At 37.0% G+C, this 72,089-nt stretch overlaps 1 protein-coding gene across 1 annotated transcript; it reads left to right on the plus strand.

The window, feature by feature from the left end:
• Positions 1-31,737: 31,737 nt before the first annotated feature.
• Positions 31,738-58,916, plus strand: LOC120077943 (uncharacterized). The gene is made up of 7 exons (XM_039032076.2): positions 31,738-32,141; positions 32,244-32,345; positions 36,440-36,554; positions 50,181-50,296; positions 56,305-56,493; positions 57,509-57,651; positions 58,416-58,916. Exons 1-7 carry the CDS (start codon positions 32,020-32,022, stop codon positions 58,595-58,597), a joined length of 969 nt encoding a protein of 322 aa, XP_038888004.2. The 5' UTR covers positions 31,738-32,019; the 3' UTR covers positions 58,598-58,916.
• The last annotated feature ends 13,173 nt before the right edge of the window (positions 58,917-72,089 follow it).

Here is a 72,089-nt window from a genome sequence, read left to right on the forward strand (position 1 = left end):
TGTTCGACCTCGGATTACCCGAGAAACTTGCGTTCATGTTATACTTGGTGTGAACGTAAGAAAACTTGTGGTAGGATGCATGGTCATCGCATACATCTGTTGGCGCATTTTTCATTCCAACGTATAACCATCGATGCATGACTATCAATGCATATCTTAGGAACATGCATCGCATAACACGTCCACGGGGTTTTGGTTATCGAGTAAAATTGACTTCCAATCTTCCGCACACCAAGTTTTTGACACCGTTGCCGGGGACTTGGCAACTAAATGTTTGTTAAGTTTTGTGTCTCTGCGAGCAAACTTTTTATTTTGGGAGTATTGTAGCTTGTGCGACCAGGTTGCAAACAATATTGAAGCGTAGGCGATGCGCTGAAAGCCAATGTTGACCCCAAGGTAGGAGGGTGTAACGTGGTTGGATTGATGATATAAATTGCTCACAATGATGCGATACTACTTCTAGTTATGCATTAATTATGGATGTTCATGTAGTATGCCATGCGTTGTCACAAGTTTCCTTATGATGGAACCAAGTGTAATTTCACCGCAAGTTTCTCAGTGTGATCCGAGGTCGAACACGAGGAATGGTTTAGGTTATTGCGGTATGTTCATGATATATGTGACCAGGTTTTCAATCTTTAAAAAAGAGTTTGTATAAGTATATAAATTGCAATAAAAGAAAGAAAAGCAGTAAAGATGCGATAAAAACATAAAAATATAGTAAACCTAAGCTAGATGATACAAGATACAGACTTCGTGTACAAGATGCTGGGATTAAGGTTGGCTGTGAAAGTTATGCAAAGACATGGGATGCGGCGACAAGTCTTATGAACAGAATAGAAAGAGAGAGACAAATAATACAAACAACGCAATTTCTTAATTGGATTGAAGGTACAAATACTGTTCCGCTCTTTTCTTGGCGTACACCTCTCAATGATTGGCCGCGCCCCCACATGTCTGTGGTGAAAGTGAGACTAACGTAATGAACGCAAGGTTATTTCCATGTCTAGAAGTACTACTCGCTTTAGTTAACGCATTCTTCTAACCTTCTCTCGACACATCAGAATAACACATTCACTTCTACTCTCACAGGTGAAGATGCCGTCTAGCATGCTTTAGCTAAACATATTTTATATCTTTAATACAGATTAAGTTCTTAGTGATTCATATTGCTCGTCAGGGGGCTTAAGAGATATCATGAGGAAAGTGATGGATGGGTGAACGGAAATAGACAGAAAATGGTAAATGGAATCAATCAAAACATTTAATATTTCTACTAAGTGTTTGATACATGGTGTGTGAATGAAGAGATAAAGAAAACATGAAATACACAATGAAAGAGAGATAAAATAGATACAAACAAGTGCCAATGTCTTGGCACAGATTTAATGGAGATCTGCTTGCTGGATAGGATGGATTTGATGGTAGGAAGAGCTTCCCTCTCAGGCTTGCTCTACTGGTAGCAAGGATCTTTGCACAGAGCTTCTGATTGGGTGTATGGCAGGTTGGATCTGAGATTCACCTCTCGACCTTATCTCGTCTTCTTCCCGGATTTCTTCTCTTAAGCACTCAACTCATCCTTTTCTCTACAATCTAGCAGCACTTAGCCCCGTATCAAGTAGCATATCTTTTCTCTGAAATCAATGGGGTATTTATAGGTGCAGATCTTTGACTCTGGCCTTGTGGTCCCCACTCATGGTTATGGTAATTCCGAAGATGGAGGGATATTATTCCTTTTGTTATGCAATCAGACCGTCAATTCTGCACAACCGTTAGTTGTACACGTGTCTCAATCCTCCACTCTTGCATTGCTCAGCTGCACCTTCTGATCATAGGTTCACATGTGGTGTTTGTTATTATTACTGCATGTCATTGAAGCACAGCTCTTGGATCGCTGTCGCATTGTGCCGTCATTGCTGTAATCTTCTCTTCATTGTTGATTGACGGGCACAATGTGACAGAGATGCGTTGATTAGTCTCTCGTGAGCCTTGAGCGCAAGCGGTGACTTGGTCTCCTGCAACACAGAGTAAAGTTTGGCTTGTCTTCCATCTTTTTGGTGTTAGTGGATGTAATCGCGAACATTTATAATTATTGCAATACTAGGCTAATTTTCATACAATTGTTGCATAATTACTAACTTTTGGCCACAATATCTAGATAAGATGGCATAAATAACTTGTATTTCTACAAGTTATCAGAGGGCAATCAGTCGCAAAAGAGCCGAAGGCAGTTCTAAGCTCATGGTGGCCAACATGCGCCCAACAATTGCCGGAAGTTCCAATGGTCAGGGCAACTTGGCCCGCAATTAAGAGTCATCTCCTGCACGGAAGACTCCTTGCGGTGACAACACTCTTATTTTTCCAGGGACATCTTCTACCCTATCTTTACATTGCTCTCTTAGTATAGGTTAATTTTATTTTATTTTTACTTTTATTTTGGATATATGGCTGCTTCCTTGGTCATGGTACGTTTGCTCTTGTAGGTGCAACGATAAGCCTCCTCGGTTCGTAGTTCAATAGAAGAATTCCTTTCACCCTTCAACACATGACTTCAATCGCGTGGATTTCAACACATGAGCGCATGCGTTGTTCTGCCTAAGGTCTTTTCTTGATATCTTGTATGCCTTATCCTTTTGAAATTCTTTTTTTCTCGATTGCGTTGTTTTGCGATGTTTCTATGATGGTACGTATTGTTCCACCTAAGGTCTTTTTTTGTTATCTTGCATGATGTTTCTATGATGGTACGTATAGTTCACCCCATTTTATCTATGATGGTATGTACAGCGGAGTTTCAAAAAGAGTTGATAAAACGGAAGATGCAATTAGTATGCGGTGAACGGGTTAATAAGGATTTCGGCTAACACTTCCTAGGATGTGTTCATGCTATGCGATCATGCAACACACATACAATAGTAAACCACCTCTCGATGCGAATGCTATGGCTTCTAATGCTAGAATGCATGCAATATATGCGATAAGTCTATAGGACCTACACATAAGCCTCTATTCTTATCTATGCGATGACAAAATGACACACACACAAATAAGGTGACCACATAATATCATACCTATCTCTAGGGTGCAAGCAATGCAGGTTGACAAACAGAGCTTATCTCTAAGTCCCTATCTCTTATTGATGCAGATCTAATCTTGCTCTCTCGAGTTTAGATTCTAACCTAGCTCTCTCGAGTCTTTAGGTTCTTTCTTTAGACTCTCTCTCGAGTAGCTCTAAAGGGGTGTTGGGCACAACATAAAACAAGATAATCGCATGCGATGAAGATCCTAGGTCATGTTAGCTTAGTTCTTCTCAACCCATTCGATAAGTTTAGCTACTCATGCATGCTAAGAGAGTGAACAGATGTAGAATAAGAACTTCCATTGTATAAATATAAAGTTGAAGTACAAAATAACAATGCAAGAAGAGAATAAAGAGCCTGGTAGTAATCTCTTCTTCTAAGGCTTTTACACTGTCTTTCTACTCGTGTTCAAAAAATAATCTCGCTATTGCGAGAGTCAGCCCACTCTCTGCTTTCTACACCTTCAGGTTCTCTCTCGAGTTACCCTGAGCGATCTTCCAGCATCTCAGATTTTCTCTTGATCCGCCTTAAAAATAAAAAGGAAAACTATGGACAAGGCTAAACTATGGAGAAATTTATCTAAGTATTCGAACTAGTGAACCCCTTTTCTGAAGGATGTCTTCGGTATTTATAGAGCTTCGGTGTGAAGGGCGGCTTCTCTCTTGTGATTGCACAGAAGGGATGGGTTTAACTCTCTGTATGATGCACTGAATATTTTTAACCGAAAATTTGAGTGTAATTGTTATCATTAGCGGCTTGTCAACTTAATTCGAATTCGATCGCCATCACCTTTCTGTCTCATTGTGATTAATTATGCCTTTCACCCAGAAGCGCCCACCAAGTTGCGCCGACTCTATGCGGCAATCCTTCTTGAGCAAATGTTTGCGAACATAAATCACCGCAAAGCCTTTAGGTGATGCTGCTCTCGATCGTTGATTTCTTGCGATTGCGCTTTTCACCTTGTCAATGCATATTCTACATAAAAATACAAAAATTAACTGTTTCTATGTGATGAACGCATGCGACCGCAATGTTATGAACTTAATGCTTTTTGTACACAATCTAACATATTTTTATCAACGCAAGCCAGCATTGTTCGAGAACTTAGCACAATAATAACGTGCATTTCTATCCATTATGCTTTTTGTGCAGTTGGTCAAGATCAAGGTGAACTCCATAAATGGATACGGTTGCTTTAGGTTTTGCCCCAGTCCGATTTTTTTCCCTTCAGATTGGCTTTGTGAGGCAGACGTCTAGGGCCTAAAATGGCGGGTCATACTTACGGTAGATTGTTAAGTAAGTTAATGATCTCTTGGCCAAATCAATGATGGCTAGTCATTATAGGAGAAAGAGTTGTTCTAGTATTAATGACTGGTTGAGAACTTCTCAATTCAGAGGAGGGATAACTGACCTCCCTTTGGCGGATTTCATCCTAAACCTTTGAAGCATCATTGCTAGACTAGATGTCACACGGAGTTCATGTTAGTTTTGCTAAAACCTTATTGGATATTGTTTTGTTTTACATCGGTATTTGCTTAAAACCTAACGTAGGTCAATGTGTTTTTTCTTTTCAGCAACTCGTTAGTATTTCCATTTAAAGCTTTTAAAAATGACCAACTACTTACAGTGGAAAGAATCGTGCGAAACGAATTTCATGGCAAATGGCCTCAATCCCACTACTCTCCAAAAGAGGAGACAAGATAGTAAATATGATTTATTGGTCTTGGAGACGTGTTTGGTAGAGAATGATGATTCTGCCTGGATCCTTGATTTAGGTGCTCATAATCATGTCAGTTTCTCTTACCAAGAATTCAGTTCATGGCAAACGTTGCCACAGGGAGAGATGACTCTACGAGTCAGTACTAGTGAGGTTGTTTCGGCTGTTGTTATAGGCAGGCTGAGTTGACATTAAACGTTATCTGTTACTGGATAATGTTTTAGTAGTTCCTCATATTAAGAGGAACTTAATCTTGGTTTCTTGTCTCATTGAAAAAGGCTATACCGTCTTCTTTTCTGAGAATAAAGTGTTTATTTTCAAGAATGGAATGGAGATTGGTTATGGTTCAATGGAAAATAACTCATATGTACTAAGGTTGTTAGTCATAAAAGCCTTGTTTAACACTGAAATGTTCAGTACGGCAACAACAGCTAAAAGACCAAAGGTTTCTCCAAAAGAAAACGCCCATCTTTGGCATCTGAGGTTAGGTCACATCAACCTCAATATGATTGAGAAGTTGGTGCAAAGTAGACTTCTAAAGAGTTTAGAAGAAAACTCCTTGTCGGTATATGAATCATACCTCGAAGGCAAGATGACTAAACGACCTTTTACTGGAAAATGTTACAGAGCCAAGGAAGCCTTGGAGCTTGTACATTCAGACCTCTGTAGTTCGATGAATGTTAGAGCTCAAGGTGGGTATGAATATTTCATCTCTTTCATAGATGATTATTCAAGGTTGGGGTATCTCTACCTAATGCAACGTAAGTCTGAAGCTCTTGACAAGTTCAAGGAGTATAAGGCTAAAGTTGAAAACTTGTTAGGTAAGAAGATAAAAACACTACGATCTGATCGTGGTGGACAGTATATGGACCTCCAATTCCAGAACTATATGATAGAACATGGGATTGCATCCCAACTCTCGGCCCCTGGTACACCTCAGCAAAATGGTGTATCTGAAAGGAGAAACAAAACCTTGTTGGACATGGTTCGATCTATGATGAGTAATGCTCATCTTCCAGACTCGTTTTGGGGTTTTGCAGTGGAGGCTGCATGTTATATCCTGAACAACATTCCCTCGAAGAGTGTTTCTGAAACACCTTTTGAGTTATGGAGAGGCCGCAAAGGTAGTTTACGCCACTTCAGGATTTGGGGCTGTCCGGCACATGTGCTAGTGACGAACCCAAAGAAGTTAGAACCGCATTCGAAGGTTTTCCTCTTTGTAGGCTACCCCAAGGAAACGAGAGTTAGATACTTCTATGGTCCAAGTGAGAACAAACTGTTTCTTTCCACAGATTCTATCTTCTTGAAAGAAGACCACATTAGGGATCATAAGCCACGAAGTAAGCTCGTTTTGCGTGAGATCTCTAGTGAGACTGAGACTGCTGAGGGTTCAACAAGAGTTGTTGAACAGGCCGGCAGATCAACAAGAGTTGTTGAGGTCGGTACATCTAGTCAACCAGCTCAAGAGTTAAGACTTCTTCAACATAGTGGAAGGGTCATGAACCCACCAGCTCACTACATGGGTTTGATTGAAGCCCAAAACTTCATTACGAATGATGGGGTCGAGGATCTGTTGTCTTTTATGAAAGCAATGAAGGATGTTGACAAAGATGAATGGGTTAAGGCCATGAACCAGGAAATGGAGTCTACGTACTACAATAACATCTGGGAGCTTGTTGATCCACTTGATAGGTTAAGACCTATTGGGTGTAAGTGGATCTATAAGCGAAAGAGAGGTGTAGATGGAAAGATGCAAACCTTTAAGCCTAGACTCGTGGCAAAGGGTTATACCCAGGTTGAGGGAGTTGACTATGAGGAAACTTTCTCACCTGTTGTCATGCTCAAGTCTATCCAGATTCTCCTGTCCATAGTCACATTTTTTAGGATTATGAAATATGGCAAATGGACATCAAGACTGCCTTTCTTAATGGTAATCTTGACGAGACCATTTATATGACTCAAATAGAGGGGTTCATTGTTCCAGATCAATAGCAAAGAGTTTGCAAGCTTAATAGGTCCATTTATGGGCTGAAACAAGCATCTAGATCTTGGAACATCAGATTTGACACTACTGTCATTTTGTCTATGGATCAATGTCCTAAGACACCTCAAGAAGCTAAGGAGATGAGACAGATTCCCTGTGCTTCTGCTATAGGAATCTTGATGTATGCAATGTTGTGTACGAGACCTGACACTTGCTATGAAATAGGGATTGTTAGTCGATATCAGTCCAATCAAGGATTTGATCACTAGATGACAGTCAAGACGATCCTCAAGTATCTTCAGAGAATGAGGGACTACATGCTCGTATATAGAGATAAGGATCTGATTCTTATAGGATACACAGACTCTGACTTTTAGACCGATTCTCGCAAATCAACATCGAGGTCAATGTTTACTCTGAATGGAGGGGTTGTAGTCTTACAAAGCATCAAGCAAGGATACATCGCGGACTACACTATGGAAGCCAAATATGTAGCCGCTTGTGAAGCAATTAAGGGGGCTGTTTGGCTGAGGAAATTCCTTTCAGATTTGGAAGTTGTTCCAAATATGGATTTGCCTATCACTCTTTATTGTGATAACAGTGGGACTGTGGCAAATTCGAAAGAGCCTTGGAGTCATCGTCGGGGTAAGTACATTGAACGAAAATATCACCTGATCAGAGAGATTGTGCATCGCAGTGATGTGATATCATGAAGATCGCATCAGAGCACAATGTTGCCGATCCCTTTACAAAGGCCCTCATGGCAAAAGTGTTTGAAGGTCACCTGGAGAGTCTGGGTCTGCGGGATATGCAACATCTTGTCTAGGGCAAGTGGGAGATGACTGATGACGGGCAGAAGTGTACGTCATTATAGGCCTTTTATTTAGAATTATGAGAGCTATTAAGTAGAATATGCGGCGACTATACTAAAATTCATGAGAAAACGAGCTTGCATCGATCGGCATTAAGAATCTCGGCTAACCCACTATTATGTGTTATTTTGCGTCAAATTGTCTATTTTTGTAGCTAACGCAGGTGATAACGGGCAGAAATGCACATTATTACAGCGCAAAGTTATAAAACAATGTAAGGTTGCAATGATAAAAATATACATTATTGCGTCCAAAAGCATTAAGTTCACAACAATGCGATGGCATGCGTCCATCGCATTAAAACAGCTAACTTATGTATTTTTGTGTAGAAAATGCATTGACGCAAGGCGGAAATGTGATCCAAAGAAATTAACGTCCGAGCGCATTAAGAGGTTGCATTAACATAAGGCTATGCGATCATTTGCGTCGCGAATATTTGCTCAAGAATGTTGCCGCATAGAGCCAGCGCATCATGGTGGGCGCATCTGGGTGAAAAGCGCAATAAATCACGATGGGACAGAAATCTGATGAAGGTCGATTCTGAATTAAGTTGACAAGCCGTTAATGACCTACTGTAGCAAGTACACTCAACTTTTCGATGACAAATATTCGGCGCATCAGACAGAAAATTAATGCCATCCCATCAATGCAATCATAAGAGAGAAGAAGTCTTTCACCCCGAAGCTCTATAAATGTCGAAGGCCACCTTCAGTGAAGGAGTTCGACCAGTTAGTTAGTTAACCTTGTTCTTAGTTTTCTTATACTTAGAAGGCATTGTGAGAGAAAGGAAAAGACGTCGGAAGATTTTCCTGGTTAGCTCGAGAGAGAACCCAAGGAGCGTGGAAAGCAGAGAGAGGGCTGACTCTTGCGAGAGCAAGAATATCTTTTGAGCAGACTAGAGAAGAACAATGTAAAAGCCTTGGGAAGCAAGAAATCGCTACCAGACTCTTTATTCTTATTCTACATTGTCATTCTGTACTTTGATTATATATCTATAGAATGGAACTTGCTTATCTACATCTGTTCACTCTCTGTAAAATACGCATGAGTAGCTAAATTTATTGAATGGGTTGAGAAGTACTTAGCTAACATGACCTGGGATTTTCATCGCATGCGATCATCTTGTCTTATATTGCGTCCATCACCCCTTTAGAGCTACTCAAGAGAGAGTCGAAAGAAAGAACCTAAGACTTGAGAGAGCTAGGTTAGAATCTAGACTCAAGAGAGCAAGATTAGATCTGCATAAGGAAGAGATAGAGACTTAGAGATAAGCTCTGTTTGTCAACATGCATCGCATGCACCCTACAGATAGGTTATGGTATTATGCGGTCACCTTGTATGTGTGTGTCAATCGTCATCGAATAGACAAGAATAAAGGCTTATGTGTAAGTCCTATAGACATCATCGCATATATCGCATGCGTTCTAAAACTAGAAGCCGTAGTATTTGTGTTGAGAGATGATTTGCTATTGTATGTGTGTAGCATGATCGCATAACATGAACGCAATCCTAGGAAATGTTAGCTGAACCCCTTCTCAACCCATTCCCCTGCATATTCATCGCATCTTTCGTAATATTAACTCTTTTCTCAAATTTGCTGCATAGCTTTTATATTTTAAACAACCAACCAACCAATGCATTATTTTATTTGTCACCGCAAAGTGATCCATAAATTACCACCGCATATTGTTTTCCTTAGTCCCTGAGTTTGACCCTAGGCTTACCAAGAAACTAAGTAGGATTTATACTTGGATCCTACTGAAAAACTTGTTTGCACAACTCATTTTCCATCACCGCAACCCCTACCATTATTTCACTGCATAAAATAACACATCAGCAGGAATCGATCACATGCGGTGAATCTCGCCATTGCAGAGGCATCGCATACGTTCGACGCATGGATGTTGCGGCCATCAACTGCATGCGTCCATCACATAGAGGTTGCGGCCACAAAGTATAACCATAATAGAGGGATGACCGCAAGGTGGAATGCGATGATACACCGGAACCCAAGCATGAATGCATACCTCGGGAGTATCAAAAGGTGATGTTGACATTTCACCTACCACACGGTTAGCAACAGAGATTCAGAGCAGGTTCATCACGCCATTAGCTACAGAATTTCAAAGAAGGACCATTAATGCTGTCAGCAATCAAACTTTATAAATAGAAGCCTTAGAGCCCAACTTTAGATCATCCAAGGTTCCCTGCCTAAAGGCATTCGAGGTTTTCTACTTGAAGGCATCCAAGCTTCTACCTTCAGGCAGATCCTTGTGATCCAGACCGAAGAGTGAGAAGATAGTCTTGAGAGTTCTTCATCCCTTCAACCATTTCGAGTGATGACCAGAGCTCTGCCAGAGTTAGATCTCAAGAGAGACTACTCCACCGCCCATCCATGGCACCACCAACAACCTTGACACATATCTGATGGAAGCAAGACATTGCTTCCATCTGGCCCTCCATATCTCTTCTATCTTTGTATTGTATTACACTGTGGCTAAAGAGATTAATACATTTTGTGATCAATGCATTTCTATATTTTCCTTCGATTCCATCTCCATCTTTATTTACTTGGCATCCTTTACTTTCATTGCACCACTAAGTAAGACTACTAGAGTATCGCATACTTGATCATGCGGCATAGACATATGAAGCATGTAGTAAACCACCGAGAGGTATGCATTGCATGAGTGTTCCGAGAAAATCCATTTGCCTAGTGTGAAGCTGTATCAACACTTGTCTATAAGCAGACACAATGCTTGTCTATGAGTAGAATCAGCAACGACCAACTGCCCGGGAGGGTAAGTAGTTGAACGCATTAAGCAAAGTAAGCAGTGTTCCTAGAGATTAGAATAATCTTATGTCAACCATGTTTATGTGATTACCTTGTCTTATGAGCGCATCATTCATCATTTAGGCATACTTGAGAGAGTAGTCTAAAAACCAAATCTAGGATTAAGAGAGTCAGATTGGATCGCATAAGCAAGAATAGAGGCTTAAAGATAAGCTCTGTTTGCTATTACACAGCGCATGCACCCTAGAGGATGCAGTCACAACGCATGCCCTAGTTTATTGTATATTGTACATGTTTTATATTGTATTGTACATTAGTCTCCCGAGTCATTAGGACAAGTGAGAGATTGTTGGGATTGGTATTTTAATTCTCCCAGAGTCTCGTTGTTTTGTAAAGATACACATAGTTTGATGAATAAAATAATTGTTATTTAATTCTGGCATTTACTCATATCCAATAAACAAAGCTTCTTGGTTATCTTATGTGAACTTAATAATGTATATGTGATATACAAGTGGATCATGTCTTAAGTGATAACCTCAATAGGTCTGTAGTATAAGGATTAAGGTGGGATACCTAATCCTGGTGACATTACGAATACGGTCTGCTTTGTAGAGGTTTGCAAGTGTTGTAAACTACTACAGATGGTAGATCCTGACCATTCATGTGGAGATGTGCGAGCGAGTGTGTCCTATACAAAGAGTTTGCATAAGACCTGGACCACGAGATGACTAGACTATGTATATATCATCGTTGATACTAGAGACTTATATTTCACCTAAACGACCATAAGTGACACGACCTCAATCCTGAGTGTTTTGGGAACTCCTGCCTTTGAGGGCGGTCCTTTGATTAGTATGGGTGAAAGTGGCCAGATTGCCAACTCAACATGCCTACCTTTTTAGGGACTTGTTTGATCTGGGAGCTGGGAACTTAATCCACATGATGGAATTCATACCTTTCCCGAAGCAGGGATAAGTAGAGAGATTGCTCCCTTAAGGGCTGATTCTGGGGCTTAAACATAGTGGCTACAGCTTCTCTTTGGAAGAAACGACTCAGACATAGTAGAACTATGACTTATGTTCATTAGAGGGATAAGTGGTACTTAAGGAGTTCGATGTAACTACAGGGGCATAACGATTATTGGCCCAGCTATACTTATGAGTGATCTGTGAAGGCTTGTCGCACTAATGATTGGTTAAGATGGACACATAATATATCTGTGGTAAGGAGAGTTCAACTGTCGGTCTATAGTGAAGTGTCTGGTAGTTACGGATGGTGGATTCTGTGACTAAAGAGTTTAGTCAATTATTCACATACCATTGGAGCTTCGAGCTACAGGTTCATAAGGTCCCCTTCGTAGCTCAATGGATTCAGTTGAGGATCAGTTCTTGGTGTTGATTTGAAATGTTCAAATTGACAAGAGGTATTTTGATTATATATGATATAACCGGTATGATGTATGAGATACATCTAGTGAAAGATTAATGTAAATGAGATTTACATTAAGTACCATGGAATAGAAAAAGAACTATGGTTTATATGTTTCATGAGATGAAATATTAAAACTATAGGTTATAAATATAGTATGAAAGCTGGTTATCAATTATATTTATAATAATATTAATTATTGGATAATTAAATCTTTTTCTCTAATAACCAATTGAGTGGGAGGTTATTAGTGGTTCATGGTAACCGTGAGATAACAGGAAAAAAAATTTCCTAATTTTAGTAAGTTTTTGAAAAGTTTTGCAAAAGTATTTTTGAGATTTTCTCTCGGAAAAACATCTCATGGAAGCTTGTCAAGTAAATACCGATTTACTAAGTGATAGCTTGTTTTAGTAAATGATCGTGTAGTGTTCGTAGGTGACAGACACGGTATTAGGCGATGAGCTAAACGATCGCTTAACTTTTGCTAGACGATCACTTAGCTTTTTGCTAAACGATTAGCTTTTGCTAAACGATTGGGCATCGACCTATACGATAGGTCTTTGTCTTCTCCCACTTGCCCAATCGTGTACAAGATTGTTCATTCCTCCTTCGTCTGCCTCATACCAATACCAAACAGAGCCCACCCTCTGGATTCTCACCCCAAGGATACCAAGGTAGCCTTTTTGGTGGTGTCATACTCAACTTGACATTGTCGAGGTTCTGTGGAGGTCGTTCGTGTTGCTGAGGAGTTTGTGACCGAGGCGATCGTTGAGGACGAGCACAAAGTGTTCGTGCAGTGTTGTGGTCGTGTTGTTGGAGCGATCGAGGTTGCTATGTTCAAGCGTTCCTGAGCAATGAGCGTGGAGACGAGTCGACAAACATTCGTAGCATTCTCCTTGTTTATTTCATTGTTCATGTTGTAATTTCTGTATTGATTGCATACTAAATAGATTGAGCAATGGAAGTTTAACTATGAGAATTGGTAAAGATATAACAACTGTTAATGCATAATAATGTTCATTATGTTAGGTTGCTTCAGTAATCCCAGCTCGCTATGCTAACGCATCGCACACCTCTCGGTGGCCGGCTGCATGCCTATATCTCTATAGTGCATGGTTGCATCGAGCATAAGATCGTGCCTCTCTCTAGGAACAAAGCTTACTTTGCTTTAGTGTGTTCCACTACTTACCCTCTTCAGCAGTTAGTTGTGGCTAATCAGCTCATAAACAAGCATTGTGAAAACCTCACACCAAGCGAAGAGGATTAACTTACTATATTCCCACAATGCATACCTCTCGGTGGGTTGCTACATGTGTCCTATCTTTAGCCAACATGACTGAGTATGCGACTATCTTTGATACTTAACTAAATAATGAATGTAGATGATGATAAAGATGGTGTTGAAGGAACTAAGGTATGCATTGATTACAAACTGTATTAATGTCTTAAGCCAAAATGTAATACAAGACAGAGATAAGAGGAGATGTGGAAGGCTAGATGAAAATAATCTCTTGATTTTCATTCGAAATGCGTCAAAACTGCTGGTGGCACCATGGATGGATGGTGGAGAAGTCTCTCTCGAGCTCTATCTCCAGCGAAACTCTGGTCATGACTCGGAAGGGGCTGTGGAGGTGAAGAATCCTCAAAGAGTGTCTTGCTCATGCTCTCATTTATGATCACAAGGATCTACCTTAGGGTAGAAGCTTGAATGATTTGAAGTGAAGATCCAAGGCACTATTTATAGAGCTCAAACGCCGACAGTATTGATGATTCATTCTAACTCGCTGCTGCCTTTGTCGCGGTATGGGAAATGTCAACTCACCTTATCCTGTTGATACTCCCAAGGTATGCATTCATGCTCGTTTCTCCCGAAGTATCAACGCATTTCACTTACCTAGCGATCAACCTTCTATCACAGTTATTACTTTGTAGCTGTAACATCCATGCGATGAACTTGTCTTCTTGAAGATTAACACATGCGATCAACTTTGCGATGGTCTAGGATCAATGCATGCAATCGATTCCTACAATTGCTACAAAAATAGACAGTTTGACACAGTATAACGCATGATATAGGGTTAGCAAGGATTTTTAGTGCTAGTCGACGCAAGCTAACTTTTTCACATGAATTCTTCGTATTATTGACGCATATTATTCTTATTAGTCCTCATAATTCTAAGTAAAAGGCTACAATAGCTTGTATTTCTACAAGCTATCATCAGTAGATATCAGTCTAATCTATAACAGAGTTACTGGACCGTCGTTAAGAACATCCTCAAATATCTTCAGAGAACGAAGTACTACATGCGTGTATAGATCTAAGGATTTATTCTTTACTGGATACATGGACTCTGGCTTTCAGACTGATAAGGATTCTTGGAAATCCACTTTAGGCTCAGCACTAAGCAGGGTGCATCGTCGACTCCACGATGAAGGTCGAGTATATAGCGGCTTGTGAAGCTGCTAAGGAGGTCGTTTGGCTCAGGAAGTTCCTGACTGATCTGGAATTTGTTCCGACATGTCTAGACCCATCACCCTCTATTGTGATAATAGTGGTGCTGTGGCGAACTCCAGGGAGCCCAAGAGTCACAAACGTGACAAATATATAGAGCAGAAGCATCAACTCATTTGTGAGATAGTGCATCGAGGGGACATGATAGTCACAAAGATCGCTTCGGAGCACCACGTTGCTGACCCATTTACGAAGGATCTCATGGCTATAGTTTTTTAGGGTCACCTTCAGAGCATGGGTCTATAGGACCGCCCATGGCTGGAATAGGGCAACTGGGAGATTTTTGTACTGGGCCTTAGTGCCCTAGTTTATTGTTTTGTACTTGTTGTTATGTACACCCCACTTGCTTTAAGACAAGCGAGAGATTATTGGGGTTGATGCCCTAAACTCTCGTTGGGTCCTGTAGTTTGTAAACACCTATATTGAACAAACGCTTGTGATGTAATAAGATGAGATATTTTCTTCACTATTGTCTATGAAACATGAAATGTTTTATTTTCATTTACCACAAACCAATGAACTAAGATCCCTGGTTGTCGTTGTCACTTAAGCATGTATGTGGAGACATACAAGTGGATCATGCCTAAAGTGATAATCAAAATGGTCTGTAATATATGAATATAAGAGGGAAACTTATCCTGGTGACACTACGGATGCGGCCCGCTTTGTAGATAGTTACAAGTGTTGTGACGTGCTACAGATGGTCTGATTCTGATCATTCATGTGGAGACATGTGAGTGGAGGTGTCCTATACAAAAAGTTTGTATAAGACCGGACCATGAAGTGTTTAGTCTCGTTATATAACGTCGTTCATGATAGAGACTTCACTTCACTAGGATGACCATAGGTAGCATGACCTAAATCTTGAGTGAGTTAGAAACTCCTGCCTTTTAGGGTGGTCCTTTGATTTGCATGGGTGTGAGTGGCCAGATTGCCGACTCAAACCTACCACTTTGGAGATTCGTCTGATTGGGGAGCTAGGAACTCAGCTACACAAGATGGAATTCACTCCTTCCCCGAAGCACGAGTAAGTAGATAAATTGCTCCCTTAAGGGCTAATTCTGAGGCTTGAACGATGTGGTACCACACACCTTCTCATGGACCTAGAGGTGTCCACTCATAGTAGAACTATGATGTATTGTTCATTAGAGGGATCAGTGGTACTTAAGAAGTTAGATGTAATTATAGAGGCAAAATGATAAATTGGCCCAACTGTACTTACGAGCATCTGTGAAGAGTTATCGTACTTAAATTAGCCCAACTGTACTTACGAGCATCTGTGAAGAGTTATCGTACTGTTGACTGGTTATATCCGATGGACACAGAAATATATATCTGTGGTTAAAAGAGTGCAGTTGTCAGTCTTTAGTGGAGTGCCTGGCAGTTAACAGATGGTGAATCTCGTGGCTAAAGAGTTTAGTTAGCTATTCACGTACCGTTGGAGTTTCAAGCTATAGGTCCATAAAATCCCTTTGGTAGCTCAATGAATTCAAGTTGAGAATAAGTTTTTGGGTCAGTTTGAAGTGTTCAAATTGAAAAGTGGTAATTTGATTATATATGATATGATTAAACTGGTTCAATTATATAGAATATAGTTGACATGATGTATGAGATACATTAATTGGAGGAAAATGATATAAATATGATTTATATCAAGTAAAGGAGAAAAGGACTACGGTTTAAATGTTTCATATGATGTGATATTAAAACTAGTTATAAATATAATATGATAAGCTAATTATTATATTTATTTATACTTAAAACAATTATGAGATAATTATTGATGGTTTCTCCATAACTGTGCGTGAAAGTGGGAGGTTGTATTCAGTTTTCATAACTGAAGGATAAAAATGAAAAATGTTTTCATTTTGTAAGAATCGCTTAATAAGTAATCTATTTGATCCTTTACTCACATGAGCCTATGCGATAGCCCTCACGAGAGACTAAACGACAGCGAATGATATACTAACCGATCGTGTATAGCGAGATTTGCTAAACAACCGTGTATAGCGAGAGACTGAACGACGGCGAGATATTTACTAAACGATCATTTAGAGCGTGATTTACTAAATGATCGTGTAAACGATCTAAGTGAGAGACTAAGCGATCGTGTAAACGATTTTCACGAGAGCGAGATTTACAAACGATCAAGTATCTTCTGTGTTTATGTGATAGAACTTCTCCCACTTACTTAATCATTTAGTTTGGTTGTTATCTTCCTCCATCCCTTTACCAAATCTAGCAGAGCCCACGCCTCCTGGATTCTCACTCTGAGAATACTAAGGTCACTGAGTGGTGGTGCCGAAAGGTTGCCTGTTTGTGGAGAAGGTTGTACATGATTGATCAGACAATCCACTAGATGATTGGGTTGGAGTTCTAAGCGACAGCGAGAGGTGTTGGTCCCGACTCCACGAGAGCAAGAGAAAGTCAGAAGAAAATTTCTTTGAAGGTAATTCTTTCATTCATTTTTGTATTTAATTTCTAAAGTATGTCGTAATTTTGTTAAAGATGCGTAACTAGTTTGTATGTTTGTGAATGCTCGTAATTCTGTCACAATGAATTTGGAACGATCGTATTTCCGCTCATAGGTTCTCTTTGATAAAAGTTCCTTCAATCATAAGATGTGTGTAGTAGGGGCTCACATCCTCTCTCAACTAAATCAGAAGATTGAGTGACTAAGTCTCCCAAACTCTGAAGATCAGTTCCAACCTCAGCCTGAAGACTAAAGCTCTCCTGGAGGTCGTGGATCTCCTGCTCAAAAACAATATTATTAATAGTAATTTGTCTAATCATATCTTCTAATGACATACCTGAGTCGTCAGTATGAGCATGCATCATCATGTTGGATGTGACAGGGGGTGAATTATAGTGGAACTGGTCTAATCCTAGGTTTCCATAGCCATAGGACTCCTCCCATCTAGGCCAATGAAAATTGTCATCCAAATAACCAGGATATCCTTCCATGGAGTAATCTCGTGGCATAGGGCTCCACTGTAGACTTGGGAATGCTTGCTCAGGGTGATCAATCCTACATGTTTGCATTTGTTGCGGGTTACCTGCAACCAATTGACTAACCAGAGAAGTTAACTCAGTAAGTTAACCTCAAAGGTCACGAAGCTCGTCACTAAGCCGAGATACTCCACTCGATTCTCCCCATCCTTGTTGATGATATCTATCCATGCTTAAAATACTGACACAAAAAGGAAAACAAATTAAAAGCAAAAGAATACTCTAACTAGAAATTTAACTAATGAAACGTCAATGGCTTCCCCAGCAACGGTGCCATTTTGTTTGGATCAGGGATCGATGTCATTAATTCGACTCCAAACCAAAACAAAAGAAAATTTAATACCGAACTACTCCTATTACTATTAAAACATAGTAATAGTGGTAAGTCCGAGTCGATCCGTAGAGAAGCACGATTGGTTTCGTTAAGTTAATTTCCTAACTAGAGCGATAAATGGGGGGTTTTTATGTGGAAGAGAAAACATGCATGAAATTAAAATAAATGCAATGGATATATGAACCGGTAATGGATTCATTTAGTTCTCGAATCAAATGGCCATTCAATGTAAATTAAATCATCATTTTTAGCCAACGTATCATATATTGAAATTATGCATGCATAGCTACCCAACCGATGCGAATTAACTAATCTCTATAAGCCCCAAAATCAATTAATCTAAATCGATCGAGCATCCTAATTCGTAATTAAGGTTGGAAAGTCATACCCTAACTAACCTACATGCTCCTAGATCCTATTAGGTCCTCAACGGCCATAAAGCACTAGAAACATATGCATTAAGATTCAGGATTCAACTACATTGATTAAGTGTCAGCAAAGTCGTGGTCAAGTAATCAATTTATTCTTTAAATCTAGATTAAACGTGTGATGTCAAGATTCATGGACAGCCTAGAAACCTAAGCATGCTAATCTAATCTATGCTACAAGGGTAAATTCAAAGTATGGATGATTAAAAGGATTCATGCGAGCTTGAATTTAACTAGCTAAGACATACGTTCATGATAGGTGTCAATCCAACATATAAAAGCAAGTACAAATTAAACAAGATTCTAAAAAAACATAATTTTGAATTACAGTATAGAGATTAAACAGAAAACTCATCAAAATACAAGGAACGTTCGATCCAAGAACTAAACAAAAGATTACCTCATCCATTCATAGACACGACGGGATACATTCCAATACAAATTCATAATCTGAAAATAAAATTAAAACTAACCTAAGGATACTAAAAATTGAAGGGAATAGAAAAAGAAGGAAGTCTGACTTCACCCTCCATGCATTCAACTCCAAATTTCAACATATACCCCCAAAATTTAGCATAACTCGACCTAAGGCCAAGAAGAGGGATTTTTAGGATTCATCGCAGCATTGCAACGCTGATGTGATAAGATGGAAGCATCAGACAAGAAGTCCAATGCTTAACTGCACATGCGCTCAGCTCCATGTCCGTCAATGATCACAGTGTTGCAATGCTCTAAGGAAACGTTGCAACACTAATGCTTCTGCCTTCAAGCGTTGGAATGAAGCATCAAAATGCATTGGGACACTAGCATTAATTCAACTTCAAAGCGTTGCAATGCTTGAAGTAGCGTTACAATGTTGTGTCTACTGTCAGATACTCGCTACTCGATGCTCAACGACTCGATACTCGATCCCCTTCGATCACTCGATAGCATTTTCTTGATTACTCGACAGCCTTTTGCTCGATGATGCTTGATGGCTACCTCAAACTCAGTGGAGCTCGATGGCATTTTGATCTTTTCAACTCCTTTGAAGCCCGAATGTTCAAATCATCTCCAAATTTCTTCAAATTAACCTCGTTCTTCACCAAATGAGTAATTCTACCTCTTGATCGCTTGGTACCTACAAAATAGGGAAATAGACACATAAAATTCACTAACGGGTCCGAATTTAAGCTAGGAATAATAGCTCTTTTTTAAAGCTGACACAAGTCATGTTACCTATGGTCATTTTGGTGAAATGTAAGTCTCTATTATGAACAGCGTTATATAATGAGACTAAACATTTCGTGGTTCGTCTTATACAAACTCCTTTATATAAAATATCCCCACTCACATGTCTATACATGAATGATCATGATCAGATCATTTGTAGCACTTTACAACAATTGTAACACCTACAAAGCGGGTCATACTCATAGTGTCACCAGGATAAGGTACCCAACCTTATCCATCTACAACAGACCATTTAGGTTATCACTTAAACATGATCCACCCGTATGTCTCCACATACATGTTTAAACTAGAAGATAACCTTGGATATTATTTTATTGGTTTGTGGTTAATGCAACTAAAAAATGGAATAAAATATCATATATTTCATTAAATAAACAATAAGTTTATTCAAAAACATTTACAAACTATAGAACCCTACTAGATTTAAGGCATCAACCCTAACATTTACTTCTACAATCCTAAAGATAATAAAGTGTTTGTGTCGACAAACACTACCTTTTTAGAAGAGAACTACATAAGGGAGTATAAGCCCCGTAGTAAGATAGTGTTGAATGAATTTTCCAGTGAAACTACTGAACCTTCAACAAGAGTTGTTAAGGAATCCAATGTCTCAACAAGGTTTGTTGAAGTTGGTTCATCTAGTAGGTCACATCTACCTCAAATGAGTGAGAGTGTTGCGAACCCGCATGTTCGTTATATGGGTTTAACGGAAATCCTAGCTATCGTAGCTGACGGAGATGTTGAGGATCCATTGTCTTACAAGAAAGGAAATGGAGGATGTTGACAAAGATGAATGGATCAAAGCTATAGATCTCGAAATAGAGTCTATGTACTTCAATTCAGTTTGAGATCTTGTAGATCAACCTAATGAGGTTAAACCTATAGGTTGAAAATGGATCTATAAGAGAAAACAGGGTGTTGATAGGAAGGTGAAAACCTTCAAGGTTAGACTTGTGGCAAAGGATTATACCCAAGTTGAAGTCCATCTAGACTATGAGGAAACTTTCTCAGTTGTTGCCATGTTGAAGTCCATCTGGATACTCCTGTCCATTGCCTCATATTATTACTATGGGATTTGGAAAATGGATGTCAAGACTATTTTTCTGAATTGCAATCTTGAAGAGATCATTTATATGGAGCAACCTGAGGGATTCATAACCTAAGGTCAAGAGCAAAAGATTTGCAGGCTTAACGGTCCATTTATGGATTGAAACAAGTTTCTCGATCTTGGAATATAAGATTTGATACTGCGATCAAATCTTATGGCTTTGATCATAATGTTGATAAACCTTGTGTTTACAAGAGAATCATTAATAGTTCAGTAGCTTTTCTTGTGTTGTATATAGACAATATCCTACTCATTGGGAATAATGTAGGTCTACTGACTGAAATTAAAAATTGGCTAGCGACCCAATTCCAAATGAAAGATTTAGGAGAGTCGCAGTTTGTTCTGGACTTCAGATTTTTAGAGATCGAAAGAACAAAATGCTGGCCCTATCTCAAGCATCGTACATCGACAAGATGCTTTTCAAGTTTTTTATGCAGAACTCCAAAAGAGGTTTGATCCCTTTGAGGCATGGAGTTATTTTGTCTAAGGAACAGTATCCTAAAATACCTTAAGAAGTTGAGAAAATGAGACGAATCTTCTATACATCGGTTATTGATAGCCTGATGTATGCAATGTTATGTACTAGACCTAATATCTGCTATACAATGGGGATAATTAGTAGATATCAGTGTAATCCAAGATTTGATCACTAGACCGCAGTTAAGAATATCCTCAAGTATCTTTGGAGGACGAGGGACTACATGCTCATGTATGGTTCTAAGGATTTGATCCTTACAAGATACACAAACTCTTATTTCCAAACTAATAAAGATACTCAGAAATCCACATCACGATCAGTGTTCACTCTTAACAAAGGGGCAGTAGTTTGGAGGAGCACCAAGCAAGGGTGCATTGTTGACTCCACTATGAAGGTTGAGTATGTAGCAGCTTGTGAAGCTGCTAAGGAAGTTGTGTGGCTCAGGAAGTTCCTGACTGATCTAGAAATGGTTTCAGATATGTCAAAGCCCATCACCTTTTATTGTGATAATAGTGGTGCTATGGCTAATTCCCAAGAGCGTAGGAGTCACAAACGCGGAAAGTACATAGAGCGGAAGTATCATCTCATTCGAGAGATTGTGCATCGAGAGGATGTGATCGTCACACAGATAGCTTCAACGCACAAAGTTCCTGGTCTATTTACAACCCTCACGACTGAGGTGTTTGAGAGTCACCTACAAAGTATGGGTCTATGGGACATGCCACATCTATCTAGGGCAAGTGGAAGATTTTGTATTGGGCGTGTTTTATGTCCTAGTTTCTTGTTTTGTGTACATTTTTATGAGTATGACTTTTATAATGTACACCCCACTAGCTTTAGGACAAGTAGGAGATTTTTGGGGTTGATGACCTAAATCTCGTGGTTCCTGTAGTTTGTAATTGTAAAGTACAAACAATTTATTTATTTAATAAAATCTTAGGTATTTTGTGAAGGAACTTCTTATACAAAGAACCTTTGAGTGGAAGCAGGTCGTCCAAATTCTATTGTGAATGAATGCATACGTTTACAGTCATAAAGAACAGATTATGCATCAATCTTAAATTACAACATGCTTTGAAATAAAAACAAAAGAATCAAGAGACTATACCTTTGAAGAATCATTCTTCAAGTAATCCCTTGATCCAACTTGTTCACGAACACTTCGAACAAGTCACGAACACTTTTTTTGAACAAGCAACAACTCGATCCTCGAACCAACCAGACACTACCACTTAATGACCTTGTTATTCTCAGTGTAAGAATCCAAGAGTGGTGGGCTCTGGCTAATTTTGGTTAGAGGGGAGTTTAGAGTTTGAGGAGGAAGACGATTGAGTAGACGAACAACACTATCGTGTAAACGAATATTTGAGGAGGAAGACGATTGAGTAGACGAACAACACTATCGTGTAAACGAATAAGTCTATCGCATAGACAAGTCACTCGATCGTGTAGATAAAAAGAGTATCGTATAGTCTATCAAAGTGATCGTGTAGTCACTCAATTGTTTACTCAATTGTAAAATGATGTCTCTCGGAATAAAAATTGTCTTTGGAATAATTAAAACAATTTTATTTATCCCAATTTTCCATAAAACCAAATAACTACCCACCAAGGGTGGTTATGGAGAAAAAGAAGTCAATTATCAAATAATTAATAAATATAAATAAATATGATAACTAACTTATCAAATTATATTTATAACCTATAATTTTAATATTGCATCATATACAATATATAAATCATAGTTCTTTTTCTCTATTTTATATATTAAATTTAATAACTATGAATCTCATTCATAGAAAATATATTCGAATCATATTCAAATATTAGTTCCTCCAAATAAACAATAATATATCAAATACATTATATCAATTATGTCATATATAATTGATTAATTTAATTATATCATATATAATAAAATTCTCTCTTATTAATTTGAACATTTCAAATGAACTCAAAAACTGATTTTCAACTTAAATCCATTGAGCTACCAAGGGGACCTTATAGACCTTTAGCTTGAAGCTCCAATGGTACGTGAATAACTGACTAAACTCTTTAATCACATTATCCACCATCCATTAACTGTTGGGCATTTTACTAAAGATCGACAATTGCACTCTCACATTACAAATATATTTCTATGTCCATTGGATATAACCAATCAATAGTACGATGACCCTTCAAAAATCGCTCGTAAGTATAGGTTGGCCAAATTACCGTTTTGCCCCTGTAATTACTTCTAACTCATTAAGTACCATCGATCCCTCTAATGAACAATAGATCATAGTCCCACTATGACTAAACCCCTCTCGGGCCAAGAGAGGGTGTGGTGCCACATTGTTCAATACCCGAAATCAACCCTTAAGGGAGCAATTTATTTACTTACCCCTACTTCGAGGAAGGAGTGAATTCCATCTTGTGCAGTCGAGTTCCCAGCTCCCCAATCAGACGAATCCCCAAAATGGTAGGCTTTTTGAGTCGGTGATCTGGCCACTCTCACCCATGCAAAGTCAAGTTTCCAGCTCCCCAATCAGACGAATCCCCAAAATGGTAGGCTTGTTGAGTCGGTGATCTGGCCACTCTCACCCATGAAAATCAAAGGACCGCCCTTATAAGCAGGAGTTCACAACTCACTCATGATTAAGATCATGTTACCTATGGTCATCCTAGTGAAATGAATGTCTCAATTATGAACGGCGTTATAACAAGACTAAACATTTCATGGTCTGGTCTTATACAAACTCATTTTTATAGAATATCCCCACCCGCATGTCTAATACACGAATGATCAGGATCAGATCATTTATAGTACTTTACAACATTTGTAACACCTACAAAGTGGGGCCATACTAGTAGTGTCACCAGGATAAGGTACCCAGCCTTATCCATATACTACAGATCATTTAGGTTATCACTTAAACATGATCCACTTGTATGTCTCCACATATATGTTTAAGTTACAACAATAATCATGGATCTTAGTTTATTAGTTTGTGGTTAATGCAACTAAAATATCATATATTTAATAGATAATGTGAATAAAATATCATATATTATAAATCATTGAATGTTTGTTCATACAAATATTTACAAACTACAGGACCCTATGAGATTTAAGGCATCAACTCCAACATTTTGTTCGACATTTAGTAGCATTAACCCACAAAACTAATAAACTAACATCCAAGATTATCTTATGTAGCTTAAACATATATGTAGAGACATATAGGTGACTCATGTTTAAGTGATAACCTAAATAGTCTGTAGTAGATAGAAAAGGTTGGATACCCTATCCCGATGACACTATGAATGTGACTCACTTTATAGATGTTACAATTGTAGTAAAGTTCTACAAATGATCTGATCCTGATTATTCATGTGGAGACATGTGAGCAGGGGTGTTCTATACAAAAGAGTTTGTATAAAAACAAACCATGAAATGAATAGTCTCATTATATAACGTCATTAATAGTAGATATTTATATTTCATCAGGATGACCATAGGTGACATGACATGAATCTTGAGTGAGTTGTGAACTTTTTCCTATGAATGCGATCCTTTGGTTTGCATGGGTGACAGTGGCCAGATCACCAACTCAATATGCCTATCTTTTGGGATTTGTCTAATTGAGGAGCTGGGAATACAACTACACAAGAAAAAATCCACTCCTTCCCTAATGTCTGGGTAAGTAGATAAATTACTCTCTTAAAGGTTGAGTCTAGGGCTTGAACTGTAACGACGCTACCCCCTAGGACTTAAGTAAGGCCGTTACTAAAATACATGCATGCATGGCACTTAAAACGACACTTTTTTATGTTGAAATAAATGCTAAATAGACAAGAGAAGTTCAAAAGCCATTTATTAAATGCAATTATTAAAACAATAATAGGGTACCCATGATTCGTAAAGACTATTAAAAGTATATAAAAAAAATCCTTCATAATAAGTTTCAAACAGTAAAACTAAACATTAAGGGAAAAATAAGGACTCTAAATTTCATGATGCGGAAGCGTAAAAACTAGTCCCAGTGGCACGATCACGAATTCCACTGCGCCATCGCCAGTGCATCTCTACCCTTACCTGAAACATCAACATAAGAAAGAATGAGCATGAAATACTCAGTAAGTAACCCTACCACTGGGGTCAGGCTAGGTATCTATGTCCTTTAGATACCCACCTATGGCACATATACACACATGAAATAGGTAAGAGACTGAGTCCTATCCTACTGTAGTTAAGTATGCCCACTACCTCTGGTGAATCCCATAGGAAACACAAACTGGTGAATCCCGAAGGAGACACAAACTGGTGAATCCCGAAGGAAACACAAAACTGGTGAATCCCGAAGGAAACACAAACTGGTGAATCCTGAAGGAAACACAAAACTGGTGAATCCCAAAGGAAACATAAACTGGTGAGCATCTAACTAATCAGTGAGGACATTCACACAGTCTCAACATTCAAAAATCAACACCGTACGAATCTATGACATACATGTAATCCTCGATACCATGGCTCTACCACATACACATAATCCTCAACAACATATTCTACAACATTCATGTATACCTTAATATCATAGTTCCACAACATACAAGTATGCCTCAACATCAGCAGATCAGATACCAACATATGGAAACACATACCACCTCATACTAACAATCAAGTGCCTAGGTGTATATGTAAACAAATCAGAACTCGTGCCAGAACATACTTTGATTCAGGTCATACTATTAATCAACATGCTAACATTTACCATAACATACACTCATCATGCTAGCATACAACTAAAGCCTGGCCCGTGGGCAGTTCTAGTGGTAAGATTACTCACCTTAGAATTAAATCCAAATAAACCCAAGAAAGTTTATCTTCTTCTTTCCAAGCAAGACCTTGAAGTAACACCGTAATTGTGGCTTGGTCCAAAATAAATTTTAAAAACCCAATTCTGTTGGCTAACCAACTGCAACAAAATCAATCCTTTGTAATGTCAGACAACACTCTTTGACCTTAAAATTCCTCCAAAGCTCGAATTTATGGTCCAAACATAATGGGTAAGTATTAAACGAAACCAACAATTTGATTAGCATTCAAATGAAAATCCACACACTTATAAAATCTTATCGAAATCGACAGCGATGACACTGAACTGATGGCAACGACGTGCAGGATCGAGTGGACAAATGACTCTCGACGGAACAGGGTGGAGGATCGGCTCACGAAGGGAGTTTCGACGGCTGGGCTGGGTCGTTCGACTTTAGACCTTGGCAGACAGTGCGGCGTGGACATGAATCTGACCGGCTGAGCGAGATCGACATGCGAAGAGGTGCGCAATGGAGGAGATCTGGACGATCGCTGCTTGCTGACGAGGTCGAGCTGACCTGCGCGAACGACGACCCACGAACGAACAATCGACGAACTGGTGGCAGCTCGATCGGACACATGGTGTCGAATGGAGAGGAGATGGTCTACGGCTGCTAGGGCACACAGAGAATGTCTTCACGTTGGGGGGGGGGGGGGAGAGAAGAAAAAGAAGAAGGGAGAGAAAATAGTTTTTTTTTTTTAAAAAAAAATCTTTTTAAAGGAAAAAGGTTATTTTAATAAAAAAAAATATAATATAATAAAATTTTCTTTTCTTTTATTCCATTATATTTTATTTCACTTTTATTTTAACCCTTTCGCTCATTACAAATATATCTAAATATTTATATATTTCTTAAAACTCTTCCCCCTTTTCTTTTCAAATTCCAAAATCAAAATCAAATTAATTTTCCCAATATAAATTAAATTCTCGACATTACTTAAAATTAAATTAATGTGACATAAATAAAATCTCCCCTTAAAATAAAACTGAACTTCGAAATTAACAAAATTGTCCTCGAATTTTACGAAAATACAGAATTTGAATTAATGAAAAATACTCGGGATGTTACATGAACAATGCGACACCACACTCTCTCTTGGCCCGAGAAGGATTTGGTCATAGTTGGACTATGACTTATTGTTCATTAGAAGAATCATTGGTACTTAAGGAGTTAGATGTAACTATAGGGGCAAAACGATAATTTTGGCCCAGTTGTACTTACTTGCAATTTGTGAAGGATCATCGCACTGTTGATTGGTTATATCCAATGGACACAAAAATATATATGTAGTGCGAAGATACATTGTTGATCTTTAGTGGAGTGACCGGCAGTTAATGGATGTTGAGTAATTTAATTAAAGAAGTTAATTAATTATTCAAGTAATTGGAGCTTCAATCTACAAGTATAAGGTCTATTCTGTAGCTCAACTGGGATAGTTGAGAATTAATTTTGGATTAATTTGAATTTTTCAAATTAATTGAAGGAATTAATTATATATGATATAATTAATGTCATGTATTTGATATATTATAATATAAAGTTTATTTTTAGAGGAATTAAATATTTGAATATGATTCAAATATTAATTGTATGGATTAGACTCATATAATTAAATTTAGTGTAAATGTGATTTATATTAAATATTATAGATGATTGAGAGAATTCAAATTATAGGTTATATTGTATTTGATACAATATAAAAACTATAGGTTATATGTTATGTTTGATATAACAATATAGTTTAAATATACTATATGATAAGGTGGTTAATATATATATATATTATATTATAATTTATTAAATAATTTGTTAAATTATTTTGAATTTTATTAGAGAGGAGTTATAACTCCCCCTATTTTCTCTCATCATAATTAATCGTGCAAAGAGAGTTTTACGAATGCTTCATTATCTTCTTCACAGAGGTGAACAGAAGTGAATGTGTGAGGTTTTTATTTTTTTTTTCAAAATGCAATCTCTCCCAAAATTTTCCTCTCAGAAAATTTTTTCTCTTCCTCTTCCAAAATCATCAAAGCCCACAAATCCTGTAATTCTCAACTCCTAAGGAGAATACAAAAGGCTCACTTATGGTGGTGTGTAAATTGGTTTGGTTTTGCTGTGATTTTTAGTTTTGTTTGAGATTCCAAGACGAGGGTACATGACCAGATCAAAGAGGATTATCGTGAAGGTTTGGTTCTTCAAAAGTTAGTAAAATTCTAACCCTAATCTTCATTCTCAATTCAAAAGAATGCTATAAAATTCTCTATAATTTACATAATTTGAGGTCTCTGTATTTTTAATTATATGAGATTTGAGAATTAGAACTGATCCCCGCTTCCGCTATGGACCTCACAGTCCTTCAGAACTACAGGGAAACATGGAGATTAGTTCTCAAAGTTCATTTTCAGTTAAAGCAGTAAATAGGAAGGGGGGAGGGGTTGGTGTAGATTGATATTTGAACATGCAAAAAAGTAAAAGATAGAAATGCAATCAATAAAGATGATCTAGTTTAGGGGGATCAGAATGACCCAATATAACTTTGATCATCAATTATCCTAACATAATTCTAGTTTCTTGTCTATGCTTAACTCAATTCATTGGAAATCCAACCAATGGTTCTAATTACCTAGTTTGCTAAACATGCATAGATGAATCCATACTAAGCATATTTAACAAACCATATTACAATATAGGGATTATACTAGGATGAACATTTAATTTACAACCACCTAATTAAATATTGAATATAGTTTCCCCTAGGTCAATAGGTCAACACTCTTCATTATAGACAACCATTTACAAGTCTATCTAACCTTTTGTTTCTTGAAAATTAACCTTTAATTTCATCTCATATATTACAAGTTAATCTCAAGCAATCAATTGTAAATTCCCAATAGTAGTTTGTCGGACAGTCAAGAAAAAATACAATCACAAAGCAAATTTAAAACAGAAAGAAACTCATAGCCAAGATATAGAAAGTACATTATGAAAATTCTCCCAAAATTACGTAGAGTTCATCCCAAAATCCTCAAAATTAGAAGCCCATAAACTTTACCTTCCCATTGAGACGGAGAAGACAAGATCCGACTGGAGGCCGAATGGATTGATAAAATCCTCTAAACTAGAAGCCCATAAACCTTACCTCCCAAAATTACATGAGGGAAAAGGAAGAAGAATATAAGTGGAAGAGAGAAAAGGGGAAGAAATTCGGTTGGAGACCGAAAGGATTGATAAAAACTACCCTAAAATGAAACAAACCTTATATACTATTGCGATGCTAGGCCTTCTTATCGAAATGAGGACATAACAATATTTTACCTTGTGCATGCATCTTGATGTTCCAGAGCATAGTGACACTGCACCAAAATGGTGCCTTCTGAATTTGCATTGCAGTGCTGTTGCATTGGCCTTATAGGGGTATTTTCGTAATTTTGACTCCCATGAAGTCCGATTGCTCTTTTTAGCTCCTAATGCTCCAAATTAATCCCAAACGACCCGTAAACTCTCTCAAATGCATGAATTACTTGAGATCCTGCAAAGATAATCATATAAGCAAATTAAACTTCATAGACAAGCTAGATTAGAGGTACTAAGATAGCACATTTTGGGTGTTAACACTTATACACCTGGAGTATCATGCTTATAAAATGAATCGTACATACTTTATTAAAAAATAAATTATTAATTGAATGTTGATTGTTGTTAGATATATTGCGCATACACTTAGAATGTTGATGGATGTTAGATATACTACTAATCCATGTCCTACTTCAAGTATTTCTTGATTGGTCAAATAAACGCATGTCATATATTTGATATACTACTGATACACTTACAATATATCATGTTAATAAAATGAAACACACATACTTTTTTGATCTCTTTTAGGTTTATTAATTCTGTGATTCCAAAAGTTTGTACACGGGCATTGACTTGGCAGTTATGCAAAGTGTGTAGTGGAAAGTTATGTCGATAGCTGGAGGACTTCCAGGTGAGCCAAGTAGATGAAAGTCGCACAATAAATATTAGCAAGGTTTATTGGCATGTGACAAAAAAAGGAAAATCTTGGGAGGTAGTATTCCAAATGATCTACTTTTTATGGTGAAGTAGGTTATAATTCTATAAGATGAGAATTATGATTGTTGGTGAAGACAATGGATGTTGCGAAAGCTTTTGATTCTTTAAATATCTTGCTAAGGTAGAATTTGTTGGATTTTTTGGTAAAATATTAGAAATGCAGTTGTTCCAGATAAAAAAGATTTAGGAACGCCACCTGCTTGGCCTACATTGAAAAGGTTTAAGAAAGTCATGGGCTTTGTCCTACATTGAAAATGTTTAAGAAAATCATGGCCTTTAAGCACTATAAAAGGAGCCTATGCCTTTGATTTTCAATTGTTCCAGCTAGAAACACTTTAAGCTTGGTGTGCTAACTCTAGTTAAATTCTCTTTATGTATTCTCTAGTTTGAGAGTGGGAAGAGGGTGTGAGTAGTATAAAAGCTTTGAGGGAATGCTCTTGTAATTGAGATTGGAAAAGAGAATTGTTCCGCGTGATTGTAACAATTTTTCACACAGTGGATTTCTTTCTGGTGGGTCGTGGCTTTTCTCCGAGTTGGGAGTTCTCCACGTAAATTCTTGTGTTTCTAGTTTTTTTTTTAATTAATTTCTTTTAATTTATCAGTTATTTTTTGCTTATTCCTATGGTAGAAGTGGGGGTTTTTTCCCAACAAAACAATCTATGGCTTACTTTCATGGAGGAATTCAACATTCTCTTTGAAATCTAACTAAACTGGTCGTTCTTGATTTCAATAACAATGAGAATTTGGATGGCTTGTGCTCTTTTTATTGGGAGAGTTGTTTATTGAAGGCCTTGGATGGATTCTAGTCTTTTGTCTTTGGAATATCTTGACTTGTGTAGTGTAAGAGTAGTTCAAAGTAATTTGGATATAGGTTTGATACAACTGTTGAATACTCTTCCTTCTTTATTGTTAATAAAGTTGAGTTTTTGTTGGCATCAAAACATCCATCATATTTATGCTCCATTAAATTCATCGTCTCTCTCAAGACTTCGACTTCTATATTATCTGATTTAGTGGATTCATCCCTGGTTACCTGACTTTACTATCGATCTAGTTGTTCTAGGTTGCTAGTGCCTAAGAATCCTTACGCTATTTTAGGTTGCTATTGCCTAAGAGTCCTTACGTCCTAGACATCCTGTGGTGCTTTGGGCCAATCTCGTTTGGTTTAAAGGTAATATTCCTAGACATTATTTCATTTTATGGCTTGTTTTTTGAAATTGGGTACATACACTAGATCATACGTGTTTTGATAATCTATGTTACTTGTGTTCTATGCACTGGTGGTGTTGAATCGAGGGATTATTTTTTTAGTGTCCTTTTAGTAAGTCATTTGGGTGGACATGCTTTTGTGAGGAATGTGTTTCTATAGAATCTCGTATTGAGATGCGGAGTTTAGTTGGATTTATTACTTTAGCATAGGTAATTAATTAAGACGTAAGGCCTAGAGAATTTGGTGTGTTGTTATTTATCATATTTGGTGTGAGCATAATATACGTGTCTTTAATGATACTTTGGGTCATCCCATGTGAATAGTTTGGATGTTCGGTTTGAAGTGTTTACTTATTATTCTAAGTGATTTGAGGCTTCTCTTATGGGACTCAAACAACCTCTTCTCCTTAAGATCTTTTCTTTTGAGTTGTGTATATTTTATTTTATTGTTTGGTTGATTTTTGTCTTTGTTTCCTTTTTCTTATTTTTGTTTTGGGTGTTTTGACCTCGGGCTTTGAGATCCCTTCTTCTTCTAACAATTTAATATCTTTGGGAAAAAAAGGGAAAAACTTCTATGAAAAGATTATATCTTTTAAATTTATGATGCACAAAGTAATAAATTAGGTTTTAAAAAGTGGAACAAATATCATCGTGACCAATTTTGAGTCATCTCTCATCTCTACCATTTTTCCAATAAATCTTGATGAATAAAAACACGTGGCACGTTGTCAGAATTTGGTAACGATGATCAAGGTTTTCAACACAGAGAAATGCAATTTCTTCGTTCGTTCTTGTGGTCCGACTCCCACTTAGCTCTCTCAAAGTCGCAATCGTATGCATTCTCGTTGCCTTGATCGAGTAGTTTTTTCCACTGTACAAACATCGACGGTGCTGTCATGTGGGCGGAGATTCTCTGCGGTTTCTTAGCATTTAGAGTGCTCAGGCGATTCTTTTTTCCAAGGGATGAAATGGAGATCGAGACCATTGATTCTAATGCTCTATTCGCCGTTGCTTCTAGGTAATTTCATTCCAGCGTCGTCCCATCAAAGCATTTCGATTATGGGAAGGAACAATGTTTGTAATCTAATGCTAAATTTTGTGTTCTTTCTTGTTTTGATAGACTAGAGAAGCTTTATGGTGGAAAGATTTTTGTCGGACTTCGAATTCCAGATGCTGACACTGGTTTGCGACAGAGTATTGATATGGTGCTTGTAACCAAAGGGTAAATTTCCTACATTTCGAATTTTGATTTGTTCTCTTTTAATTATCAAGTCTACGAGTGAAAGTAGGAAGGGAATGGACTTAATCGAGAATTTTGGAATTTGACAACTGCTTAGTATTAGCCTCGTAACGTACAGAGAGTGAGAGTTCATATCTCTATGCACTACAACGCTATTTCAACTAAAAGAAAAATGCATGTTGAAAGAATTTTTAACAGACCATGCTTGTGATCGGTTATGATTGACCAATCATTGCAGTGGAGCCTTTTGGAATAACGTCACTACTGAGGTGTAAAGTAACTAACCGAAATATCAACAAGAAGCTATGAGTTTCATTAACTTCTCCCCTCAAACAAGTGGGTAGGGAGACTAGACCAAGTTTGATTTGCAAGTAAGAAAACCTTGTAAGAGATAAATACTTGGTGAGAGTGAGATAGTTAGCAAGTTGATTAGAAAAGGGTTCATGTGAGACAGTTAGCAAGTGATTAGAAAAGGGCTTATTATGAATATCTAACAAATCAACTCCAAATGGATTTGTTTAGCTGTCTACTCATCCTATTGATCAGGACAATACTTTATTGAAGAACCAAGCAATATAAAGGGCCGATCAAGATGTATGTGTGAGATGGGAAGGTCTGTTTAGATAGGAAAGTTTTTCTGGTTGCCAAGGCAGGGAATGGGAGGAAGATTTGCATAGATGAAAGGCATGGCAAGAAATCAGGTAAGTTGGACTTGGAGATGGGCACTTCGGCATGGGTGAGGGATTGTTTATTGGCTGTGGCGGAGCTGAGTTCGCCTTTGGGATTCTGGCGAAGAAGAAGGCTTGAGAATGCAATCATCATCTTCCAGGTACTAAAAAACTCAAGGGGGAGATTTGCTTTATTATCCTTGGATTCCTTTAAGGGGAGGTGAACGAGTTTTTTCATTCCCGAAGGCAAAAGAAGAAGGGGGCGGAGATTATTGGCGGGGGAGCTCTCTGGGGCCTCTTCCTTCTACAACTTTCGGTATTCAACAAGTAAAGGCATCAGAAGGCGTAGGTAGTAAGGCATCGCACCTAGTAGCTAAGGTAAGTCTGGAAGGGAAAGTGTTGGCTGGAAAGGATAAAGACCTTGTGGTCAAGGTTGTTGTGGAAAAAGATGTTGAGGAACGTCTGAGGGAGTTTGATTTTGCGTTTGATTGTGATTCGACAGTGAGCATTAAGAAAAGTAATGCGGCAGTTGATTGGAAGATTATTGAGAGGGTCTTTGATCGACTCTCGTTTCTTAACTCTGGTCTTAGAATTTTCTATGCAAATTTAGTAGTGGGGATTTGTGGTTCAAAAGAAGAGGTAGAGGCCCTTATCCGTTCAGGTTCGTCTCTTAGCTCTCATGACTTTATCTTCCAAGCTTGGGATTTTCGAACGGTAGAGGAAGAGAGGAAACAGGAATTCAAAGGTGGTTGGGTTACGGTGTTAGACGTTCCCCCTTTCCTTAAAACAAGAGAGTTTATTGCTTCTATGACTGAGTGATGTGGAGGGCTTATTGAGGAAGAGAGTTCTTACAGTGGTGTGAGTTGGTTGAAAGAAGTGGTCTTCAAGGCAAAAGCAAACGAGGACGGCTTTATTCTGGTGGGTTGTAATGTTAACCACCTATATTTTGCTTTTTTGGTGAGATTTTGCGTCGATCGTCTTGGGGAACGTGATGTTTAGACTCGACCAAAAGGGTCTTCGATTAAAGCTGACATGGTCAGTCTGTCGTTAGGGTGGGGGGGAAAGTCAATAAGAAATCATGTAACTTAGGGAAGAAGAAGAGTGTTAGGGTTGTTGAGGATGTTGGGCCGGATAGTAAAAGCCTTCAGAGCTCCATTTCGGCTGTTAATTCGGTTGGAGGTGTTGTTAGACCGAGTAGTGTGTTGGGGTAGATAGCAGGAAAGGAGAATTGTGCTTCAATTGGGCTTCAATTTCTAAGGTTTTTTGTAATTACCCTATGAACATGATTTTGTATAGTTGGAGTCCCTTCTTGTAGCCAGATTCCCTTTTTTTGTGGGCTGGTTTTTGTATGCCCGTGTATTCTTTCATTTTTTCTCAATGAAAGTAGTTGTTCTTATTAAAAAAAAATCAATATCTAACAAATCATTGAGACTTGATCATGAGCATAGTGCATCAATTTCAATATGCTTTGTTTTTAACCTTCTAATTGTTTGGTGTATTAAAACAAGAATTTCCACATGCTTCACCTAGTCGAGAAAGGCTTCTAAATTGATCTTTGAATTAAAAGAGGCCAATTTTAGAAAAAGAAAGACTTATTCGTATAAATGTGCTGAAAATTTTGTTCCATCTTCATTTGAAATTCTGTAGATATATTCTCATGTTCTTGGTATGGTTTTCTCTTTCCCATCTCTGTTCGTCTAGGTATCTGTGGGTTACATCCCTCTTATCTCTTGAAACATCATAATCTTGCTTGTTTCACATTATTTACTCCAATTTCCTTTATTATTTGTAATTTCCCAAACAAAAGTTATCATAGAATCTAGGCCTCTTCTTCGCCAAAAGCCGTAAGGATTACCTAGATTCTTTGCTGAAATTATGACTATTCTTGTAGCATTCCTACTCTTTAAGAATGAAAAAGCCTTCCTTATTTGCCAAGTGGTTGTGGTGCTTCTATCCTGAGCAACTGCTTTTGGCGTAAGATTATTGTTAGCATATACGGTCCCCATACTTTTGAATGGGTGGCAAAGGGGATTAAAAGCACCCACCGGCATTTGTGGAAGGACATTTCGAAAGAGCTCGTCTTTTGTTGATTTAGTTCATCGTGTGGTGGGGGAGGGGAGAGATGTTTACTTTTGGGAGGATCATTGAGTGGGTTTTTTCATCTGTTGTCTTTTAAAAATCATTTTGTTGCTGATTTTCTTGTGTGGTTGGGGAGCTCTCTTTCCTTTTCGTTTGGGTTTCGTTGCCCCTCACCAATAGGGAGGCAACTGATGTGGCTTCTCTTCTTGATTTGTTTGAGGGTCACTCTTTTAGGTGAGGGAGAAAGGATGTGAGGGTTTGGAGCCCCAATCTTTTGGAGGGGTTCTCATGTAAGTCCTTTCTGCATAGTCTTGTGGATCCCTCTCCCATCAGGTGAGTAGGTTTTTTTTGATCCTTTGGAGGATTAAGGTTCCTTGAAAAGTGAGATCTTTTACCTGGCAAGTTCTTCATGGCCGTGCGAATACAATGGATTGTCTTTCTAGGAAACTCCCCTCGCTTGTTGGGCCATTATGATCTAGATCATATTCTCTGGCGATGCGAGTTTACTAGTTTTGTTTGGGAGCGTTTTGTCCCGACATTTGGCCTATCTTTTGTTCGTCAAAGGGATGCTAGTGATATGATTGAGGAGTTCCTCCTCAATCCGCCTCGTGGAGAGAAGGGGCGCTTTTTATGGTTAGCTAGGTTGTATGCGATCTTGTGGGTTTTGTGGGGTAGCGGAATGATGGGATTTTTAGAGGGATGGATAAGGACCCTAGTGAAGTTTGGTCCCTTGTTCACTTTCACGTTGCTTTGTGGGTTTCAATTTCAAAGACCTTTTGTAATTATTCTATAAGTAGTATTTTGCATAGTTGGAGCCTCTTTCTACAAGGGTGGTGTTTTTCTGGGCTGGAGTTTTTTGTATGCCCACGTACTCTTTTATTTTTTCTCAATGAAAGTTGTTACTTTATTAAAAAAAAAAAAAAATAAAAAATGATAAGGCCTTCCTATCCACGCAAACCTTCCCCATACTTAGCTTACATCGTAGAGAGAGGGTGAGAGAAAAAAGCTAAAAGGAGAAGCTTACATATAATCTTTTGTAACTTGCTAATGGAGCAAAAGCCGTTGGCCCCTCGATGAGCAATGATGTTCGGTAGAAGGTGCCAATCTTGTTCATGTTGATAGCCTCCCCCCACCCCCACAAAAGAACTGTGATTGCTACCATTGCAGTTGTCACATTTGGTATTCTTCTTTGCATCCGGTCATTTCTCTGAAAAAACTGAGAATTATATATGAAATGTCAAGTCTCACTGAAACATGTGATGTTTATTAATTCTGGTATTTTCTTTTTTCCATTGTTTCTTATGCTTTCAATTATTTAAATCCTTACAGGGAAGCAGTGGTGGTATGTGTCAAAAATCTTTCAGGTTTTGTTTCCATGAGTGCTGATGGAAGCTGGATCTGTGAAGGTGATGGTAGACAAAAGTCAGCGATTCTGCCTGATCCAGTAAGTTGCTTTCATTTACCAAATTGTTACGAGCTTTCTGTAATATGATGCACATAATCAGAAGTATTCTAAAGCTAATTTACTTCAATGATCTATTACTAACTTGTGAGACTATTTCCTTTTTGACTTGCTTCCATATGGAGCTCTTGATTTTAACTTTAACTGGAACATTTTGATTAGTCAGTTAGACTTGGGTTATTCGCTTGCAGGTTGCTTGGTGTTATCAATTGAGTTAGTTTCTTATTAAAAAAATTTTCTTTCCTTTGCTTTATGCTCATCTTTCTGGTGATTGTTCTGTAGAGCTCATTCGTATTAGATCCTGTTTGCATGTCTATTTTGTTGCATTTTCAATTCAACTTTAAACCATCGAGTTAATTACCATTATCTCTACTGTAAAAGATGAACTTTATGGCAGAGAATTTGCAAACTTTCACGAAGCATGTCAGTGGTGATTGGACAAAATGGTATTGAACAATAAGACTTACTCTGTGTACTGAAAATATTTCTCAAAATATTATTGAATTATTTCTCACTTTCTTAATATTACAAGGGCACAAAGCCCTAATTTAAATAGAATAATATTTACATATAAGGGAAGAGTTCTACAGAATAATTAAGTAAATAAAACCAAATAAAATCAAATATTGTGGCATAAACCAACACTCCCCCTCAAGCTGGTTTAAAGATGTATTCTATTGCTAGCTTGTTAATCAATTTGTCGAATTATAATTTTGAATTTCCCTTTGTCAGTACATCAGAAATTTGCTCTGTTGTAGGAAGATAGGTAGTGCATATCACTCCCGTATCAATTTCTTCTTTAGAAAGTGTTTATCAACCTTTATATGGTTTGTCTTATCATGTAGAACTGGGTTGTGTGCTATGGAGATGGTGGCTTTATTGTCACAGTAAACCCGTATAGGCATTATCTAAATAAATTTCATTCTTCCAATAATCTTTTTATCCATATACCCTCACAAATGCCATGTGCTAAAGCCCTGAATTCTGTTTCAGCACTACTCCTGACTACCACACTGTGTTTTTTGGTTTGCCATGTAACTAGATTGCCTCCAATAAAGGAACAATAGCCAGAAGTTGTTCTCCTATCTGTGATACTACTTGCCTAATCAGCATCAATGTAAATTTCCACATGTAAATGACCATTCTTCTTAAATAGTATCCATTTTCCTGGAGTCCCTTTCAAATATCTTAGAATTTTGTAGAGAGCTTCAAAGTGGGTTGGCCCTGGGGCATGCATGAACTGGCTTACCATATTGATAGCAAAAGCAATATTTGGACGAGTACGAGATAGATAAATAAGTCTTCCCACGAGTCTCTGGTATTTCTCCTTGTCTTTTATCTTTGTATCCTTTGCAGCTTGCAATTTTAAGTTTGACTCAATAGGAGTTTCTGCTGTACGACAACCAAGTAAGCCCGTCTCTTCAAGTAAATCAACGATATATTTTCTTGATTAACAAGGATGCCTTGTTTCGACCTAACAAATTCCATCCATTGGAAATATTTCAAGGTTCCCAGGTCTTTAATTTGGAATACATTAGCTAGGGTGTTGTTCAAGTTGTTCATCTCAGCTTCATCATTACCTATGAGAATGATATCATTAACATGCACTATTAAAACAACCATCTTATCATGACTAATATGTTTGTAGAAAATGGTATGTAACTGCTGGACTCTGGCAGAACCCATAAGTCATAACCTGTCACTACTTTTCCAAAACATTCAAACCGCGCTCTAGGAGTTTGCTCAAGGCCATAGAAGGATTTCTTTAACTTGCACACTTTGTTGGTTCCAAGGTTGACTTCAAAATATGGTGGTAAATTTATAAATATCTCCTCTTCAAGCTCACCATTAAGGAAGACATTTTCTACATCAAGCTAATAAAGAGGCCAATCGAAATTAACAGCAATAGATAACAACTCTAATGGAATTGACTTTTGCAACATGGACAAATGTTTCTTGATAATCAATTCCATAGGTTTGTGTGAAGCCTCTAACAACCAACCTCGCTTTGTATCTTTCAACGATCCCATCAACTTTTCACTTTATAGTGAAGACCCATTTACATATCACTATTTTCTTATCTTTTGGAAGCTCAATGAATTCCCACGTGCCATTTTCTTTTAGAGCATTCATCTCTTCCATAACTGCAAAGTTCCAATTCGGATCATTTAAGGCTTCCTGAAATAGATTTGTTCTCCTAGAGGTGAAAGCTCTATAATCATCAGACAATCTATGGTAAGAGAGGTAGTTTGCAAAAGAGTATTTAATACACCGACATTGCCTTTCCTATGGGCTATCAGAATGTCAAGATCAAACAAGGGATTTTGAGACGATGAGGAAATGTGAATAGAAGGAGGATTACCTGAATTTTTAGCATCATTTGTCAAGGCATCTCATTGGGTTCGTGGCACGTCACCTCTCTGATCTTGATTATTTTGTTTGAATACCCTTCTAGTATAAACTTGAAGTTCAGGATGTCCAGTGAGATCTCTTCGAAGTGTTTCTCCCTCTGAAACTGAATTTCCCATGTTTGGTGTTACGAGACTACTACTTCGGAATAAATGATAGAAGGAAGAGGAGATTTATCCCAAAAAATTATCTTCTAAGTTGGATATCTCCCCCTGAAGAAATTTTTTTGTCAAAAAATGATTTGTTTTCCAAAAACACCACATCCATGCTTTCAATGTATTTTCTAGTGAGGGGGTCAAAACACCCATATCCCTTTTTATCAAAGGCATGCATATATGAGGAAAATACATTTAAGAGCCCTAGGATCAAGTTTAGACTGCAAAAACTGGAGATATGAACATAAGCAGGACACCCAAATACTTTAAGCGGTAAACTAGACCACAAACGAATAGTAGGAAAAAAAATCCTTAAATTGACTTAAAGGTGTTTTAAAATCCAAGATTTTAGAAGGCATTCAATTTATAAGGTAGGTAGTCGTGAGAACTGCATCACCCCACAAAAACTGAGGAACATGCATATAAAACATAATAGCACGAGCAACATCAAGTAAATGCCTATTTTTTCGTTAAGCAATGTCATTTTGTTGAAAAGTATCATGATAGGTGGACTGATGAGAAATGTCCTTTTCCTTAAAGAAATCAACAAAAAATTCATTGAAGTATTCAGTCCTATTATCAGAGTGTAGAACGCTTAGTTTAGTTTGAAATTGATTTTTTTTTTTTTTTTATAAAAGCAAACAAAGATATCTTTGACGTCAGATTTTTTTGTAAACAAATAAACCCACGTTAATCAAGTGTGATCATCAATAAATGTAACAAACCAACATTTTCCACTATGTGTCAAAACTTTTGACAAACCCCAAACATAACTATGGATTAAGTACAATGGTTTGGAGGTCTTGTAAGGTTTTGGTAAATATGTGGCCTGATGATTCTTAGCAAAGGTGCAACTTTCACGTTGAAAAATTGAACAATCAATTCCTTTAAATATGTTTGGAAACAAAAACTTCAAATAGAAAAAAAGTGGGCCTAAAATGCCATAACATAATTGATTCTTGAATAGAGGGAGAACTAACACAACTTAAGGCCTGAATTTTTTTTATCACTAGTCAGAGAGTCCTCAAAGTAGTAAAGACCGTCAAGTAGACTAGCACGTCCAATCATCTCCCCCAAGTTTTGATCCTGAAACAAACAGTGAGTTGTAAAGAAAATGATATGACAATTAGTGTCTTTAGAAAGTTTACTCACAGATAATAAATTACAGGCTAATTTAGGGACATGGAGCACAGAGTGTAATGTAATTTTTTCTGTTGGACGAATAGTTCTTTCCTTACAATAGAATTGAAACAACCTTCTGCAAGTCAAATTTTCTCAGTGCCATACAGAGGGAATATGAGTAAAAAAAGTGAGATGTATTAGTCATATGGTCTAAAGCTCCGGAATCTATAATCTAGGGAGATGAATTAAGACAAGAAAAAGCTCGAGGACAGTTACCTATTTGTGCCAAGGAAGTACTGGGATTATCCGATGGCAAATTGATCTTTAACAACTTTAAGAGTTAATCAACTTGCTCTTTACTAAATGGATTGGAGTTAGCGCTATTAGCAATGGGAGGTACAAACTGAATGTACCTTTGTCACCTGGTTTGTTGTTCTTCCAGTTTGCAGGCTTCCCATGGATTTTCCAACAGCTCTCACGAGTATGGCGGGGTTTGTTACAATAATCACACCATACTCGGGGTTTGTTTGGTGGTAAGGAAACCTTATTGGCAGTGGCTTCAATCATCATAGCAGATGTCATGACGGAGTCTATGCTTTTCTTGCCCAACATAACACTTCGACAACTTTTCTCCTTGCGAACCTCAGAAGAAGCTTCATTGCTGGAGGGGAGAGTTTTTCTACTGATAAGTCTACTTCTAACCTCATTAAATTCATCATTGAGGCCAGTGAGAAATTTGTAAACATGGCCGTCCTCTACCACCTTGTAATGTGCTTGATCCTTAGTCGATTTCCATTCATAGCTTTCAAAAAAATCAAAGTCTGCCAAATTCTTGTCAGCTTGTGAAAATACTGTATAACTATATCTCCTCCTTATCATATATCACCTAGCTTGAGATTCAACTCCAATACTCGTGATTGATTGTCTAGGTCTGTATACATTTGGTTGACATTGTCCCATAAGTCCTTTGCTGTAGAATAACACATGTAGTTGGAACATATTTCCTCAGTCATGGAATTGACCAACCACATCATGGCCATGGAATTTTCAATATCCCAAGTAGCAAACAGGATTCGTCTTGGCCGGTGCCTTTTTGTCAATGGTAAGATACCCAATCTTCCCTTGTCCACGAATATACATCCGAACGCTTTGGGACCAATGAAGGAAGTCGACCCCATTAAGTTGGATTGTGGTGATTTGGACATTTGGAAGCTGATGGTTGTCTGAAATTTCAGCCATCATGACTTTTCGTTGGGCATGTTGTGTGCTACTGGATCTTAACAACATCATTAACCAAAGAGTCAACAAAAATACCTCATAAAGACAGGAGCCTCACAGGAAAAGATGACTCAATCGACAACCTCTAAAAGAAACACCCAGGGATGCTCGTGAACGGGAAGACTAGATTTGAGAGGATGTGGCCAAAAAACCCATTGATGATGGTAGAAGAGATAGGGCAGTCGATTGGCGGCGCCCGAGCAAATCTAAGATGAAATCGCGAGAGAAAATGCCTCCACTTGTGATAGATCCGAGGTTGCAGTCGAAATCGCTGGATTCTAAGTGAGGAAACCGGCGTTCACAGGTCTGCGATAGCGGAAACGAGCGGATATGATGACAACGGCAACGACAACGACAGTTGAAGTTGGGTAATGACGGCGACTGTGACAATAAAATTAGGGTTAGGGTTTTTTTTTGTTTGATGCTCTGATATCATGAAAATATTTCTCAAAATATTATTGATTTATTTTTCACCTTCTTAATATTACAAGGATACAAAGTCCTAATTTACATAGAATACAGACTTAATGAAATAAGGAAAATATTGACATAGAAGGGAAAAATCCTGCATAATAATTACAGCAAATAAAACCAAATAAAATCAAATATTGTGGCATAAATCAACATTTATTGAAGTCCTATAATACCCCTAATTGGTATGAAATGGATATTTCAAGTGGCTTTCTCAATATCGATTGTATAGTCTGAAGATTCACTACAGAAAATCAGCCTTGTGACCACAGGTATTTGTTGGTAGGGTGTAGTTTGCTGATAGAAGATCCTTATTGGTGTATACCAAAATGAGAGTTTTATTCAAATGATCTTATGAATACAAGAGAAGGGTTCAATAGAGAATTAAGTGTGAGATAGGGCTAATTCTAAATTTACTAAATTACCCCAGATCCCATTACATCAAGATGGCAGAGTCAATAATGTCCTTTGAAGTCTTCGTTTTTTCTTGGAAGATTCTTGCATTTCTTTCCTCCAAAGCTTCCACAAAATCGCAGATATAATGCAAATCCATAAACGTTCTTTAGTGGCTTTAAAAGGTAACTTGCAAAGGATAGTGATCCAGAGGATTTTGAACCTCTTTTAACTTTAGTAGGGAATTCAAGGATAAGTGATGTAATAGGATTTGGTGTAATTTAGTAATTTTGGAATTAGGTACCCTATCCCACACTTAATTCTCTATAAATAGAGAACCCCTTTCTTATATTCTAAGATTTTGATCATTTGACTAAAACTCTCATTTCGGTATACACCAACTGGTATCAAAGGTCCAAGAAACTTGGACCTGATGGCAGGGAGAAGGCCTACTGGTAGTGATCCCGTGGCAACCCTCAAAGAGGCGAAGCAAACCACGATCTTATCACCAAAGACTTTAACCCGACGCTCGCGGTCAGTCGAAAGCTCTATCAATGGCATCCATCACTTACTTGAGCGCATGACATTGACACGTGATCAAATAGAAAGTTGATTTACCGCTGCCATGAAATGAAGAAAATCAACCATGAATCATCAATTACCATCAAGAAAGACGCAATCTGAAAGTGCAACAACAAATTATCCAAGAACGACCAAGAAGGCAAGTTTACCATAGAAGATACCACGAAAACGTGTCAGCCCTTGAAGAAGACGAGCCGAGTAAAGAAGGTAGAATACTCGAGGAAGAGCTCGTTTTGGTAGAAGAAAAAATTAAAGAAATATCATGGAACCCACGAGAAACCTCAAGCACGGAAGAAAACATGTTCAGAACTTTAGAAGGGAAAATCGCCGACACAGAGCGAAGAAGAAAAATAAACAAAGTTGAAGAAGACGAGTTTAACCTATCCGTTGCACAACTTGAATCAAGCAAGGAGGGACGACCGATTGATCAAATCGGAGATGTAAGTGTTGAAAATGAAGGTGCAACAGTGGTAAAAGAAAACGACCCATGGGCACTTTGATTCAAAAAGTGTAAAAATCTAGTTCCAATTGAATACAAAAAACCGGGGGGAGATGAAATGTCTCGAATTGGACAATGGTGAAGTAGACTTAGTCGAACTTATAGAAGACGAAGTGGAATCGGGAAATTTGATTGCGTATGTCAAACCGGAAATTTAAGGGTATTCCAACCAAATCAGCGATAAGGTTGAGATGGCCGAACCGAAAGACCCAACGAAAAAGGAAGAAGAAGAAAATCGCATGGGTAACAAAGGAGATCATCGGAAGCTTGTTGGCAACCCATTTGGAGTCGACAACAAAGCAATGCGGAAGATCATTTGTTTGGAATCGAAAATTTTGGAATACCTAAGTGAAGTAAGCAGCATTGCAAAGGACAAAAACGAAAGAGATGAAGATAGATTTTGGGCTACAATGATCTGGGATGGATGGAATTTTGCGCAAGAAACAGGGAAGGAAGATGAACTAGCTATGCAAGGTGGATATTGTCACGATTCTTTCCCCCATTTTCCCTTTTTTTGAATTAACCCTAAATGCCCACAACCCTCGTAAAGAAAATTTGGGCCTTTCGACCCATAATCCACATATCTTTACCCAAAATCAAACCCACTGGTTCCACTTGGGGTATAACCTTTTTTTTTTAATGAAAATTGCAGGCTGGCCCATACATAAACCTATTGAAACAATTAGAATCCAACCTCAATTGGATTTTTTTCACACTTCCAAAACAGGGTTTTCTTCAATTTCAGGAGAGTCTACATTGACAAAAGAGGCTTTTTTGGACAACATAATTCTCGGACTAATTCAGGATGATTTTACTGAAAAATTTATTCCAATTCAAAGGATAAATCTTGGCTCACCTTGTGAAATATGGATGTTATTGGTTTCAGTTATTCAGAGATATCTCCATTCAAGTAGCTTACTTTTTTATTTTTACCATCCTTTTCATTTTAAAACTCGAGGATGAGTTTTTTTTTTTTTTTTTTTTTTTTGGGGGGGGGGAGGGATAGAATGTGATGTAATAGGATTTGGGTTAATTTAGTAAATTTAGAATTAGTTACCCTATTCCACACTTAATTCTTTATAAATAGAGAACCCCTCTTGTGTTCATAAGATTTTGATCATTTGAATAAAACTCTTGTTTTGGTATACACCACATCTTTAATGCTTTCTTTTTCTTTTTGATGTAAAGATATACCGGCGGCTGTAAAAGGCCATAGGTTTTCTTTCCTTATTGCAAATTGGAAACATCTTTTGGATACCCTTTAATGGGTCCTTTTGTATCTTTAAATATCTTTGGATATTTCATTCATCGTTTCTTATCCAAAAAAGACAAAAGAAGACTTGAGAATGATTACCTGATTGTGCCAATGAAATGCAATAATTATTATACGATAAATTGGTTGGTAGAAATTTTAAGATTTGATGAATTTCCTCATTTGACATGGTATCAAGTAATGAGGTAATGGGGAATAAAATATAAATCAGAACAGAACTAGATCAAACCAGATCAAGGCAATAAAATCTATATTTCAATAATACAATCATGAGATGCATAACCTTATATAGGAGAAGGGCTAAATACACAAAGGAAAGAATCAAAATAAGAACGAAATAAAAATAATTGATGGATGATTTTAGCTAATTAACATATTTACAACCAGCAGGAGGTAGTGGATCTTCTTCTTGGTCCACTTCTTCCTACTATATCTTTGATTGGGAGAAGGGATGTCCAGGTTTGGGTTCATAGCCTGTTGGAGAGTTTCTTGGGTTGCTCTTTTTCATTTCTCTTAGCTCCTCTTGTCCCACTAAATATGTTTTTTCTTTAAGAAAGCATCTTAGCTTGGAAGGTGAATGTTTTTAAGAAAGTGAAGTTCTTTGCTTGGCAAGTTTTTCATGACTGGGTGAATACTTTGGATCATATTCAACGACATTCTACCTTGGTCTTTCCTCTTGCATTCCCCATGGTGTATCCTTTGTCATCGCTAGGAAGAGGGCCTTGATCATCTTTTGTGGGATTACCCGTTTGCTTATTCTCTTTGGAGCTTGTTTTAGGGTGTTTGTGGTGGTAGTGGTGCGAAATGGAGATTGTTGTTTGTAGATTTATTCCTTGTTTGTGAAATACATTATCGGCTTGCTAGGAGGAAGACCTCGTGAGTAGGGCCTTTTTGCTGTATTCTTTGTCAAAAGGCAGAGGAAGGCCTTGATCATCTCCTGTGGGGATGCAGTTTGCACAAGCGGTGTGGAGTTATATTTTTGCAGGAGTTCGGTGTTCGGATAGCTGGCCAAAGAGACGTTCGTGCTACGATCGGGGAGTTCCTTCTCCATCTGCCTTTTAGAGAGAAAGGTCTTTTTTTGTTTTGTGCAGGGGAGTGTGGTGTTTTGGGATATTTGGGGGGAGAGGAACAATAAAGGGATAAGGACCCTAATGAAATTTGGTCCTTAGTTAGGTTTCATGTTTCCCTTTGGACTTCGGTTTCGAAGCTTTTGTGTAACTATTTGCTCGGTAACATTTTGCTTAGTTGGAGTCCATTTCTTTAGTAGGGGTGTTTTGGTGGGCTTGTCTTCTTGTATACCCTTGTATTCTTTCATTTTTTTTCAATGAAGTTTTTATTAAAAAAAAAATATTATCTTTATTTAGTTGAGATTTCATTTGTTAGGTAATTTTCTTCTTTATATGTTATGGGTAACATGTCTTCTTGTAATTTGGTTTTTTGATTTTATCCCAAAAAACACATGGTATCAGAACGACCATTACCCTTATTTTTCCAGTCTCTGTTTTCTTCTAGTGTTAGGGTTTCCTTTTTGCACCATTTCCTTCCGACTTTGCTAACATGCTGAAGATTGCGCAAGATTGCTGCCGCTTGCATGCTGAAGACTATGTTGTTTTCTTCTTCAGTCTCCTATCGTTCCGGTTTTATTTTAATATTTTGAATTCTTTTTGCCATGTCTGTGACATCTACCATAGTTTCCTGCTCATCCGTCGTCTGTCTGCAATTGCCGCTGTTCAGTTATGTTTTCCGGTCATGTCTGACATTTGAAGTTTTTTTTCTTTTCTTTTGGCGTTGAAGTCAAGTTTCTTCTTAGGCACCTACTTTGGAGGTTTAGATTCAATTTCAAATGAAACGTTGAATCTACTCAGCGTAGTTGAAGCAAAAATCCAAGTAAAGAACCTCTGTGGTTTTATGCCTGCAACATTAGAAATCTCATATGAATACAGAGGAAGCATCTTTCTACACTATGGAGATACAGAGACAATGGGCCCTCCAAACAAAGTTAATGGTGAATTATATGTAAAAGATTTCTTAAATCCAATTGGTTTGGTCCGTTTAATCAAGTTATGAAAGATGAAGGGGTGGAATCCTTAGGTCTAAATCATGATTGGACCTTCCTTGAAGCAGCAGTAAACTCATCAAATATCTCAAGAAACCCCCTAATTTCCAGATTTAAGAAGAAACAAGGTGATGTTCAAGTCTCTTGCTCGCCAGAAAGGAAGGATGGCCAACCTCAAACAGTTGAGCAGCAAACTGGAAGTCCTAACCAGTTAAGTGAACACAACCAACAATTTAATAAGGAGGGAGAATGCTGAGGTCTTAAAACCTCATAGAGGTAGTCGAACAGCCACATCTTTGGAAGGTGCAAAAGTTGTTTTTTTAAAAAAATTTAAGTTCTGCTCTTATCTCGATGGAATGCCAATAGTCTAAACTAGTCGAACTAGACTCTATCTCCAAAGTTAGCCATCCCCCAATCATTAAAGATAGGCCGACACTTGTATCGACAGAAGTGGCCCCCATCAACAACAGACTGTTTGATTTCTGAACCCCTCAAGAAGCATCCTTTTGACTTCCCACCTCTTGAGTCACCGGAAATTACAATGCTAAGAGTGACGGTCTCTAAAGAAGTTCAAGAGTCCTTTTCATCAAATCCCCATCCCCGGTTTTGGTTCATCATCAGTAGAAGGTCTCCCCAGTTCCAAGAATACTGTTTCACCAACTTCTGATCGTGCATTAAAACTCACAAGCCTACTAAGACCTTATCGAAAGCACTTCATAAAGAAGAAGACTTCCTTCTAGAATATCTGGACAACCATGATAAATGCAGATTTGCTCGAAGATTGTTGCACCAAAGTTCAAATTCCTATTTGCTGTACTACTAGGTCAGATAATTCTCCTCTTAAACTTCGTGCATTTTCTTATTTTGATTTTAAATTTTCTGGATCAAATGTAGCCTTTGTGCGAGGTACCCCGGAGTCCCAACAAGTTAATCAAAACCAAACTTATGATTCAGATGGAGATTCTATAGTCAGTGTCAGCAATGAAGATTTAGACAGATCAGATTATGAAACTTTTCAAGAGGAGGAAGAATTCTGTGATGATCATTGTAATGCCTTACAACGCATTTTCCAATAAGAAGAAGAATTTGTGACAGAATGCGAAAAATTCCCATTCATACAACCCATTGACAAGAAGGAAATTCCAAAAAATCTGCGATCGATAGTGGAGGATTGTGACTTGATCCTAGGATAATCCCAGTGAAAAGGCTCCCACATAAAATTTTCTTACCATGAAGATTCTGTCATGGAACACAAGAGGCCTAGGCAATAACTCTAAAAGATTGGCTATAAGAAGCATAAAAAAAAATAAATCCAAACTTGATCTTGATTCAAGAAACTAAGAGAGACTCTTTTGACAGTGGCTTTGTCAACGAACTATGGAGCTCAAAAGACATTGGATGGGACTTCGTTGATGCTTTTGGTAAATCAGGGGGCATTTTAACCAAGTGGGATGAAAGCAAAATTTCAGTCTCAGAAGTGCTAAAAGGAGGCTTTTTGGCAACTAGTGATTGACAAAATTCAAGGCAAATTGGACAAATGGAAGAGATATAACCTCTCTAGAGGAGGTCGTTTTACTCTTTGGCACTCAGGAGGCAAACTGAATCATTTAGTTAAATGGAACTTCGTCACTCATGTGCAAGAAGATGGTGAGCTTGGTATTGGAGGTCTGAAAATTAAAAACCAGTCTCCGGGCTAAACGAGGGTGGAAGCTTATCATTGATGAAAACTCTCTATGGAGCCAAGTGGTAAAAAGTATTCATGTTAGTGGCATGTTCGGTTGGCATACCATTGGAAAAGTTAATTGCAGCTTACGTAGTCCTTGGATTAATATATCAAGGACTTGGTTAAAAGTTGAACCATTGGCAGCATTTAAGATCGGCAATGGTAGAAGGACTTGGATGGACTTTATTCCACTAAAAACTTCCTTCCCAAGACTTTACACCATTTCTACAAAGCCTGACGAAGCTGTCTATGATTTTTGGGATGATGCACTTGAATCATGGTCCATTCATTTTCGAAGACTACTCAAGGAAGAAGAAATGGAAGATTTTCAACTCCTTATTCGTCAGCTTTCTACGTCTTCACTCACAACGGTTCTAGATAAAAGACAGTGGACTTAGAAACTAACGGTTTTTTTCGGTGAAATCCCTTGTCAAACATCTATCCTTGGCCTCTCCAATTGGAAAGCATCTAGAAATGGCATTGTGGAAATCTAAAAGCCCAAGGAGGATAAATATTACGATCTGGATAATGCTGTGTGGGCTGCTAATTGTGCAGATACACTACAACTGAAGCTTTCCACTCACAGTATCTCTCCACAAGCTTGCTCTCTCTGTTTGGCAGATTCTGAAAATCTGCAACATCTGTTTGAAAACTGTTGGCTAAATCTGTTAAATCGTTTTAACATTAGTTGGGTCTTCGGTAATGTTTTTAAAGAAAATGTCCTTCAACTTCTGATTAGTCCTAAGCTGAAAAAGAAACCGAGGTTAATTGGGATCAACACAGTTAAAGCCTTGTTATCTGAGTTATGGTTCAAAAGAAACCAAAGAGTGTTTCATGACAAAGCCTCTCCTTGGTCGTTCAGACTCGAGACAGCCTGTTTTAACGCTTCTTTTTGGTATTCTCTTTCCAAAACTTTCGAAGATTTCTCCATTCAAGACATCAGCCTCAATTGGAACGCCTTCATATTTCCTTCTCCTTAACAAACTTCTGAACGTGTCTAGTTCTTTTGTTGATTTTATTTTGCCCCCATGTATTTGTGTCAGCTCTCATTTTCTTTGTATTGCATTGTATTCAACATGATTATTGGGTTGTAGCTCTTGCCTTACTTTTTAGGATAAGATGAGAGTGCTAAGGAGGTGTCAACCTAGTTGTGATGTCTAGGTGCGCTTGCTGATCTTTATGTCTTGTTTTAGTGTCTTCGCAAATATCTTGTATCGTCTTTCATTATCTTAATGAAGAGGCTCGTATCCTTTTTTTTAAAAAAAAGTCAAGTTTCTTCTTCATGAGTATCAATTTTGTTGAAGCTGTTGGTTATGTTTTTTTTCCCCTTTTCAATCACTGTGTAGGTTTGATTTAACAGCCAACAATGACAAAACATTGCTTAGGAAGTGTCAATATTGTGGACTCCTTTGAATCTCATGATACCTCGACCTCTGAAGTTGTGACAAATCACAAACTTCAAGTTCACAGTTCTCTCCATTGATGATTTTCATGTCCCCCCACCCCCCACCCACACACCCACACACAAAAAAAAAAAAAAAAAAAAGAAAAAGAAAAAGAAAAAGAAAGAAAAACGAAACGAAAAGAAAAACAGAATATGACATATATAAATGATTTTTAATATCATGTCTTTAATTCTAAATACAGGTTGCTGAGACACGAAGATGGGTTTTAATTCTTGAATCATACTTTGAGCGGAGAGGAGTTGTGCTGCCAGAAGGATATTTATCATGGAAAGTTCTCCTTCCCAACCCAAAATTCCGGTATGGAATGGATGATTCTCCTTTTATGCTTTTAACGATGGACTTGTTCCTTATAGTAGAAGGTGATCCAACAATCTTGAAAATGTTGCCACATATTTTATCTTTTACTTTTCATTCTTCTTTCTGTGAGGTACTGGTAGGGTCGAGTTTACCGAAGCCCGTAGACCCTGGCTACACAAGTAATATTTATAAATCACCGAACTAACTACTTATACTAACTAATAGTACAAGCGACAAGTCCGGGGTCGAACCTCAGGGAAGCGTGGAAGATTAGTTCATCAAAACTTGTTTTAAGTTAAAGAGATAAATGGGGAGTTTGATGTGGATTGATAAACGAAATTGCATAAACTAAAGTGCAAGAAAAGTAAAGATAGAAGTGGAATTAATCAAGATGTTTTAGTTTAGAGGAATGGATTCACTCAATGTAATTTAGATCATTGAACCAATTTATGACTTAAACTTCTTGTTTATGCTTAGCCCAATTGATTGGAATCCCAACCAATGGTCCTAATTATCTAATTAATCAAAATGCACAGAAAACGAATATGCTCCATACAAATTAACAAATCGCATTAAGTTCTAGGGATTATGCTATGATGAGTGTTTAACTTCCAACGTCTAATTAAACAATTATTATGGTTTTTCTCTAGGTTGATAGGAGCAGTCATTTTTACTTAACGAACCTATTGCTTCCATTGGGATTAACTTATAAATATGTGTCAAATATTACAAGTTAATAACAAAGCAGTAGAATCACACAACAAAATTATTGGGCGTCAATCAACAATTAAAATCATGCAATTCATAAATGTAAATTCGGATTAAAACCCATAGACAAGTTTGTATACATCAATAAATCGAAATTTCAAGAAATTACATTGAGTTCCTTCGAATCCCTAAACTAAGAAACCAAAACCTTACCTTTCCATGGAGGATGAGAAGCTACAATCCGGCATCTACTCGATAAATTACTAAAGAAACACCCAAAATACAAAGTGAAAATCCTTGTATGGACTAAAACAAAGTCCTCGTGCATGGTTTGGTAAATTTAGTCAAGCACTCGAATGTTTTGGTATAAAGAAGAGCACGTCTGATCATTCTGTATTCTGTCGACGATCTGACAATGGTATTACTTTGCTTGTTGTATATGTTGATGATATAGTTATCATCGGAAATGATGTATCAGGTATATCCTCCCTTAAGACTTTTCTCCAGGGTCAATTTCATACCAAAGATTTGGAATCATTAAAGTATTTCTTGGGTATTGAAGTGATGAGAAGCAAGAAAGGTATTTACCTATCTCAACGGAAATATGTACTCGATTTATTGTCTGAGACAGGTCAACTAGGAGTCAAACCATGTAGTACTTCGATGATACCAAATTTGTAACTTACAAAGGTAGGAGAAGTGTTTAAAGATCCTGAGAGATATAGGAGATTAGTTGGGAAGTTGAACTATTTAATAGTGAAACGACCTGACATTGCTCATTTTGTGAGTATTGTTAGCCAATTTATGTCTTCCCCTACTATGGATCATTGGGCTGCAGTTGAACAAATCCTATGTTATCTGAAAGCTGCACTTGGACATGAGATCTTATATAGAGATATGGTCATACAAGAGTTGAATGTTTTTCAGATGCTGATTGGGTTGGATCTCGAGAAGATATGAGATCAACTTCTGGATATTGTGTTTTTGGAGGAGGGAACTTGGTGTTGTGGAAAAGTAAGAAACAGAATGTAGTTTCCCGTTCGAGTGTTGAGTCAGAATATAGAGCGATGGCACAATCTGTGTGTGAAATAGCGTGGATACATCACCTTTTGTCTGAGATGGATTTAAGTGTTATTGTGCCAGCTAAATTATGGTGTGATAATCAAGCAACTCTTCATGTTGCATCCAATCTTGTGTTTCATGAATGAACTAAACATATTGCAGTGGACTGTCATTTTATTTGCGAGAAAATACAAGAAGGGTTGATATCTACAGGATATATGAAGACTCAGTTGGGAGATCTACTTACTAAAGCAGTAAACGGAACAAGAATAAGTTATCTGTGCAACAAGCTGGGCATGATTGACATATTTACTTCAACTTGAGGGGGAGTGTTATGATATGTATTTATTAATATATATTTATATTGTAAATTTAATTACATGTCCTTTATTGTAATTTCATATCTCCTAGATTAAGGTTTCTTAATTACCTATATATATGTATCTTCAATTCTCTCTAAACTTCTGAGTACAGGGGTGATAGGGTTCCAATCTACTTACGTGGATGAAAGGATGAATCTCCATCCACAACGGTAATTGCACCCGATAAGAGACTTTCCCAACCTTTTCAATGACTTCCACCAATCCTTCATTCCTACTCACGAGGTGATGTTCTCTCTAGCCTTGCAATCGAAACTGTTCTGGGCGCAATCTTATCTAAACTTTGTCCCCTGGTAGGAACTCTCGACGTCTGGGCTTCCTTTTCCTCCTCTTTGGAGGTAGGGACTTGTGTAAGCTGTCCGACTTGACAACACGACACTTTTCCAAGACACAAAATGTCTTGAGAGGCTTTCCCTTCCGTGGTTTCAACTGACTCGTGGGTAAGGTCCTTCTCCAACTAGAGGGCCGAGATCATCTTTATCCCATTTGGTTGTTTGATCTCGGCATGCACAACGGTTGGCAGACCCTGTGATCACTAAGCATTTGGCAAGGGATATTGGTATTACCTTGTGCTCGAGCAAAAATTCCATCCCCATCACCACGTCAAAGTTATCCATCTTAACGATCACGAAATCGGTTGGGTCACTCCAATCTCCCAATTTTACGACTATTCTCTTTACCATTCCTGTAATAGGCAAGGCCGTGGAGTTCACTGCCTTCATTTTACTTACGCCTCCTTCCCAACGGAGATTCCATCGTCTGGCTTCTGTTTCAAACATAGAATTATGGGTGGCTCCAGAGTCGACCATGGTACTCTTGACTGATCTATAGTTAATCCAAGCATCTACATACATCAGTCCGCCTTTTTGGGGTTCCTTTATTTCTCCCATATTCCTCTGAAGAGGGCAACTAAGAATCTTAGGGCCCCAACCCATGGGGTTTCATCTTCTTCTGCTTGTATATTCTCGTCCTCTACCTGAACAGCTCTTCCTTTCGAATATGAGGCTAATGAGACCTGAAAGGTGTTAAAGGCTGCTCGTTTTGGACACTCGCTTGCCTTGTGTTGTCTCTTGCATATGTAACAAAATGGGGGCTGATAAAAGTTATGTTGATTTGGCCCTCGTCATGTATTTCCAGTTCTCTGTTGAAGTGGTTTGCCATCCCTACTCGTGTCTCTGTCTCCCCCACTATTTCTCAATAGGCTTGAACAGTTTCTTTTACTCCCTCTAGTTAGGGATCTCGAGTGTTGCCTCATCTCTTGATATTCGTCAATTAAGTCGAACAATCGTTCGACCGCTGTGTACGTTGCTGGGAGATCTTGTACTCTCTATTCATATAATTTTGTTTTCGCCCACGGTTTCAGCCCGTAGACAAAACAAAAAACTGTCTCTTTCGGACATATCCCGTACGTCCAACATCAGCCTGGAAAATTGTTTCACATAGTCCCTAATAGTGGTTGTATGTTTCAATTCTTGTAGCTTACGTCTTGCCAAAATTTCAACATTCTCGAGGAAGAACTGAGCACGCAACTTCTGTTTCATTCTCTCCTATGTGTTGATGGTGCATGACCCTCTTGGATGTCCATAAAATGGGACCTTCACCGTAACTTGGCATCCTCTGCTAGATGCATTGTCAGTAAAGTCATCTTTGACTCTTCAGTAGCTGTGTTCGTAGCTCTGAAATACTGCTCCATATCAAATATAAAATTTTCTAGCGCTTTCGCATCACAAGCCCCACAAAAGGGCTTAGACTCGGGTACTTTTACCCTGTTGAATTGGACTGCACCCCCAGTTGGGGCTTGATTTCCCCCTGCTCTCATGGTGAGGTTAACTCTTGCACTGATGTCCATAATCTCTACCTGGACGAAATCGAGGGTGGCTCGAAAGTCTTTGGATAACTTAGTCACCATCTGAATTATCGCTTTATGTGAGCTCTGTCCAGTTCTCATAGCTTTTGTTTCTAGGGTCTCAACCCTTGTTAACAATTCCTTGACGGGCATTCTGTCCAAGCGGCCAACCACCACATCATTTCATCGGCCTTGTTAGAGACTTCTTGTAACTGAGTTTCTAGGAATCGAACCTGATCAGAGACTTCTATTAGAAGCATTTGCTCTTCTATCTCGACCAATCTGTCAACATGGGACTTGCCCAACTATTTTGTAGTAGACATGATCACTTCTCAACTTCACAAGCCAACTTGGCTTTCATACAAACTCTCACAATAGCGCCCCCGTAAGGGTCTCAAGATGATTGTCGGCACTTGTTCTCGTCCTCGAACAAGTTAGCCAATCCAACTTCGAATAGCCGAGGGCACAATGGGGTTTCTCATGACCTCCACCCTCGTTTTTGAGAAAATGTTTTAGAAAACGGGTTTAGAGAAAAAGGTTTTCGCAAACATTTGAAAGCATGATTGAGCAATGAAGATTAGTCGTACAACTAGCAAGCAATATGACAACAATGGCTTTATAGTATACAACTCTTGGGTATGAGGATAAGATGATTAGTCTTACCCCATATAGTGCATTCTGAACAAAAAGACATTTGCCACCCTTGCATATGGAAATGGGCGAGCGACTAAGAAAACTACATAGAAAGTAAACTAACTAGCAAAAGGAAATACATAGGATGAAAGCACGGTAAAAAAAGGTGGAGGCGGACATGCGGCCATGGGCAACACGCCTTGGACAAGCATGACTGTGACACCCTTCACTTCCCTAAGGGCAAAATGGTAATTTCACGTCCTTGAAGCCTTGGTTGCTCGATTTCACTTTCGCTAGCTCCAAATCAACCTTGAACGCTCGTTACACTCTGATATGCACAAATTGCTCCAAAACCTAAAAATAGATATTTAAACACTTGAAACCCGACAAACAAGCGAGATTGGAGACATAAATAACTCTTTTTGAGAGCTATTAGATACCTTTGATGCATTCGGATATCTCAACTAGGTTGATATGCCCATAGCGCCCTTGACATTATTAGGTCAGTTTTTTGTTTTGTTTTTTTTTTTTTTGGAGTTTGAATGCCCGTTTGAGCTTCATGAGCTTTGATACCATATTAGATAAACGTAGGATTCCATTTGAAAACCAATTGGCTATGAGAGAAGTAATCCATGTATCTAATAAAGATTGTGATGTCTCTCCACTTGTCCAATGTGGGATCCTCAATGCATCATATCTAGCATGATAGAATCAGTGTTGGTGACGCTTTAGTGCTTTGAAGGTATCCATGACAATGGTTGCATATTAAATAAACATGGGATTTCATCTCAGAACTAATTGATTGTGAGAAGAGTATCCCATATATCTAATAAAGAGTGAGGCCTCTCCACTTTTTCGACGTGGGAACCTCAACGCACCGTTTCTAACTTGATATAATCAGTGTTGAGGCAAGAGGTGAGTCTTTCGTGCTTTGAAGGTATCCATGACTAGGGCCTTCAACCTGGCATTCCCCATGATGCGTTCTTGCCTTTTACCATCACTAGAAAGTGAGGCGATTGCTTTTTAACATGGGCAACAAGCAACCTATTCACGTGGGAAATGGAAGAGTCGGGATAAAGAAAAATAATAATATGAAGAAGAATGAGAAAATTAAAAGAAATACACGACCCTCTTATATTGGAGAAAAACCTGACCTAATATGAAAGGAAAAAATAAGAAAAATAAATAAAAAAACTTGTTTAATGATTACAAGTAATTTAAATATTTTTTCATTTTTCTCTATTGTAAAACTTCATATCATATCGACCTATCAATATTATGGAACGTATGAAAGATGTGAAGCAACATTTGAATTTTGTTTCATGACATCCTTGCTACTGCTCAACGATTTTCTTAAAGTTGTTTGTTATGAAGTGCAGAACGCTCCATTCAAACTATTTTCCTTCTGAAGTTGTCACGTATGATCAATGGAAACTTTTGAAACCAGAACCAAAAAGCATGTTCTCTGGTTGGATAAAGAGTGCTTGGCGTGGAGGGAAAAAAGAAATGCAGGAATCCATGGATCACAAGCTAAATTTTGTCCTCAACACTGCACCCATGTGGGATAGGTTTGTACCCATATTTTTATTGAACTGCTTATTGCATTAACTATCACCTTATTATCTCACATCACTTTTTCTATCCAGTACTCTTTTCCACATTCCTAACTTGATTTTACCAATCACTTGCACGCATAAGTTTTAATTTATTGAAAATATAGCATAATATAGACACTTATTGGAATGTTTTTAATGTTTTGTCGGAAGCAGGCAGGTCCCCGATCTTCGAATTGTTTAACGAACTTTGGAAATATTAACATAGGTTTTTCTAACAAAATCTGGGGAAACTCTTCAATTGGGCTATAGCTAAGGCCCAAACTGTTAACTCACAAAGTCCATCCCCATTGGGACATGGCAGAAGTTGGCTGTCTGTTAATATATATGTATTCCATGTCTCACGTTTCAATTTAAACATTGGATGTCAATTACCGTGTATATGTTATCAGTAAATTAGTCATATTTAGTGATTTCAAGATGTATGCAGTCGCTTTTCAAAGGGAACGTTCAAAGGGGAGGATGGGTACCGTGAAGTTTTATGGGATCTAGTTAGAGTTTGTCTCTTCTTTCAATAGATTTTTGTAATCATAACTTGCAATTCTTTTCTTATTGAAGTCCTTTCTGTATTCCCTTTCGTGCAGTTGGATACCTTATATCTCCCGCCTTTTCTTACTGTACTTATTGCACTTCTCCTTCAATGATGAAATTTCATCTTAGTTTCATATATAAAGAAAAGTGAAAAAAACAAAAGAAATATGTGTGTTTAGGCACCTGGTAGACCTCCCATTGTGTATGAAAGAAAGAGGGGTAAGAAGAAAGTTCGTCAAGTACAACCTGTGAGACCTCTCATGTTCATAAAGAAGATACAAGTGTGTACTAAGGAAATGATATTTGATTGTAGTATGAACAATATAAAAATATATAACGGAGGATAAATAGCATGCAATATATTTTTAGAAGTTCTAGTTTGGGTACATAATGTTCTATAGATTTTACTCTGCAACCTCTCCCTTTTTCTTTCCTTCAGGTTGGTGATTAACGGAAATAACGTTGTTCTGGGAGAATTCTTGGAGTTCAAAGCCAAAAAGGAAGATATGCTGGCTTTGAGAGAGATTAGAAGATCAAAAGTTAGTTGCATACTCATCCAGAAGATCAGAAGGATCGGATTTGGTAATATTCAAAACCATTAGACTTCAGGCATATAACAACATTATTCTTAACTGGTGTTAGTAGTAAGCACGCACTATTCTTGTGGTTTGTTTTCCCTTCACTTTTTGTTATATTTTAGGCTGAATTATAAGTTGTCCCTGTTTATGGTTGTGTCTAGTAAGGGCCCCAAACTTTTAAAAGTATCCAAGTTTCTGCTTTTCAATCTTGACTCTAATAGATCTCTAGTCTTTTTAAATGTCAAATAGGTTTTTGAACTTTTAAATTTTTGTTAATAGAATTATTGATATAATATTAAATTTACCTTCACTCATCAACAAATTGTTGGGTTAATTGGTCATTTAACATGGTATCAGAACAAGAGGTCTAGTAAGTCTTGTGTTTAAATTCCTGTAATGTTGTTTTCCCTATTGATTTTCACTTGTTGGGTCTTATATACATTTCAAGCCCATTATTAAGGGCAGTGTTGATATAATTTTAAATTTATCTTTATCCATCGACTTAAACTTTTGAGTTAATCAATAATTTAATATGATATTAGAGTAGCTTTTGGGTCAATCGGTAATTTAACTATAACTATACTAGCAGATTTAGAATGTGTAGGTTTGTATTATACTTTGATTCTATGAAGATTTAATATATTCACTTCAAGTAACCCCATAGTTGGAGATTATTTTACTACTTCAATCATATCTATAATCTGATCCACAGTACTCTGGAGTCCGGCATTAAATTTCTTTCTTCCATTCTCCTTTTGTAAATTGCAGCCTCTTCAAGAGTTCGAGTTTTATACTCTACTAGGGATTGTCGAAATGATGGGGCATCTGCTTCTGATTGCAAGGAAGTAACAGTAGGATCCAGTACAATGGTAGTATTTCAGATGGAATATTCTTCTAAAGTTCGAAAAATCAACATCTCTTCTATTGTGTCTCTATCACTGAGCGCCTGAACACTATTGCTACATTTTAATTTCGATCATGACTCTACCAAGATTTGTTTGAGTTAAGAAGAAGAGCATATGTTATACTTCCTTTTTGTTTCTTGCTATCTAACTATATATTTGTATATATTTTGGTCATTCATCCTTCAATATGTAAATGTTTTTGAAACTCAACTGGTATCAGTATGTACCGAATTCAGATTTTTCCATCCATCTGTACTACCAAAAAAAAAAAAAAAAAAAAAAGAAGCTTTTGGAACAGTGTACATATGATTTTATAGATATTGTGGTCATTTGTGATCTTGATAATATATATTTGATTTATGTATAATGTGGATATTTGTATTGTTCATATTCAGTGAATTGATGTTAACTTAAAACTCTATATTTCTTTCAAGGAAGGGTTGTGTATTTATAGGTAAAATTAATGGTCAGGTTCGGATGAAGGCTTCTCTGTGAACATTTTGTGTTTTGATTCCTTAGATGTTTTATGAAATCAACCGTCAAAGAAAGTAAGAAAATGTAAACAGTGAATAAATCGACATAGAGATTTGCATAGTTCACTAGTATTGTGTTAGTGATGTTTGTATAAGTTATGTCTATAGGTAGAAGGAGAGATCGGTTTTATTAGAGAGAAAACCGAGAGAATTATAAGATAATATAGATTGTAGAGGTGTTAGTAGAGTTGAAAAGTTTATATACAACGTTGGAGTTGGAAAATTTATTCTAGGGCTAAAATTATAAATAATATAAACACATGACTCCCAAACTTGGTCATTGGAACACCAAATAATAGATTCAACAAGATGTTTAGATTGCAAAGTTTTATTGATAGATGAAATAAAAGGAGTAAGAACTCCCAAACATCTGGAGGTGTATTTAAAAAGAGATTTCCAATTAGCAAGTGAAGTTAGGCTATATGATTATAAAATGACTTGATTTTGAGTGTGTTGTTTGAATGTTGTAGGGCTGATTCGTTGGTTTCCGAATATTTTTTTTTATATACTTTTGAGAAAATACTTGACTTCATTATTTAATTTATGAAAATGAAACGCTATCTTGATTCTTATTTTGTTAATATTATAAATATGTTAAATAGGGGCATTGTGTGGGTTTTGGAAGACGCACTAATGGGGAAAATTTCATAACAATTGGAAAAAGTAGAGTTGTTAGAGAAATTTCTTATTTTATATTTTGTTAATTTATATATTATGTTTAATCTTTTTTACTATTAATTTATTTTATTATCATATTATATTTATTTTAATATTATATTTTATTGGTATTCGTGTTCCCGTTGTACTCCTCAAGTTCACAACACGTAACCAATACGAGCTCCTATTTCTTTTCCCGCTAAAGGTAGGTTCTAAAGGTATGTGGGTTTTTCCTCTTCATTGTAATTAATAAATTTAATATTATTATACATATTTAATATTTATTAAATTTTTAATATAAAAACAATATTTTATAATAGTGTCGCCACAATGAATTTTACAAAATTAGAATTTGCTGCCTTGATATTAACGACAATAATTATGTATCATGGGTGCTTGTTGTCGAAATTCACTTGGATGTTATGAATCTTGGAGAGACTATTAAAGAAGGAAATACGACATCCAATCAGGATAAAACAAAAGCTATGATTTTCCTTCGTCATCATCTCCACGAGGGACTGAAAATGGAGTATCTTACAGTAAAAGATCTCTATATTTTGTGAAACTTTTTGAAAGAGGTATGATCATAAAAAAACAGTTATTCTTCATAAAGCTCATTATGAGTTGATGCACTTGAGGCTACAATATTTCAAATCAAATTAGTAAGTGATTACAGCTCCACATTATTTAAAATCAGTTTGAAATTAATATTATGCAGAGAGAAAATTACTGACGTTGATATGTTAGAGTCATTTTCTACATTTCATGTCTCGAATATGCTCCTGCAGTAGTAATATTAAGAGAATGGTTTTAAACAATATTCTAAACTAATTTCATGTCTTCACAATGGCCGAACAAAATAACGTAGTTAGTAATATTAAGAGAATGGTTTTAAACAATATTCTAAACTAATTTCATGTCTTCACATGGCCGAACAAAATAACGAGTTATTAATGAAAAATCATGTCTCGACCAATTGGGATGATACCATTCCCTGAAGTGAATGGTATGAATTGTAATAAGAACCGTGGTCGAGGTCATGACCATGACAGAGGAAGAAATAATTATTTTCTTCATGGCAATCATTCTAATAATTCAAATTTCAAAAGAACCATACAAAATGATGATCACAAAGGAAAAAACCCACATGATAAGAGTTCAAAAAGTGTTGAAAATGAATGCTTCTGATGCGGAATGATTGGGCACTGATCACGTAGCTGTCGTACATCAAAACACTTAGTTGATCTCTATTAAGCATCCCTGAAGAAAGAAGAGAAAAATGTGAAAGTAAATTTTGCATACGAGGACAACGACATATTTGACTCATCTCATATGACAAATTTGGATATGACAGACTTCTTTGAATCTCCTGAAGTGAAAATCGACAAAATTGATGACACATCAAGTGTTTCCTTTGACTTTGAAAATATCCAAACTTAATGTTATTTTTTATTCATCTTCATGTTTTTTTTTCCTCTTAGTAGATGTTAACCTTTGTATATTCCAAATGTTGTTTTTCTTATTGCAATTATTTTCTTTTAATGAAGAAACCTAAATCATCTTCATATGTTAGGTGACTGAAGAATGAGAAGAAGATCTATGTCTAGTAGACAGTGCAACTACACATACAATACTTACAAGTAGAAAATATTTTTTCCAAACTGACAATGTTGAAAGCAAAAGTCAATACAATATCAAATTCTGCAAACCTAATTAAAGAGTTTGAAAAAGCAAATATTATTTTGCCTAGAGGAGCAAACTTTACAATTGATAATGCATTGTTCTCTAGTCAATCAAAGAGAAATCTACTTAATTTTAAAGATATATGTTGCAATGGTTATCATATTGAGACTGATAGAAAGAATAATATGGAGTATTTTTATGTCATAACTACTGTCTCATATGAAAAACGTATACTGGAAGGGTAGCCTACTTTATCTTCTGGATTATATTATACTCATATAAGAGTAATTGAAACATATGCAACAATCAACCTGAAGCTCATGAATCTAGAAACATTTACAATTTAGTGTGATCATAATGATGAGGAGAATTATTGAGAATTCAAATGGACAACCATTGAAGAGTTAGAAGATTCTTCAATCTAATGAATTATCACGTGGTGCTTGCTTTCAAGAAAAATTGATAATTAGACCAGCACCAGCTAGTGGGGACTGAATCACCTATATTTTTAGAACGAATTCATAGTGATATATGTGAACCTATTAACCCATCAAGTGGACCATTTAGATATTTTCTGATCTTAATAGATGCATCCAATAGGTGGTCACATGTGTACTTATTATCAAGTCGAAATCTTGCATTTGCAAGATTACTTGCTCAAATAATTAATTAAGAGCATAATTTCCTGATTGTACAATTAAGACTATTTGTCATGATAATGGTGGTGAGTTTACATCCCAAACTTTTGATAATTGTTGTATGTCAATTAGGATAAGTGTTGAATATCCTGTAGCTCATGTTCATACACAAAATATTTTAGCAAAATCATTCTTAAAACGTTTGCAGGTAATTGCTAGACCATTGCTTATGAGAGTTAAACTTCCTACATCTGTATGGGGACATGCTATTTTGCATATGTTCATTTTATTTTCAATCATGTTTATAATGATGATGAAAATGAATGATTGTGATGAGTAAAGATGTTTAATCTATCTCTTGGTATGAAGATGATGCTATACGTTGGACTGATGATAGATTTATGTGCGTGCACAACTTGCTAGTGCATACAAGTTCTCTTAAACTAGACCCAAGTATAAATCTAACCTAAATGTCATGATAAGCCCAGGGTCGAACGTAGGGACTCTAGAGTTCACTAATGTAGAATTGGTCATTGGATCTATTGCAGAGGTTTCCTATTTGTTTGATATGCATTGGTTATGTACACTAAACTACTGGTATGCATGCAAGAGGGAAATAGGAGTTCAGAGAGGGAAAAAGGGTTCATGGATGATTGGCTTAAGCCTAGATGATATGCGTTGATTTCCTAGTGAGAACAATAAGCCTATATAAGCACAATGACAATGACAATGACAATGAAGATGATATAAATGTCTGTTACAATCTAAGTGTATGTGTGATGCATTGAAAATTTGTTCTTTAATTCATGCTCAACATCTCTTGATGCAGATGCCACATTTATCCTATCTCTAGGGTGCATCCGTTAGTTAAAATGAACAGACAAGTGACATGAACAATTTTATCTCTAAAATTACTTCATGCCCTAGCTTGATGCATTCAACAATTAACTACCCTCTCGAGTGACTAATTTCTTTTTTACTTTAATCAACTTATCAGGTGGAATCAAGGAATAAACTTTACGCATTCATCAAACCAGAAGATTCACAAACACAAATAACTCAGAAAATGAACAAATGGAGATGTGAAGAATGGTCGAGAATGAGATTGAATTAAAACTATAAGTTTTGATACAAATAAACTTAGTTCAATCAAGGGGAATGATAAATGAGAATGCAAAGTAAAAGAAAGAAGTCAAGTTGTATAGTTTAATCTATTGTCCTCTTTGGCTTGTTTTTATGCTTGTTGTGGCCAACTTGGTGGAGGGGTTGAAAGAGATATCTTTCTCGAGCTTCTCTCTGGCAGCATCTCGTTACTTATGGTGGAAAATGATTATCATCCCTTCTATTCTTTCTTGTAGACGACAGAGGTGAAAATGACAAAGTCTCGACTAACTGGCTAACTTGCGAACTATCTAACATTTCTCTTGCAGGTAACTTCTCCTTATACAGGCAATCAGCCCAGCCACTTGGTGATGTGATTACATTAAATTACATACCCTGAGACAGCCACTTGCCATTCTGCTTCGATCAGATGTCGTTAGTCAGATGCCGATGCCTACAAGTTGTGATTTGATGTGGATTGCAAGAGCCTAATGTATCTTTCATGCATCGAGTAATCTGGACGTGTGCCCTTTTGTTTGAAGCTAAGTAGGTGTCGTTAATTCTACCTAACCCGAATCGAACAATATTTATAAAGCTTGAACAAAAACCTAAACAAACTCATAGTTAAAGTGGAAGTAAGAGGTTGATCCACAGGAAAATTTTATTTAATCTTTTCCTTAACCAAGCTTAACTATGAAAGCTATAAAACGGGAGTTTTGGTTAAGACAAGAAACATGCTAAAAATAAAAACACAAGGGATAATTGTAAACAAGTTTAAAACAATCTTTCTTCTAATCCAAGTTAGACATTAAATGCGATTCTTATCATTGAATTCTACAAATTTAATTCACAATCAGATTAAGCTCGCAACTACTCACTTAACTAGATTAAACTAGTCTCTACAAAGGTAGACAACTAGCATTAACCTAGTCAAGAAAGCGTCCTAATCATTAATTAAGATAAGATAGCTCTAACCCTAATCAATCTACATGCTTATACCTCTATTTGGTTCGATACCGGCCATATAGAAGAGAAAACACGCACATTAAGTTTTAAGATTCAATTGCCTTGATTAATTGTCAAGATAATTTACTCAATTAACTGAATTTTCTTCAAATCTAGTAATTAGTGCATCCTAGGATAGCCATTCAACACACAATTACTATTGCCTCTTGTAGATCTTGGCTAGACATTCTATCGAATACATTAAAAGCAACACATTTAATCATGAGTGTGACAAAACTAAGCATGTAAGCTAAACATGTTCAAGATATAGATCATTCATCATTCAAATCAGATTGCTAATAATAAAAACAAGTAGAAAACTCAAAAAAATTTGCAAGAACTCTTGAAATAATAACAAGATTCAATTACTTCACAAATCCATAGACAAATTCACGAGGAATTACAAGTTATTGATTACAATTAAAAAAGAAATCAAAATCTAAGCTAAGTAGGAAACAAAATTACCATAGAGACTATTTGATACAGAGAAAACTTCCAGCCTCCATTAAAATCGTGCTTCCTATTTTAGGAAAAATAAAAGAAAAACTATGTATACTTGCAAGGTAGCGTCATGACACTGAGGCTAGCGTTGTAACGCTAAACCGAAAAAAAGCCAAGAAGCATTGGGCTTGAGACGTGACGTTAGTGCTTGACGCTGCGTTGCACGAGGCGCACGCGTGGGATGAATTGCGTCAAAATTCGGAGCATTGCAACGCTATGGGGAACGTTGTAATGCTGCCCTGTTTTGCAGCAAAAGTGAGCATTCTATCTTCAAGCGTTGCTTGATGCTTTTCCTAGGGTTGTGATGCTTGAGCTTGATGGCATTTTGGTATTTTTTCTGATTCTCTTTAGCTTTGTTGATTTTCTTAGTCATTTTTTTTATTCCTTTGGCCTAATTTTCTCGGAATGACTCCTTATCTCCTCCGGGACCTTTTTTTTCCTAACAGATGAGTATTAAAAGCAAATAATCAACACGATTTTGGGGAAATTAACATAGAAAATGTATGTCTTTTAAAGACATAACAAAAGACCTCCAACTTAACTCTTGGTTGTCCCGAGCAAGTCTAAACTAGATATATGCATACATTCAAGCAAAAACATGAATATCAATTGTGCATTCATTCAAAAAAGTCATTAAAAAATGTTAATATGTTCATGTGGTTTACTCAAAAATTTGATTCATATCTCTTTTTGCAATAATCAAGCAAGTGAATGATATGAATGGACAATTAAACCTTTAAAATTTTGCTAACATGATTTGAAACCTATTTTTGAAAAGAAAACATCTTTTTCTTGTAAAAACATAAAACAAAAGACTACTCAGTTTTAGTTTATTTAAAGGATAAAACTAGTAGAAAGGCTATATCCAACTCTCAATTCCTCTTCGCCCTACAATGGCTCGGTTATCAGTCTAAAGTATATCTATCTTGCAAAGAAGAGAGACAATTCTAAGGACAAGGGTGCTTGCAAAGATGAGAGAAAATTCTAAGGACAAGGGTGCCTTTTAAACTCATGCACACAAAATGTAATTAACATTTCTTTTGCCCAGAGGGATAGCTTTCACACTCACACCGTAGGGAACCGATTGCTCTTTCCTTGCGGGCCCTAATTAACATGATGGAGGTAGCTCTTTTCACCTCTATCCTTGTACACACACGTACATTAGTGAAGATTAAGATAAATAAGCAAGCTTTCTCTCTCTTTATTTTTTATTTTTTTGTGCTTGCAATTTATTTTTATTTTTTTAATTAAACTTTAGGCCCTTTTTATCCTCTTTGTCTAGACTTAACTCTAAAACAAGATAGTTTACCTTAGAACAAAATTTGTTCTATTGGGATGACAAAGAAAATTAAGTGGATATGACGTTTCTAAGAGTTTTGAGATTCTAAATAATCTAAAGACTAAGTATTCAATTTTTTTTATGAAGTTAAAAGGAAAATAAAGATTCTTTTGAAAACTGAGTTTCAGAATTTTGTTAGAAAAGATTTTATGAAGTTTAAAATTTGATTTGTATCATTGCATGAGAGAATGTGTCATCAAAGTTCATTGATAAGAATCAAAGGATTGAGAAAAAAATAAATGATCATGACAAACAAAGTGAATGTGATTCTTGAATGAATGAACATGCTTTGTAATGAATCATGTGTTGAAAGCAAAAATGAGTCATTTAAGAGGAAAAATTCCAAGATCATGATATTGTATTTCTTTAGAGAATAAAAAAGAATGTCATAGAAATGTAACAAAGCCTAATCAAGATATATTCAATCAAGATCATAAAATCCACCTAACCCAAGCTCAAGTAGAGTAAAAAAATTTGCAAGGCTCATTTTTACAACCCTAATAAAAAATGTTAAGAACATGCAATGTACCCCCACCCCCAACTTAAAAACTAAACATTGTCCTCAAAGTTTATAAAACTAAGATACGAGCTAGAAGAAAAAAAAGAAAAGGGAACAGAAAAATCCCCTGATTTTGTGCAATGGGTGGTGGCATAAATTTTTGGTTGTTCGTTGTTCTTTTTCTGCATCAAATTTTTATTTTTCTTTCATTTTTTTTGTTCCTACAAAGAAGAGAAAATAAAAGAAAAAGAAAGGAAAACAAAAGCTACAAGAAAAGAAAAAAGTTAGTCTAATGAAAAATAAGGCTAATAAAAGAAAACAGAAAAATGAAAAATAAAAGATAGGGCAAAAATGAAGAAGTTACCGGGAAAATATATGTGGCCAATGGTTAGTCCGAGTCAGGTGAGTCAGGCTTTTGTTGAAGGTCATACTAAAAATCTATGCTGGCATAGTAGAGACAGTCTCTTTTACACATGAAATCGACAGTTCTTTGCATACGCCTAAGTTGGCGAGCGGTCTCGCGGCTCACCCTTAAGGCTTCAGTGGCGGTTGCTCATGGGGATGACTGGGAGGTTCTATCCTAAGTGGTTCTTCTCTAAAATGCTCATCTTCCCCACCTAGCTCTTCTTCTTCTTGTTCGTGGAGTTCCTCAACTCCACAGCCTCGAAAGGTTGAGATGAACGTCTTAGAAATTGGAGCTTTATGCCTCATACGTTTCTCATTTCTGGGTATTTATACCCCAAACCTCTAACACAACAAAGTTATTAAGCTAGGGTGTCTAAGGCTATCCATTGTAGAATACCGTCCACATCATTGAATGGAAGTATGGATAACTCTCCCTACGTTAATGGACATACCCTAAATGAGACAGTTGAGAAGTTTAGCTCTATCTCGGGTCACATCGGTCAGTCTAAGTATAGACATCAATTTGGAACATACAAAAGCATGCCAAATTTGACCTACTACAGACATGTCCATAGATCTAAACCTAACTGCAACTCCATTAGAATGTGTCCACTGAGCTTCTTGCCCATAGAGAGCTTCTTTAACCTCGTGTTCGTCTAGTGGTTGAGATAGAAATTGTTTATACTCATCATCAAATTGAGCTAGATCGAAGGTTTCATTAATTTTAGAGGAAAAGAAAGAGACTCTAACACCTCTCACTAACGATATACCTCTGTTGAGGTCAATATTGGTGTAGAATTCTCTTACTAATGGAACGACAGCCTCACCAGGATTAGCTACTAGGGTTTCCCATTCCCTCTCCCGTATTTTGGAAGTGATTTGTGGATGAAAATTTGGTTTTAAGGTCAAAGCTCTCTCTGATGCTTAAGAGCTACCACTTGATGGTATCTACTCTCAGCTCCTTCTAAAACAATCCTAGGGTTATTAGACTTGGGTTGTGGAGGAGAATCCCTACCACTAGAACTGGCAAGACTCTTTCCCTTCTTAGGTTTAGGACCCATGAAGAATATTCTAAAGAAAGCTCATAGAATAGGGGTAGAGAATCCCAATTCACTCTTCTAATGGATTTCTCAATCAAAATAAGCACACACCACTAATCGATTAGAAACCTGCAACTAGAAAAATTCCAAGAATATTATTTATAGTTGTCTGAGATTCAACAATTTAAAAGAAAAATCAATTCTTCCAAACAAGTCAAGCATCCATCAAGCAGTTCTCAAATTTCCATGAAGCAAAACTCAAATTCTCATCAAGCAAAACTCAAATACAAATCAAGATAATCATTACAGAGTTTAAAGAAAGAGGAATGCATTACCTTTAGTTAATTGAAGTCTTTGCTTGAGAAGAAGAGAAAAAACCCTAAAATGGGTGGTTTGGTGAAAAACCCAAAAATTTCAAGGAAGAAATCCTTGAAAAGTAAAGAAAATGAAGATATTTGGAAGAAAAATTACTGGGATTTGGAGTTTGGGATGAAAAATCGATGAGGGGTGGAAAGAAAATTTGAGAAAGAATTGAGTTTGAAGAAAAGGGGATTGAGTTTTGGCCTTCTTCAATTGACAGAAACTGCCTTAAAATTGAGTTTTTGTCTCGCAACATCACAATGCTACTTACACAACGTTGCAACGCTGTGCCTTAATTTTTTTTTCTTTATTAAATATAGACTAAGACTATCCTAACTTTATTATGAACCAAGAAGTACAAATCTAATATACAACTAAAACTAATTCTAAAAAAAATAGAATTAAGATCGAAAGAAAAACGTGTTTTATTTTTGACGCCTGGCTACCTCCAGGAAGGGAAAATTTTTAACGTCGATTGCTCGACAGGACCCATCTTTTATGCTTTTCAAGGTACATAGAAATTTTCATGCTTCTCCGGTCCTCTCTTGGATTCTATATAACCTAGAAGGGCTATAAGAGAACTCACCCTTTTACGAGAACTAGACGGTTTGAATTTTGATTTTCTAATATTTGGTAAAAAAGAAAAAAAAGAAAAAAGAATTAAAAGACTCAATTGACCCTAAAGAGTCGAAATAAAGAAAAGACTCAACAACATACTCTGACTCATCAGGAAAATACGAGCAAATATCAAAGATGCAATAAATACCAGGGCAAAGTACGGTTCTAGGCTTGGAAGCCTCTGACTATTTTACTTGAGATTCTTTAAGGTGCAGTGCGAGCTCATACTTATCCCTACTTACTTGTTCTAAACATGGCATGGGATAAGAATCATCTTCAGTTTTGATCCAGGAAAACTCCTTAATTAGATTGGCTTTAGTGCCATAGACGACAGGAGGCTCTAAATGGTTCTCCAATTTAGTGCCATAGACGACAGGAGGCTCTAAATTAGATTGGCTTTAGTGCCATAGACGACATGGAGTGTGCAAGCTCAGGAATTTGATGGACTTTAACTGGCATGGGGGCTTAAGTCTTCAGGTTAAACTCAATTAAATCCTGCTCACAATCAGAAATGCCAATAGCAGGTTCATACATTACTAAATCCAATGTCTTACCTTAATAGGAAGTTCGAAGAATTGGTCGCTTTAATAGATTATCGATGTGACTTCCTCTACTGCTTAGCTCAGTATTCTCAAAAAACGTATCTTCCCAAGACTCCTCGACTCTCTTAACCGAATCGATAATATGGGCAACGAGGTCACACAGATTTTGAATGTTGGCTATGATTTCATGTTCGAAATTAAACCTATTTTGCTAGAAGCTCGATGGTTCTTGAGCAAGATAAGAATGTTCACGCACAAACTCACAAGAACGGTCAGAGTGTTCATTAACTAAATTTTTTGAGGAATTACATATATTGGTAGAAGAAGATGGCATCGATGATGGAGTTCGGTCGGGATTCTCCCAAGTTTGGTAGAATTCACATTCAGGACCACACGGAACTTGTATCTGTTCAGTAAGTAAAACTCGAACAAGAGAGGTTAGTTCATTTATTTCACTCTTAAGTTCATTAAATTCGCTTACCTCTTGTGCTCATCGATAGGCCACATACTTCGCTTGAAGTGCGTAATAGATGTTTATATATGCCATATTAAAACAAGTAGACACAAAAAGAAGAAATTTTTTTTGATGTTTTAAAGTTTTCTAGTCAAGTTTAGCTAAGAAAAAGATTAAATGGTTGGCCATTTCCCCGGCAGCAGCGCCATTTTGTTCGGAGCTAAGTAGGTGTCGTTAGTTCTACCTAACCTAAAACAAACAATATTTGTAAAGCTCGAACAACAACCTAAACTAACTTGTAGGTAAAGTGGAAGTAAGAGGTCGACCCACAGGAAAATGTTATTTCATCTTTTCCTTAACCAAGCTTAACTATGAAATCTATAAAATGGGGGTTTTGATTAAGACAAGAAACATGCTAAAGACAACGGATAATTGTAAACAAGTTTAAAACAATCTTGCTTCTAATCCAAGTTAGATGTTCAATGCGAATCTTATCATTGAATTCTACAATGTTAACTCCCAATCGGATGAATCTGGCAACTACTTACTTAACTAGATTAAACTAATTTCTACAATGGCGAACAACTAGAATTAACCTAGTCAAGAAAGTGTCCTAATCATTAATTAAGGTAAGATAGCCCTAACTCAAATCAATCTACATGCTTCCACCTCTATTGGTTTCGATAGCAGCCGTATAGAAGAAAAAACATGCACATTAAGTTTTAGGATTCAATTGCGTCGATTAATTATCAAGATAGCTTACTCAATTAGCCAAATTTTCTTCAAATCTAGTAATTAATACATCTTAGGATAGTCATTCAACACACAATTACTATTGCTTTTTGTAAATCTTGACTAGACATTCTATCGAACACATTCAATCATGAGTGTGACAAAACCAAGCATGTAGGCTAAACATGTTCAAGATATAGATCATTCAACATGCTTCAAGAATTAAAAACGGATTCAAGAATGCTCAAATCAAATTGCTAATGATAAAAACAAGTAGAAAAATCAAAAGAATTTGCAAGAACTCTTGAAATAGAAACAAGATTCAATTACTTCACAAATTCATAGATAAATTCATGAAGAATTACAATTATTGATTACAATTAAAAAAGAAATCAAAATCTAAGCTAAGTAGGAAACAAAATTACCATAGAGACTAATTGATACAGAGAGAAATTCTAGCCTCCATTGAAATCGTGCTTCCTCTTTCAGCAAAAATAAAAGAAAAACTATTTATACTTGCAAGGTAGTGTTGTGACATTGAGGTTACCGTTGCAATGCTAAATTGCAAAAAAGCCAAGAAGCGTTGCACTTGAGACGTGATGTTGGTGCTTGACGCTGCGTTGTGCGAGGCGCACACGTGGGATGAATCGTGTCAAAATTTGTAGCATTGCAACGTTATGGGGAGCGTTGCAATGCTGCCCTGTTTTGTAGCAAAAGTGAGCATTCTGTCTTCAAGCGTTGCTCGACGCTTTTCCTAGGGTGTGACGCTTGAGCTTGATGGCATTTTGGTAATTTTCTAATTCTCTTCAACTTTGTTGATTTTCTTAGTCATTTTTTATTTTTGTTGCCTAATTTTCTCAGAATGACTCCTAATCGCCTCCGGGACCGTTTTACCTATAAAATGAGTATTAAAAGCAAATAATCAAGCTTTTGGGGAAATTACCATAGAAAATGTATGTCTTTTAAAGACCTAACACCCTTGTGTTGGCCTTGTCTGCAACACTTAGTAGATTTTTCTGATTCCTGCATTAAGGTGCGTTAGTGATGTAGGTTTTCACTTAAGAAAATAATTTTGCATGAGTTTATCACATATATACAATTTCATGCATTTTCCTTTAACATGATTGCATTTACATCACTTATTTTAACTTTGAGAGAACAATAACTTATATTTTTATATAAGTTATCAACATGCAACGTCACTTGTACGTATTAGGACAATATCTTATCAATAAGTACTCGCCAATACCATTAGCTTATGGCCATGAGCTAAATATTTTCCATATGAGAACTTTTGGAGGTGCAGCATATTGCTCCACCACAATGTATTAAGATTGATCCTCAAAGGAGGTTGAAAATATATGTTGGATATTATTCCCCATCAATTATTAAATATCTTGAACTTATAAACGGTGATGTATTTATTGCAC

This window comes from Benincasa hispida, chromosome 5 (genome assembly GCF_027475165.1).
Source record: "Benincasa hispida cultivar pf3 chromosome 5, pf3_genome.v1.1, whole genome shotgun sequence".
Taxonomy (NCBI): domain Eukaryota; kingdom Viridiplantae; phylum Streptophyta; class Magnoliopsida; order Cucurbitales; family Cucurbitaceae; genus Benincasa; species Benincasa hispida.

What these genes read in the sequence shown, in the direction of transcription:
- LOC120077943 (XM_039032076.2), top strand. Translation starts at nt 32,020, where the DNA reads ATGTGGGCGGAGATTCTCTGCGGTTTCTTAGCATTTAGAGTGCTCAGG. An exon ending in ATGGTGCTTGTAACCAAAGG is followed by an intron (nt 32,346 to 36,439) that starts GTAAATTTCCTA and finishes AAATCCTTACAG; the next exon opens with GGAAGCAGTGGTGGTATGTG. An exon ending in CAGCGATTCTGCCTGATCCA is followed by an intron (nt 36,555 to 50,180) that starts GTAAGTTGCTTT and finishes TTCTAAATACAG; the next exon opens with GTTGCTGAGACACGAAGATG.